At 36.7% G+C, this 60948-nt stretch overlaps 1 protein-coding gene across 1 annotated transcript; it reads right to left on the reverse strand.

Annotated features, from left to right (window-relative positions):
- Positions 1 to 44084: 44084 nt before the first annotated feature.
- Positions 44085 to 60252, reverse strand: CUNH10orf143 (chromosome unknown C10orf143 homolog). Its single transcript, XM_070945359.1, has 4 exons — positions 60127 to 60252; positions 48843 to 49007; positions 48662 to 48727; positions 44085 to 47063 (listed from the first exon to the last, which is right to left on the reverse strand). Exons 1-4 carry the CDS (start codon positions 60190 to 60192, stop codon positions 47034 to 47036), a joined length of 327 nt encoding a protein of 108 aa, XP_070801460.1. The 5' UTR covers positions 60193 to 60252; the 3' UTR covers positions 44085 to 47033.
- Between the last annotated feature and the right edge of the window lie 696 nt (positions 60253 to 60948).

Here is a 60948-nt window from a genome sequence, read left to right on the forward strand (position 1 = left end):
ACATTTAAAATGTTTTTACTTTTTGTCTGAAGTTGAAGCTGCAGTGACTTCTCAAGATCTTGGGGATGAAAAGTGACTACAGATCTAAATCAGGACAAGATTTTTAATAGATTTTGAAAAAGTATAGATTATATACAAAATGACTTGCTTGGACTGTAATTTGAAATGGAAAACCAGCATGGGAAAGATAATTCATATTGCTCCCAAATGATGACAGATGGAATGGGGTTTATTCTTTTTTCCATTGGGAAACTGGCATAAGCAATAGGGATTTAAAGGATCATCTCTCCCTTTGCATGTCTTCAGCTTCATCCACCTAAGTGGCTAATCTGTATTTTTAAAAGTCCTCTCAAAGAATTATAGATATGCAGTTTGGCTTCAACCTCTTACAGACTTATAGGTCACATGAAATACCATGGATCATGTTTAGAAGTAAACTGGCAGGCAATGCAACTGAACAAGAATAGGTGCAATATGATTCCTTTGCCTTGATCTATCCAGAAGGTGATAGGCACATTTTTTACTAGCTATATTGTACTGGAAAACTTTGAAGACTAGGCCTTTACACTGCTGTCAACATACAAAAGTATTAGTGTTTCTTGTCAATATTACACAATGCGAACAATGCTTTGAAAATGTTCCTCAGAAAAGGCTGAAGTTCATAATGGAGATTCCACGTTGCCGACAAAATACCTAGATTACTAAGAAATACTCTGATATTCTGAAAAGATGTTTTGTTTAGTATTAAAAGACGATGTGAAAAAATCCCCAGCTGATATATAGAACATATTTATGACTGTTCCGCTATCCTGGTTTATGTGATCACCATTTGAAGCCTTCCCAGCTGACAAGCAAAGTCAGTGGGGAAAGCCAGATTCGCTTAATGACCATATGATTCACTTAATAACTTAGTGATTCACTTGACAACTGGCAAAAACTGGCAGAATTTATTTAACAACTGTCTTGCTTAGCAAAGGAAATTTTGGGCTCAGTTGTGGAGGACTACCCATAAAGAAGGCAGGGTGAGTTTGTTGTTTTATCAGTACGAAAAGTTTAGGAATCAACAAAGTCACATGCACTCTTTCCCTTTCAGTTGTCTATAGACAAACATTGTTTCACTGTTTCCACTTTTGTTTTTTCTGTTCCAGTCTAAGCTATGTTGCATCACAGTTCCTGAGATGAATCCATCTTAACGTAGAAAATAAAAGTGTTCAGGAATATATGCTAGTGACTAGTAACTGTATCCTCATCCAATGTTGCTGATAAATAACTCTGAAATTGCAGTCTCAATATAACTGAAACTGTAAATTAGCAATTTTTGCTAATTACCGTAAATCAGTGACAGAAAAGAAAGTTTAAAAAAATCATGGAAAATGATTTAATTGGAACAAAATGGAAAGAAAAGAAAGAAAGAAAGAAAGGCAAAGTTACTTATCTTGATAATTAATTTTCTTTTCCCCAATATTGTGCAATATTAATAAAATATGCTGCATCAGGGACAAATAACTCCCCTAACCCACTATTAGATTGATTCACAGAACACTATGGCCTAGTGCCGTGATGGCGAACCTATGGCACGCGTGCCACAGGTGGCATGCGGAGCTATATCTGTGGGCATGCAAGTGTTGCCCTAGCTCAGCTCCAGTGCGCATACACACGCTGGTCAGCTGATTTTCAGGCCTTCTGGGCCCACTGGAAGTTTGGAAACAGGTCATTTCCGGCCTCCGAAGGGCCTCCGGGGGTGTGGGGAAGGCCGTTTTTGCCCTCCCCAGGCTCCAAGAAAGCCTCTGGAGCCTGGGGAGGGTGAAAAATGGGCCTACCAGGCCCACCATGCCATCACGTGCCAAAAGCGGGGGTCGCGCCAGGGGATCGCATGTGCATGCTGGGGGGTGGGGTGCATTGAATTATGGATGTGGGCACGCACCCACGCAACACCCCCATGTTCCCCCCGCTTTTGGCACTTGATGGCAAAAAGGTTAGCCATCACTGGCCTAGTGCCTAAAGAACTGACAAGGTAGGGACCATCTGGATCCCAGGAGAAACTGATCCATAGAACAAACACCTTTCCATGAAATGGAATTATTTTTTGGTGGAAACTAGATTATACCAATCCTGTCAGATTTTGTAGGGGGGATAAAAAAAATGGATTCAGATGGTCCCACACTATCCAGCCCTGTGCTAATTCCATCTTTCCAGGCATGTGAGCTGTCTCCCAACTCGCGTGCAGCTACGCATGCGCCCCAGCTGGTGTTTGGGCCTCTGGTGCGCCTGTGCGCAATTCAGGGGACTTAGGTGGTCTTCGTAGCTCTCCTGCACATGCACACGTGTTTGCGCATGCATGTGAGAGCACCTGTGCGCAGCACGCACATACATAGACAGCGCTCATGCATGTGCATTGCACATGTGAAAACTGAACATGTGCAGATGGTGTGATTGCGCATGCAGTGCACAGGGGGTGCGTGAAATCTGCACGCATGTGCAGATGGTGCAATTGGGCATGCAGCGTACAGTCACCATGTGCATGCACAGATGGTGTTGCGGTGCAGCGCATGGGGCACACGTGAAAGCCATGGACATGTGCAGATGATGCAGTTGCACGCACAGCGCACGGGGAGGAGCCATGTGTTAGTGCGGATAGCACACAAGCGTGCAAAGTACGTACCTGTTCAGCACTCGGTGAGTAAAAGGTTCACCACCACTGCTATATAGAATTTATAGGATATAACCACCACTTTGAAATGGTCTTGGAAGACTACTAACAATCAATACAGTGACTACAAAATAGCTGTTACTCCATCAGGTTGTAATTTGGCTGCTTGACATTTATAAATTCCCTTCAAAGATAGCCCAATGTAATAGTCCAGCTGTTGGAAGAGAAGGCTTGAGTTACTGTTGCCCATTCTTCCTAGTTCAGGTAGGGCTATAAGTGGTGTACCAACAAAACAAAGGTCTCTCTAGACATGATTTTCATCATTGATTAAACAGGAATTATCAGTCCAAGTGGACCCATAAGCCATGGACTTGCTCATTCAGGGGAAAGAACAATCTCATCCCAAAATGTTACTAAAACAATCTGGATAGCCTGGAGATTTTTGGACAAGCAGCAGTTCCAGCTTGCTAGTGTTTAATCTGAGCTTGTTTCTTTTTCTCCAATCCCTCACAGCCAGTGGTTCAAGACTTTCACAGCTGGGGATGATCATATTATTGAGTATCATAAGTATACCTCATACTGTAGTAATAATAATAATGATAGTTGATGATGATGATCTTTAATATTCTATTTTCCCTTCTTCATGGATATTCTGCAATAAGAAAAAGATGAAATAAGTGATAGGACTACTCAAAAGGAATGCAACACTCCAGATTTCCCATAAAACTTGGTGAAGGAGATACTTGATTGTTTAATAATAGCTTCACCTAAAAGGACCCTTTATTTATTGCATAGGTACTCCAGGCCCAATTCCCAAAATACATGTGCTTATTATTTATTTATTTATTTATTTATTTATTTATTTATTTATTTATTTATTTATTTATTTATTTTCTGTCTTGTTCATTCCATGACATACATGAACTACTTAAATTAACACTTAGTGTTTGGTTCCACAAAAGTCTGAAATGGTTATAACAATCCTCATTATTGAATGGATGAGATTAATTCTTAATGTTCAGCCCAATGCTGAAAGAGTCCCTGGGCACAAATCTTGCTGAAATGAACAAATTTTATTCTGTGGAAGCTGTTTAAGGATTTGTGCTTGTAAAATGTCATCAATCTGCGATCAACAGGTTTTCTGGAGTTTGCCCTTTGCAAAAGCATTCCAACTAATGACATTGTGCTAATAGTGTTTCTTTGTATCCCAAACCACAGATTGATAGGCAGCTTCTATAGCTGAAATTCCTCAAAACTATAATGAGAGAGCAAAATTTCATGACCATGAGGCCATAAGCGATTATATATATATATATATATATATATAGTTACAGTAAGAATCCACTATGACAGACACCTCAAGTTTCTTCCACAATTGGCCTGAGGGTGTCTTTATATTGTCTGTGACCCAAGGATTAAGTTGACCTTAGCCCCAATCTGCTCACACCAAAACATTGAAGTTTAGTTACTGAAACACTTAGACTTCTCTTCAGTGCTGCTTCAGCCACTTATAGGATAGTATCTTAGTTTATGTATTTATTGGTTCGATTTATTTATTTTTTTGCTTTAATTTATATGCCGCCCTTGTCCGGAGACTCAGGGCGGCTTACAATGCGTTAAGCAATAGCCTTCATACTTTTGTATATTTATACAAAGTCAGCTTATTGCCCCCACAATCTGGGTCCTCATTTTACCTATCTTTGAAAGGATGGAAGGCTAAGTCAACCTTGAGCCTGGTGAGATTTGAACTTGCAGTAATTGCAAGCAGCAGATGTTAATTACAGTGCTTTAGTCCACTGTAGTACAGGCTCTTCCTGTAGTACAGGAAGTAGTTATACTGCTCCAGCAGTGATCTTCCAAGCTCTTGGATGACAAAATGTACCATTCATATTCTTTTATAAATAAGAGTTCCTATCTTTCTGGCAATTTGTCAACTACATAATATAATCAATGCCACCAAAAAAAGAAGCATTTTTTTCACTTTTCCCTGATGTTGACTCAGCCTTTCATCCTTTCGAGGTAGGTAAAATGAGGACCCGGATTGTGGGGGCAATAAGCTGACTTTGTATAAAAAGAACACCTCTTAGGGGGAGCCAAAAAGCCCTACTAAGCAGGTATATACAAAAGTATGAAGGCTATTACTTAACTCATTGTAAGCCGCCCTGAGTCTCCGGAGAAGGGCGGCATATAAATTGAACCAATAAATAAATAAATAAATGTAGAATGGTAAGAGGTTAGCTTTTGTGGGGAGTAATGACAATAGCAACTATAAACTGAATTTCAGATGCCACATATCCCATACATAGCATCAGTACTCTTCATTACTTTTCTCATGAGGGAATCATTATTATGTACCCTGGTGGCATCTTAGTCTGGGCAAATCAAGATTTACAGGTTTTTCATCTGAATTCATAGCTGAGCAGAAATGGAAATTCTAATCCGCCTTCCAATTCTTAGACTATTCATTGCTCTCAGACTGAGTTACAATGTGGAAAGCAAACCAGTTTTAAATTATCTCAGAATTTGAGTTTTATTTTTATTTTTTATAGAAAAAGTTGGAGAGGCATGTGAGACTTTACTGTTGTATATATGTCTCATTTTTCCTCCAAGATTATTTATTTATAAAATTTATTGGCCATCCATCTTACATATGGTAACTCTGGGTGTCCTACAATCATAAAAGAGATAGATAGATAGATAGATAGATAGATAGATAGATAGATAGATAGATAGATAGATAGGTGTATATATGTATATGTGTATCAATTTTCTTTAGTAGATGAGATTCTACTGAGCTGGAGCTACAAAAAAAACCTTGGCTACGTAGGGAAAACCTGGCTAGAAGAAAAACACACATAGACCCTACGAAGAAGTAAGAAAATTGATACTATGCCTTTACAGGGAGGAGATGGGTGTGGCCTACTGATGAAAGCTAACGAGCTAGAAATGGATCTATTTAGGTCTCCCACCTAGCAGTGAGAGCTTGCTAGGTGTTAGAAAAGAAAAAAGCCCAGAACCGAGTAGATGAGATTCTACTGAGCTGGAGCTACAAAAAAAACCTTGGCTACGTAGGGAAAACCTGGCTAGAAGAAAAACACGTATATGTGTATATGTATACATTGCCATATTGTAAATAAATATGTATACATGTGATAGACATTCACGTGATATACATGTATATATGTATATTTATGCTAAAAATATAAATTAATTCCAGCAAATGCTACGATCCAATTACCAACGGGGAAGACCGGAACAGGGAGGGAGAGGGGGAGGTGAAATCTTTTGTTAATCGATCAACCACTTCCACTGTGATGCTCCCCCACTGGGATCCCAAACCAACTGGCAGAGCCAGGTTTTTTTTGTTTTTTGTTTTTTATTGAAAAGTGTTACAAAAAAAATACAAAAATTTTCTTTCCCCCCCCATGTTCCCCACACCCTTCCCCCCCTCATCCCCCCCAGACTTCCCAGAGCAAAATACAAGGTATTTCATTTAATCAATCATAAAATAGATTAATCTACTTATCCTCAAAGTACTAACTCCCCCCCACCCCCCGGAAACCTTAACTCCACTACAGATAACCTAATACTTCTAATACTAACATTCATTCATAAGCTATTTGATATTTTCTTGTCTGATACTTATTTTGAATATAATCAATCCATCTTCTCCATTCTGATACATATCTTTCTTGTGTGTGGTCCTTCAAATACGCTGAGATTTTCGCCATTTCTGCTTGGTTTGTTACTTTCAATATCCACTCTTCAATAGTAGGCAAAGAGTCCTTCTTCCAATATTGAGCTACCAACAGCCTAACTGCTGATATTAAGTTCAAAGTCAATTTAGTCTCTGATACTGTGCAGAGCCAGGTTTTTAAGCTCTTATGAAAGCCCAGGAGGATTCAGGCCAACCTCACACCGGAGGAGCAAGATGTAAATGTACTCTACTAGCAAATATATATCCTTACCAAAAGTTTGTTACGTTAGATTAATTTATTTATTGTCTTGATTGTATACTGCCCTTTATTCAGGATCTCAAAGCCATGTACATAGCACCCCCTCTTCCAATTCATCTCACAACAACAACCCTGTGAACTCCTTCTCCAGTCCCATTTGTACTAGCTTACCAGCCCTTTAATTAATCTCTGAAACAAGAACGTTGGCTTTGCTCTCTAGAAACTACGGTAATATTTAAAATAATGAAAGAGATTATTAGATGTGAAAGGGCTGTATTTATGTAGAATAAATTCTTCATATGTGTGAAATTGTAAGCATTACAGCATAGATCTATTACAGATGTTTCAATATAATTGTAAAGCTGGTGTATTTTTCACATAGTGAAAAATCATATAGGCCCTCAAGGAATAATCAAAAACTGGGATAGATAGCATCTAATTTGCTAGTACAAACTTTTTATTTTGTTTCTTTTATAAAGACTATATAGATTATACTGAAGATGACATATATGAGTTGCATAAATTGAATATTATTAGACAAGTAGATTATTATTATAAAGTAAAAGATTCATACTTTGTCATGTCTCCTTTATTGCAAAACAAAATATTTTGGTAAGAATGTAATGCTCAGGCTTTGAAAAAGATAGATAGATAGATGATAGATAGATAGATGATAGATAGATAGATAGATAGATAGATAGATAGATAGATAGATAGATAGATAGATTCCATAGCATTTCTGATGCAGTGATTAAACACATAATTTTATTAAATTTTAAATGAGAAAATGATGAATAAAAATAATTGTTCTTTATCTTCAGGAAATGGTTTTAGATTATTATAGTAGAATTTAAGCATGGAGGTACCAACCCTTAGTTAATCTTGACTAAGAGATTTTGATCTCAAAATCTTGATAGGAAAAGCACTTAGTAATACCACAGCTGTAGATTAGGCTAGACTAGGAACTTGAAAAAAATCCTGGATGAAGAAAATTTCAAACCATTTCCATAACACTGCCATGAAAATTGTATGAATATAGTCAATGGTGTTCAGGTATGAATACAGACAACTAGGATATCTTTACCTGTTTTTAACAAGCTTTGTAAAACTGCTATCTACTGGTTAGACGTTTAAATTGGGTTAGGGAAAATGTCTTATAATATCCATGTAAGTATTAAATAGTCACTTTAAAAATCTTATCAGGCCTTATTAGTAAAATAAGATCCTGCCATGAAACACACAAGCATGATAGAAACAAATAAGAACCAAATGTGCAATTGGCAACGAATTTCATTGGTTTCATTTATTTAATGATGTCTGTCTGATAATATCATGTTTGTTTTTTCATTCCCTTTCTTTGCAGGCTAGAACGATGTGGGACTATTTTTAAACTAAAATCTGAGACTTAAGGAATGCTACATCTTCAACGCTAAAATCCCAGCAGTTGTTATTCACTTATAGATGACCTGCAGTGATGACAGAATGTACCATAAATATTAAGGGTAGGAAATAAAATAGCTGCTAGGTTTCTGGAGATTTTAAGGACATGGGTATCCCAATATTCTCTAGTTGTCAGGTATGCTTCTGTTCATCCGTGAGTAATCATCTAATTATAAAGGCAGCAGTGATCAAGCCCCCTCAAAACCACAAAACAATTTAAGCTAGAGCAGAACTGTAATTTTTATTTGGTTCCATTTCAGTTTCTGCAGAGATCTTGATTATAAACTACAGTCTATTACAAGACATAAGAATATAGGACAGTAAAAATAATCTTTACATACACACGTACACACAAACTGGATTAAAGAAAGAGACATATCAACACAAGTACACATTTATTTAAAGATTTTTCAGTGGCATAGTGTTTGTTTAACTTAATATATGTTCTAAAATTGCAATACCTTGCTTCAGATTTCACAAATGTGGGGAAAAGTTGCCTGTTCTTGGGATAATAAACCCATTCTACTGATGGCTTTACAGTGTTCTGTGCACACTGATTATCTTGGGGAGTGGGGGGGGGGGGGAATGCAAGAGGATTTTCTGTTATAAATAAATCCTGTGACTTATTTTAAGAAGATAGTTCAAACTGTGGCAGATACCCATCTCTCATTTGAATGCATAAGGGAAGAGGGTTTGCAACTGAGTGAAGGATTGTGTTTGTGTGTTGCATATGGAAAGTATAGCCAAGGGAAAGTTTTCTTTAATGCTGAGGCCCTCAAGTTTCTTCCTTGATATGTTTTAAATAATTTGAATGTGATATTAAGGCGCCCCTTTATCTCTATTTCTTGGTTCCAAATTTATGATGCTACTAGTTGTGTAATTCAGGGACAAGTTGTAATTCTGGTATAAAACAGTATGTAACATGCAGCCTATAACATTTGTTAAGATACTTTAGGCTTCCTATAAATAACTGAAATATAATATATCTTGAAAATGTAAAAGAAGAAAAAGAAAAGAAAAGGACACAAAAACTACTCTATCTGCGTGACAACCAGGCCTATCACATGAAGCAGGAAAAGGGCAGCCTTATCTGCAGTTGGCTTATGTTTACTAGCCCTCTCTCCTCTTGGAAGCTTCTCTGGGGAAATAGCTGAAGCCTCCCCAGAACATAAGCTTAGATCCTGCAATTATCTTGTTTGTGCTGAAAGCACACCACTGTCTTGTTCATGCAGGATTTTGATAAATATTATTAGCACAGCCTTCTAACTACCCTACCATTGCTTCAGATTTTAATAAGAAAAAAGGATTGAGAAATGGCTACTATATATAATTGCTTTTTTACTTTCATTTTTAATCCATTTTTAATTTATGTACAGACAGCTTGCTTTGATGCTTGAAAACAAGGAACACTGCTGCTTGTCTCAACGTTCTTTCATTGACTATTAGAAGACTCACTATTTTGCATTTAATGTTGGGATCAAGATCAGATCTGGCTAGATTGGACTTTTCCAGCCTAAGTAGAGACTGAGACTGTTACTCCTGGTCATATTGACTTGAAATCCCAACAGATTTGGACTACTGCAATGTGCTTTACATGGGACTGCAGGAGGCACAGAATGCAGTGGTATTGGCAATAATATGTGCTTCCTGATCAGCGCATTTTCTGCTCCATTTTTTTTTTTTTTTAATTTGATTTATATGCCGCCCTTCTCCGGAGACTCAGGGCGGCTTACAGTGCGTTAAGCAATAGCCTTCATACTTTTGTATATTTATACAAAGTCAGCTTATTGCCCCCACAAACTGGGTCCTCATTTAACCTACCTTAGAAAGGATGGAAGGCTGAGTCAACCTTGAGCCTTGGAGAGATTCGAACCAGCAGTAAATTGCAGGCAGCTGTGTTAATTACAGGGTGCTTTAAACCACTGTAGTACCAATGACTTGCATTGGTTGCCAGTGTCCTATGCTTTACAGTAACTTGTACAAGTTAATGTACAACCTTCATGGCATGGAGCTCTGTTATTTCAGGGATCACTATTCCCTCAGTCTACCCATCCCATTAGGTCTGAGAGGAGAGGCATGATCTGCATTCTATGCATTAGGGAAGGCTATCTAGTGGGGCACAGGAAGAGAATCATTCTCTTGATACCGACCTTTTGGAACATCGTATTCCAAGAGAATAAATTGGCCTGATCCTGCTGACCTTTCATAATGCCTTAAAGACATGAATTTATCAACAAGCTAGATAAGTCAGATATGTGGCAGAGCTCATGCAATAGCGATGTTGCTGGGTTCTTGGCTGATCTGTTTAACTTTGGTTGATGACATGAGTTATATGTTTTATGATGTTTTTACCTGCCCAGAGATAGGAAATTGAAATTGAGATGGAGGGGGGGAGCATATCAATTGAAATAATGAATGCATAATTGAATAGATAAATAAATGGAAGGATATAAATGTAGAAGGCTGAGTTAAAGTCTAACATGAAGATGTTTTTATACTGGGCTTCTTGGATGCTGGTCTAATTATACAGCAAATCACATTCAGATCCTATACAATTAATAAAGTGGGACAATTCATATTTTGTACCCCACATTTTGGGAGTGCTGAGACAATATATTTTCAGTATCAAGACTGGATTCAAAATATTTTTTTTAAGTGGTTAAAACCAATGGTTTTACTTACATAGTTCTTTCTGTTAATCAAGTCTGAAATGTGCCATAGTGAGTTTGTGTCTAAGTTTCCTAATCTTGCATATTTTAAACCATGCATGGAATAATCAGTTTTCTCTATGTTCTTTCCTTTTTTAAATCTCTTATAAACTTTAAAAGATGCTTTACTTCCAGAATGGAAGTCTGCTGCCCTGGTAGCGCAGCAGACTAAAGCACTGTTATTAACATCAACTGCCTGCAATTACTGCAAGTTTAAATCTCACCAGGCTCAAGGTTGACTCAGCCTTCCATCCTTTCTAAGGTAGGTAAAATGAGGACCCAGATTGTGGGAGCAATAAGCTGACTTTGTATAGATATGCAAAAGTATGAAGGCTATTGCTTAATGCATTGTAAGCCGCCCTGAGTCTTTGGAGAAGGACGGCATATATATCAAATAAAAAAAAAAAATGATATGTAATCTTGGGAAACTTTCAGATGAATAAGAGGGTAAACAAACGGATTCACCCATTATTTTGTTTTATGATTGCTATTGCTTTAATTCAGTGCTGGAGACAAGTGCAGCAGGTCTGAATGCTGAGATGAAGCCAAGAGAAAGTAGAATTGCCCAAGATTAATAGGCATTACTGATAATGTTGTTTATAGCCATATTGTTCTCAGGGATCAACTGGTTATAGTTGGGTCAAAAGATGTCTGAGAAGAAATGGGCACAAGTCAGTTCAAGGATTTGGATAAATGATTCAGAGGGGATATGAAAATATCCATAAAGGGACCCAGTCACAAACAACAGGACAAATCCACCCAGCCTCCTTGCCTAGTATGAGGATAACTCACTGTTTCCTGAAGGCATGTCTTGTATCTCAGGGTCCCACAGGTGAAACAACCTGAGCGTGGCTTAAGTTGCTATGCTATAAAGTGATTTTCTCCTAATTATCTCCCTTAGAATGCTATATTTTGACAATGGGGGGGGCACGTTGGTGTGCATCAGAGAGGCAGCTTCAAAATACATGCTCCATGCTGATAATTCACTGGCTATAAATGGTTTTGTGGGAACATACACTTTGAACCCTGGTGTCTTTGTCTGCCTTCAATCTTTTTTTGGCTACAAAAGAGACTGGAATTCCCACTTCTGCAGACCCTTCTCTCTTTTTTTTTATGGGTTACTCAGCCCATTAAAATAAGAAGCCAGCCTTGCAGTTGGCTGGCTTCAATTATGTAATTGAAATTAGAATTGAAAGGACTGGCTCCTGTAGTCTGCCTGGCAAGGGATTCCCTTCCCAGAGACTGCTGCTTCTAGGAGCTCTGGTTCCTCCCTTCTTCTTCTGATGAAATGCTTTGGGGTAGTTTATATCTCCTACAACAATCAATCCCAACAGTTAAAAATCCATTTCCCAAACTCTACTTTCTTCATCAGCAGTAGTGCTGAAGAAAGTGACATGTTAGCTGTTCAAATCCAGATGACCAGCAGAGGGTGCCAGGAAACATAATATCCTGTAATTTTTTGCTGCTCAAGCTCAATTGGTGAACAGTACAATGGGAAAGAAAGAAAAGAAGTGCATGGAGTAATTAGAGTGTTTAGTGTGTTATTTGGAAGTCTTGTGCTAGATGATGTGGGGTAGGGCTGAAATGTCAACTGAAGGAGCCATTCATCAGGTTTTTATAGTATTGTGCATTGAAATTGCAATGAATAGCAACACAGCATAGATTTGTGTCATCTTTGCTCTAAGAGCCTCCATTTTGCCTCCATTCTCTTAGACTCCAAGGAGCCACAGATCCCAACAGTTTATTTCCAGTTTATTCTATTTGGGGAAACTGATTACCTGAAGGAATCTCCCACATCTGGATGGGAAGAGGCAGATACCTATTGATTACTGTAGGCAGAGGCCTCAACTGGATTGCCACTTTCATCTATGAATAAGATTTATTTCCATTCACAAAAAAGACTGTGCTGAATCCAGTTCAATGCCATCACATGCACACACTACTTCTCACATCTTTAAATTATACATTCGGAAACTGCAAGATATCAGATGTGGGATTTGTCAGAGGACAGTAGAACTTCCTGTTTGTAGTCAACAGTTTGTAACAACTTTTTAGTAGAGTTTGCATTTAAAAAATATGTTATAGTGTTTAAACAAAACTCAATAAAAATTAAAATTTCATCTATTATGAACAGCGAAATTCTCAAATCAAACTTTTTAAAAATAACATTCTATATAAATAAGATTTTAAAACTTAGAACTTGTGGAAAATGTATTCACTTTCACTTCTATCTATAACGTGGTTTATAAATGACATTCCTGCTGAAGAAAAATTATTGCTTGGGAGCTTCTTAGTGGCTGGGAACTGGGTGTTTTGACTGATTATTTGATTTCCAGGCAGAAAACTTTATTAGTCCTGGTTTTACATCATTACTTTCCCATGGAAGTTTTAGAGTAGTAAATATGATCTGGCATTGCCTAAAATATTAATGAGTTCTGATTGGTCATTTGCATTTAGAGATAAGATTTAAAATACTCAGTTAAACGCAAAGCACATGATGTATTTAAAATATCTGAAGGAATTAATCTATTCTGTCTCTAAAGTAGATGACTTGATGAGTATAGCGAAGGAGGCCTCCACTGAAGATACACTATGAGGTAAAATGCAGCCAAACCACTGTATTTTATGAACACAAATGAAAAGAGCTCAGTAACATCTTTAACATCTACTCTCTTTTACCAATATTACACATGTATGATGATGAGTCTTTTTATTGATCTTGTTGTCTTGTTATACAAGATGTTTTTGCAGAGATTTACCATAATAATGCTCTCTAATGAAGCTGATTATGTCTCCCATAAGACACATTAATATATGAATAAATTGTTCTTAAGGTAGGTCTATTTATCACAAGAACAGCAATAAGCATAATACAGTGTTCCATAGAGCATAGTATACCCTCTAATATATGTATGCATCTAATATTTATATATTTTTCTTAGACTCATTTCAAGAACAATGAGCAGCCAAAACTCTTGGTATTAAAAGAAACAGACAGAGAGCAAGGAAAATGTTAGACAATCTGTGTAAAAATGCCCTTCACTTAAATTGGTTGATAGTGGTCAGATTAAAAACTATGGGCTATTTTTTTAACAGAAAAAAACATTAATAGTGGTATGACGGTGCATAATGCAATTGGAGATAGTTGACACTAAGTAAAGTACTGTCAACATCAAAGAAACATGTCACATCGATTTAAGTGAGAAAAATAGGAATGTACCACTACTTTAATCACTCTTACATAGATCTTCTTGTGAACAATCTCTAATATGACAATCACAGTAACAGGATGTCTGGAGCTGTTGAGGCTTGAACTGCAAACACCTCATTGGGTATCATGCCAAAATTCTATCTTGTCCAGGATTCTAATTCTCATTTTGACCAATAAGGTGCACTTGAGAAGACTACAATCAGAACATGAGAGCAATGTAGTTTCCCAACAGTTCCCAAATTCTGAATTGGCCCTGCCTAGGCAGGCTAGCTATTGGGTCCTTTTAGTCTGAAGATTGAAATAAGAAATTTCCCTTGTTCCAAGTCCTTAAATCATCTAAGATTATTGTTTATGATTCAGATATGATGATTTTGGATATAGGTGGGAAACAGGCTAACATAATCTTGGATTTTGCTCATTTTTTTCCCATTTAAATACATCTGGAGCTGGCAGGCTGAAAGGCAATTTAGTAAATTCCAACATAATTTATTCTCTTTTCTTTTTTACAAGGTATCTCTGTTCTCCACATAGGTGCTACAGAATACTGAGATATTAATAGTAGATGGATGTAGCCATGTGCTTTGTTTCAAAAAGTGCCCAATGATTCAGTAAGAAGACAATTTCGGTCAGATTGGTAAAGTACATCCCGTGGAGTTAATGAGAACCACTTCATCAAATTTGTTTTTGGAAATTAAGTGCTTTGTTAACTAGCTAAACCACTGGTATGACAAATTTTCAAAGTATCGTAAAACTCTCTATAACAACCATTTTATGAGAATGTCTACAAAATGGTTTCAAAATACCAAGTTTGGCATTGTCCCCCATCTAAACGTACAATAGAATGTATAACATGCAAAATCAATGGGTCCTTCATCTTAAATAGATGTAGGATAAACTAGGAAGACAACAGGTAGGAGCATAAATTATATCTTCTGAATCTACCAGTTCATTGCTAATCTTTGTATGGCTTCCACTAGATTTTAGATTTCCAAATGTTTAATAATATCAACAATAACATACACCTCCCCTGTATTAAATTATGGTGATGATATAAAAGATACTGTATACACACACACATATTTGTGAGATTGTAAGAGATCATTCTTTAAATGGAAAGAAAAGAGTCCTGCTCAGTTCTGATACTCAAAAGAAAATTTCTGAAGGCAGCTTAATCTTGAAGGCTGAATTCTTCCCCTTCCTAAATTAATAGCTTGGCATAAAGAAATGCCATCCTGCAAGTTATATTTCATTATTTTCTTGCAACTTTAGAACATAGAATAATAGGGTTGGAAGGAATTATGGCAAAACAATATATAAATGAATATCCCACTGAACTTATTTTGTTTTTTTATTGGGAAAAACAAGACAGAGTAGATTGGAAAGATTAAAATTAATTTAAAAAATGCTCGTTTCCCTAACAATAGCATGCTGTTTAGCAGAAAGCTAAACTATAAGAAAATAAAGATTTTCAGTTGGACAGCAAAGTTCGTTTAGTATTTTGTGACATCCTGCTTGCCTCTAATAAATGTTTACTCTGCTAATTTTCACCTAATTGAATTCACTTTTCATTGTTGATTTGCTTTTGATAAAATATTTAGAAATTTTGTTGCATAAGACAACTTTTCCTGATCGAGTATCCTCTAGTTGTGTGGGACTTCATCTCTTAAAAGAAGCAGCTATGCAGGCTGATAAATTGGTTGCTTGGTTTAAGTCTTGAGAATATTAGGTGGGAGAAAGCAGCATAAAATGTTAAAATTATGTTTGTTAATGAAGACTAACAACAACCAGTGCAGAAAACTATTGTCACGTTGCCATGATATTATATTGATTTTAACCTCCTCATGTTGTAAAGGATTGGAACATTTTATCTTATGTCGATCTCTTTGAGATTTGCTCCTGAGCAGCCTGAATTGTCCATGTCTTTTTACCCATCTGTTATTTGACCTTTCATGTTTGCAGTTTATCTTTCAATGTTTAAGAGAGAATTAATGTGAAATAATTTTGCTAGGCAGGCACCTGGCATCTCAATCATTCTTGGGAGTTAATATTTGATTTAAATGGAACTTACTTTAATTTTTAAAAAAAAAAGTTTAGGATGTAGATTGGATTACTTTATATCATTGCAAACTAGAGACAGTTGTATATAATGAGAAGCGTGGAGGACCATATAATCCAACAACAATAGTCAAATCGTTTTAAAAGCTGAAAAAAGGCTCTGTTTACTCCTCAGACTTAAATTTGTGTAATTCACAGTGTTTGTTTGTTTTTTTTACTGCATGAATAATGTGTAATCTGCATGTATGATTGGGAATACCTTTTTCATCTGAGTGCACTCCATTTTGATTTGTTTATCTCTGGGGTGCTTAACAATGAAGATGCCAGTTGTGTGGAGAGGAAGAGATTTGCTGAATCACAAAGAGCAGACTTTATCAGAAAAATCTAACAATGTGCCGTGCTTTGCTAAAGTGAGCTAAAGTGTGGCCAGCTGGAACTTTGAAATTTAACTGTAAGCCACTGGGACTGTTAAATCATAACCGAACTTATCTTTAATGAAGTTTTCTGAAATGGCACCCGACTACATAATCATCACAGTATAACTCTTTTTAGCTGTAGTGTAAAGAGAAGGCACAGTAAAGCTTTTGACAAAAACTGGGATATACCGTACATCTGAATATTTGAAATTTAAGAACTAGTGGATGCAAATATCTCTCAAAGACAAATGAAGAAGTGAGATAACCTGCCTATGACATGGTGCTACCTTCGTCCATCCACTCTATCTCCTAGCATCACTGACTAGTGCTAAACCTTTGAAGAGCATTCAGAAGCTACAGCTGGCGCATGGGTAGTTTTGGGCCCCCCAAGAATGGTCTCTGTGACACTACTGTTTTGTGAGCTGCATTGGTTACCAGTCTGCTTCCGGATGTAATTCAAGGTATTGGTGATCACCTTTAAAGCCCTTCATGGCATGGGTCCAGGTTACTTGAGGGTCCGTCTCATCCCACTGGATAGGCCCATACCACTTGCGCCAGTAGAAGAGGAATGCTGCAGGTCCTATCAGACTGATTATTCCAGCTGGCGGAGTCCAGGAGGAGGCCTTCTCTGCTGTTGCTCCTGCCCTATGGAACATCTTGCCCCCAAATGTGAGGTTGGTCCCAATCCTCTTATCTTTTCACAAAGGCCTAAAGACGTGACTCTGCCAGTTGGCCTGGGGCCCCAGTTGGGGAACAGCACAATGAAGGTAGTTGATTGAGTAATAATAGATCCCACCTTTCCCCAGTCTGTCCCCGCTCCCCCATGTATACTTGGTTTTGATGTCTGATTGTAACTTTTTATGTTTTAACTGTATATGTAACTGTAAACTGCTCAGAGTTACTCTATGGTAAGATGGACAGCCAGTGAATTTTATAATTAAAAAAATAAACATTAATTCTACAATTTTGAATCGTTTTCATTCAATGCTACTGATTTTATTTAATTTGTCATTACACAAAAATTATTTACATTTTTTTCGGAAGAGAAGAAAAATGCCATTAGTGTAATCTGGGATTTTTACACTCATCCTAGTTTTGAGGTGGCTAAAGAGAATGTAGAAGTGTCCAACCCTTCATTGTAAAAACTCTCCATTAGACAGTAGCTTCCCTGGCTTGTTGGACACCCTTAAATCCCAAGGGAGGACATGAAAAGGAGTTACATTTCAGAGAGTTTTCTCTACTTAGGATGTGTGGGCTGCCAGGGAGGTTGTGGAGATGAAGAGAAGTGTGTCAAGAAAAACCAAAAGCAGACCACCTCATCCTCAAATTACTCAGAAATGCTATCCCAAGAAAATAATGAGAAAAAGGATTTTTTAAAAACAGGTGATTGTTCATAGCAAACAAATGACTCATTGCCCATTTCTTGGCAATATAGAAAAGTCATTATATATGATTCACCTCGGTGGATAATATAGCTATTAGACTTAAGGCTAGGTTTAAGGTTACAAACCTTTGTTTAGCAGCTGTAATGGAGGGTTGCAGAATTGTTTCCCGAACCAACCATTATATTGTCTAACATAACTCATACCATTATTATCCTTCAGTTGAGTACCTGCAATATATTCTATAGCGAGTGATCTTTGAAAACCACCTGGCATCTGTAGGTGGTTCAAAATAAAGCATTGGAATGGTCCATTTGCTGACTGGTGCCTGTCACCTTTTGCTTATTACAGCTACACTCTAGACCCTGCATTTGCTGCTACTGGTAGTAGGTTTCCAAGGCAATTCACAATGCTAGTTTTGACTTACAAAGATGTCCAATGGCTTGATGGTGAGGTCCCTACAGGACTGCCTGTTCTAACCAGAGTTAACCAACCTGAATTGGGGGGTATCTATTTTTGTGAAGTGTGAATGCCAGGATGCATGTTTATGTCATGGCACTGAAAATATGGGACACCTTACTTCTGGAAATTTGATTGGGCTCTTTATGGATCACCTTTTCAAAGCTGTCCTGGAAAGCTCTCAGAGCGAGTGCTATGTTTGTGTTTATCATGGACCTTTTAATTTTCTTACTGTATGATTTTTATTGCTGCCATTGAACAAAGAGTCTGGGCAAAAGTGGCAGCATGCAAGTGAAATAAGTAAATATGCAAACTAAATAAATGGCTGGAGCACAAATCTTCACCAGGAGGAGATGAGAAAGACATGGGGAAAAAAAGGCAGTTTATCGGACATTTTGTCAGTACAAAAGGACAGACATGGTACAAAAGCTTCCTATGAATTATTTTGGAGGTATGTGGTATTTCTATCTATTCTATTGTGTTGTGTTGTGTTATATTATATTTACTATATTTTATTATATTAGATGTGTGTGTAATTATATATATAATATATATAATTTGAATTTAAAAGGCCTTTGGAATCATTGCAAAAGAATATATATATATTCTTTTGCAATGATTCCAAAGGCCTTTCAAGACTTCTTCATTCAGTCTGCATATCATATTATAACACTAATAGTATATACAATTTCAACTTCAAAATTTTCATTATGCTGACATCTAAACAGTCCACCATCTCTCTCCATCCGAAATGGCTTTAAAAAAGAGCTCCAGATAGAGTTACCAAGTTCCTTGTAATCCAATTGGGAAGCAGCGTAATAGAATAAAATTGCTAGAGGTAGTCATAGATTTACTTTTACATTCATACTTGAGGGTTAAAGGTTGGGGGTTTTTTTTAGCCAACAACAACTACACACAAATCTAAGTCTACTTAAAATTTGGAATAGCTCCTCAACTGTTTAGAAAGCTTGTCCCTGGAGTGTTCAGCCACCATTAAGGCAGCTTTTACTGATGTTTGCACCTTTATTTCAAGAGAATGAAATGGCAGCCTGTCTATCACATGATGAGTGAAAGTAGCAGTAAACAGAGACTGAAACAGAAGTACAATACACCAGGGAAGAACCTGCATGGGTTTAATGTATTCCCACCAGAAATCACAAAAGTCTTTCGGAATCTTATGTATTTATTGTTAAAGATCTACACTGTTTATGTGGGTAAAGGCATCTGTGTACTTTATATTTTGTTGTTACAGAGAGGCATTTCATAAGCATTTGCATTGCAAGTAAGTGCTCCTAGCACTTGCAAACATTGACAGAAATGTAAATGCAGTTGGAGAGTGACTTTGGCATATTCTTAATTATGTTGGCACACTTTTGTATTGATTTTTGCTCTGTTAATTACTAAAGTATCAATACGTTGTAAAATAACATGCATTCATTATCTTTGCTTGCAGTCCATTTAAATAATTACAAAAAAAAATCACCCACCAAAACATCTACTCACACAACACTCAAACATATACACAAACATGTTCTCAGTCAGCAATTCCATTGAACCAGAAATTAACTTACTATATTTATTGTTACTGTGCACACTTAATTAAATAAAGCATCAGTCATGTAATGTCCATGTCCTCTCATCAATAATAAGCATGCTGAATGTTTCTCTATTTGTTGAGCCTTTGTAAATGAGGGAGACTCAATAGGAAACATCTCTGCATTTTTCTTTGAGTGCAATTGGAGATGGTTGTGATTTGAAATCTGTTGGGGTTATCTGTGATTTCCAGAAAGGTTTGCCTAATTTAAATTTTTGGGTTCTTTTTCACAGCCCTAACATAGGAGCTACCAATCTAACAGGCCCATCTATTTATTATCAAAGTTCTTGTACCAAACTGTCAACCTATTCTTTATGTGCCTCTGTTAGTAAGAATATGAGAGGGAAAGAGATAAAAAGATCAGAAAGAAAAAATTCAATGACTATGCTGATTTTTAGCTACAACTCTGGCTTCAATCACCAATGACATCGACTTGCTTATGATGACTCCCTTGAAAATGTTGTTCTCAAAAGACAACAATAGAAAATCTTCATGCAATGGCCAAGAATTGTAACTTTGAAGGAAATGGCTTGACAGAAAAAAAGTGCAAAGTGGAAATTTGTATATAATAATTGAAGCATCTAAAATATTCATATATGTTCATGTGTTCATATGTTCTAAAATGTCTCATATATGTTCATATAAACATACGAGAATAAGATAAACAGAAGAGCACATATACATACCACTAATTCAGAGTCTGAAATGTGAATTTCTCAAAAAAAGCTTTGCAATAGTTTTATCTTCCAGAAAATTCATTTAAATAGATTTCTCTTCCAAAGATACTTTTTGTTGTTGTTTTTACAGGAAAAATTAAGGCACAGTCTGTGGTCAGGCCAAGCTGGGTTATTTCCTTCAGCAAATCTGTGGTCTGCAGTACAGTCTATGTTCCTTTGTGACTGTGAAAAACTGGAAGAAAATCTGTAAAAAGGGAAGGCAGCTTGTCTGCTATTACTTGTCTTCTTGTCAAAGATAATCTCCTGGATTTACTAAGAACAGAGTTTAAAATCTGGCAAGGTAAGGCATTCATATCCTTCTCACCAGATGCAATTCGTGCTATGACCTTACATTACTCGGTATAGCAGCTGTGCATGTAGAAACGTGTTCCTGTAAACAGATTGCATTTTAGGGGCAGGGTATTTAGGCACCCAAAGGGCTGAATATAGGAATTTGATAGTAGGTGGAGAGAGAGGGGAGGAAGGGGGAAAGAGAGAGAGAGAGAGAGAACCTGGTATCAGCCAAACAAATATCACTCTCTGTGTGTGTCTGCTGTCTGTCTGTCTGTCTATCTGTCTGTATATGAGATGGTGATCATTGTTTTTAAACTTAGTAATGCAATTGGTTCTGCCCATTTAATAGTTATGTAGCATTACACTTTGCCTACTGAGTATACAAAGGAAATACCTGACTAAATGTACAATACGTATTATATAGATCATTGATTTTCAATAGTGGAACTGTTGAAGCAACTGCCCATTTATCTGTAAAATTGCCATCTGTTAACATCACAGTAGAACAGTTTTACAGAGTCTAGCAAGGGCCTCTATTTATCAGACATTGGTCAGCACAAATTCTCTGTACTTGGTGCACCTTCATCCCACAATCAAATATAGAAGTAGTATACAACCTTCAATTCCAGAACCAATGTACTACTTTCAAAATTCTAATTCTAAATTTGTAAGTGAGAAAAGAGGCATGCTATATTTAATTAACCAATTAATCAAAAAAAATGACAAAATAAATTTGAGTTTTATGCTGACCTTTCTGATATTTGGTAAAGCTAAACGTGGCTGTTGGCTTCCAGATGTATATATTCTGAAGTACAGGAAGAATAACAGATACTAACAAACTGCAGAAAATTTAAGGGAAAAAAAACATACAAATTTCATTCCATAAGCATAGCGACTGTTGTCCTATGAAAAATACCCAGAGTTGTACAAAAGCTGGAGTATGCTGTCAAATGGTAGCATGTTTGTTTTCTACTTTATACTGTTTGACATTATGTGTTAGATCACATCAGTTCAGGAAACAAACTTGTTGAATGAGATTTCACATTTGGGGGCAGAAAGCAGTCCCTGAAGGAGCTACAGACCCTTTACAGGAAAGTCCACGCATAACATTTTTGGGGGAAAAGGAAGATTTTATTGACATATTGACATAAAGAAAAATACAAGGCTGCAGAACCAACCAGTGTAGTAATAGGATCTTCTAAGGTTGTGCAATACATATCAACACACACACACACACAGAGTTTTGGATAACATGTAAATCAAAATCCTTGTGGGAAAGACCAGCTCTTGAGCCAGTCTGGAAGTACCTCCAATGCTCTCTTTCACTTCTGCTTTACATTATGCTTTTGTATTTTGTCTTTCTTATATAAGCTGCAGGACCAGCTCCTATGAGTACCAAACGGAAGGGAAGGGAAGTAGTGGAAGGGAAGCCAAGACTGGGCAAGTAGAGAAGTATTCACTGGCTATAATACTGCTGGTAACTTTAAAAAAGCCAACTACGATCTCATAAACAATGAACTCTCATCTCTTGATTGGCAAATTCTATTCACTGGCTATAATACTGCTGATAATTTTAAAAAAAACATTTGGGGAGAAAGAAGTAGTGAACGTTATTAGAAAAATTATGCAGTACTTCTAGAAGCATGGTAAATAGTTGGAGAGCTTACGTACCTTATTAATAGTGAAGCCGAATCTGCCCATTATTGTGATAAGAAAAAAATCCTCAGGGTGGATAACCCAATAGCTTCTCCATGCTATTTTTGGCTACAATGATTATAGCCATATGCTTCTTGCAAGTGGAAGATGACTCACATCATAGTGTAGACATCCTTCATGTCCAACTCAGAAACTGTTGAAAATTTTATAAAAGGAACTGCTCATTTCAGGTCTAGCTTAAGTATTTCTAGGGGACTTAAATTTGAACATATTGAAATTGGTCGCCTTCATCAATTCTTTTGTAGATTCTTTTCTTTTCTTTTCTTTCTTATAAATTTAGGATCACTGTATTATTGCATGAGTCACTTGTGTTACACCTTAGAACGATGGCGAGAGGGCCTGCTACTCCTCTCTAGAATTGTCTCATATGAATTCATATTTTTTCTCATGGTGGCAAGTTATTCAAGTCTTGCAGCAAAACATTTCCAAACCTTGTCATTATCACCTCTAAGCTTGACAGCAGGCATGTTATTATGGAAAGTGGTGTTTCTTTTCTCATGAAATAGCAGCACTCGTGCAACCTGAAATGTTCAAAATGATTCTGTAATGTTTTTCAGACTGATATGCATTTATGGCTTTTTGTAGGGTCTTGTTATTTGAATAGACCCTGAAGGACATTTCAGATTTGTTGGTAGGATCTTTACTTGTTGAGGGGAGCCAAAGTTTGTGAGATTTATATTGTGAAAGTTGATCCAATTCAGCCCTGACCATATAGTGAAATACTCATAACTTTCCCTAGTTAACTAAATTGACTGAATTAGGAAAAACTCCTTTTTTCATTGGCATATTAATTTTGAATGACTTTATTTATGAACTAATGGAAAAAAGTGGTATCTTCTTTGTTTATTTAGATTTCCTTTATCCATCAGTACATAAAGCTCATGCTTAACGTTACCTTGCAGAGATATGCAGGAATTCAGAAAATCAGAAATGGAGTGAATACTTTTTCAACTAGTTAAATTTTACTTTTGTACTATTTTTTTACTAATTTTACTAATGATTACTAGTTATACAACTAGTTAATAGTTCCAAAGATACATATCAATTAAAATATTGCATTGTAATGATAGGAGTGGTGTTGTTAGGGAAAATATTTTAAAAATTAATTTGAGGCATTTAATCATTTATTTATTTCCTCATTCCATTTATCCCCACCTCTATCCAAAGAGATTCTGGATAGATTCCTGATAATTATAATCCTAATTCATAATTAGATGGATACAGATACATGTAGTATAGCTTTTCTCTTTTGAAAGGATTTACAGATTTTAAGTAAGATGAAACTCTCCATACTGTATTAATAATCTTGAAAGGCAAATTATTCTTAGGGTGGAAATATACCATGTGTGTATGTTATAGGCATACATTGTAATGTGATTTTTTAAAATAGTAATGTCTTCTTTTAATAACTGTTTATTGACTGTATTCATTCCATGCAATCTAGTTAAGGAATTCATTTGGACGGTTTGCATAATTCATTAAACCATAAGTTACTAAATAAGCTGAATTTGCATAATATGTTAAATCACAGGAAGACTAACTAAGGTTAGCACTAACCTCATGTAGCAGGTTACAAATGTAGTTGCTAGAACTGGGCTAAATGTGTTATAAGACCTTGGGCATATAGTTTTCTTTCTATATGATCGCAAACAGAAGAGATCAGCAAAACTGTCATTTTTATTCTTCCTTCTCCATAACTAGTAGAACAATTGGGAAAGATTAATTAAGTAATAAACACTCATATAATCACTGTATAATCAACACTAATATACAATACCTCTTCCTCATTTCCTTTCCCATACTAGATTTCAGATCTGCTATCATCTTCTTCCCCCAGTAGGCAGGCTGTTTTCAGTTTTTATCTTGCCAACTTCACTTTAAGGAGCCCTGAACAGAATCTTGTATTTTATGTGTGAGTGTATTTTTTAAAAAAGTTACTATAGTTTATGGCAGTAATGGGGCATTTGCTGCGCTTCAAATGTTGTATGTGAAATTATTGTATATGTATTGTGAAATTATTAGGGATGCTGGAAGTTGTAGCTGAATAGCTGAAAACCTCCTCTGGCTTATACAAGTCTTCACCAGAAGGCTTTAAATGATACACTTTACCTTAAACTGGACAGATCATCTTAGCCTCATATCAGGACCGAATGCCAAGCTGAAAGAGTGCAGATAATCCATTTTTTCTATGTGCTGCATAGTGATCCGCCTGTTTAAACAATGTTTCCCAAACAAAGAAGTTTGGAAACTGGCAGATAGTTATCAAGGACTCTAGGTCCAGACATGGCTTCTTCAGAAGGAAATATATCACTGCCTTCTTCATGGCTGCTGGCAGTTTCCTCTCAAGCGGGGAGATTTGAGCAATCCAGGTAGTCATTACTGCCCACACTCTTTGCAATGGTTAGTGTTACAATGACCCAAACTGCATGTGGCAAAAGACAATCTAGATTGATCCTATCTGCTTCCCTCAAACCAAGTTTTACTTCTTCCTCTCACTCTCTAGGCTGACCTCCCTCTCCCATTGGAAGGCTCCAATTGAGATTTTCTTGCAGCATCTTTGAAATCTAGTGAGAACCTCTTTAGTTCCTTCTGTGATCTCTTTACTATTACCATCTTTACCATTATTTACTTATATACATTCTCTTTCCTGTGTTCTGCCTTCAGTTAATTACAAACTCTAATTTATAGCACCGCTTTGTTTCGTTGCAGTTTATGATAAACTCCTACCAGTTTGCACCAGTTTTGCTAATTTCCCCAACTTTACTGCAAACCCCTGGGTTGCAATAACAAAGGAAGTTGTGTTTTAAGAAGCTTACTTAGTTAAGAATTAATGTACAAATTACTTACTATATCTCAACACTGTATTTTAATACCTTGCTCAGCATATTCTTTTATTCTTTTTTACCTGCAGCTACATCTTCCTAGTAATTCTGTTCTCGTTGACATTTCATGTTAGGCTTATTTCTGCTTTAATTCATTGCCAAACCAGTTCAAAAGTGTGCAACATATAGTTATGGATGCTGGTGTTGGCTAATTAGTACTTTATTTACCTCCTACTGAGCTGTTGCAAGGCCATGCTGTCTAGAAACATTGAGAGTTGAAATCCAACACATCTGGAGGCATCAGATTGAAGAAGGCTGAGTGAATGTTTGAGAAATAATTGGCAATCTTTTTTATGTATTTCAATGAGACATTGAGAAAGGTACCATATTTTCCATCCACTTAAATTTAGGGTGCTAATAAACTTAAGTGAGGGCAGGGGGTGAATGGAAAGAAAACGCTGTGAGTTATCTGAAATCTGGAAGAAACTTGGAGATGCACCCACTCGGTGTTTTGCAAAAGGTTCCTAAACTGTTTAAAGTAAAACAAATATTTTGAAGGGTTCCTCATGTAGCCAATATTTTCTTATCCCAAAGATACAATACTCAACTTGCATTTTCTTTGAAAGTCCCCATTCAGTTCAGGATAGTGGAACAATATGTCTTTGATTATAACACAAAGTTCATTCAAACCAATCATAAAATTCCTATGATAATTTTATGATCATCCATGGGCTCATTCACATCAGATTTCATTCTAAATCTTTACTGTAATGTTAATAAGAAAACCTGTTTTTCTCCGAGTTTTCATTATGTGTTAAATACTAGCACATTATGTCTTGGGCATTGCAGATTGAATTTCTGATACTTCATGAGTCTATGGAATAGTTTCAGGCTTTCATGAGAGGGTACAATATGCAGCACCCTACAATCTGTACATGGTTGTAATGACTGCATATATTAACGACATAAGAGTATCATCTAATTCAGTATTCGATATAGTCTAATAATAATTCAGCTTGAATCCAATTCATTCAAAGGCTAACTATGTGCAGGATGTGGTTTTGACTTTAGTTTTTCCAGCAGATGTTCATCCCATATGTAGAGTTGGAAACTCTACATTTGGCAGGTCAGTGCCAAAATGTAAGAATTCTCCCCAGAACACTGCTGTCATCCTGCTTTTTGTGCTTGTGTTTTGTTCAGAGGATCCGTTCTGCTATTGAGAAAGTAGTATTGCTTTTCCAAGGCCTATCTTGCTGATAATACTATTTGCTTGGTAGTGGGCACTCATTCTTAATTACAGGACAGGCCCAAATTTACCAAATCAGCTGAATGGGAAAGTGCCTAGTGGAACTTTTCAGAAGATGCTGTGTTATCAGGCTACCTGCTTGGCATCTTGAAGATCTTTTGTGCAATTTCCCCAATTATCCCTATTTGGAAAGAAATGAAAATGAACAGGTAACAATTGATTGAATGACTTTCATTGAGACAAGGTCCCCGACCTCTGGGCCACAGTTCACTACTGGGTCATGACCAATTTGCAACCAGGCCGCCTGAAAGGTGGGCAAGCACGCATGTGTGTGCAGCTCGGCTTGTGCAAGCGGTAGAATGACATGCGTGCACATGCATACACAGCTCAATTTGCACATGTTGCGCTGTGTGCGCATGCACGTGCATGCCAGATAGCCGCTTGTGCGAGTCGAACTGCATCTGCACATGGGCGTGCTGAGATGCCATTCACACAGCCTGTTTCCCCTCTCTTGCTCCAGCCGGCCCTCCAAGCCACAAGGCATTGTGCAGCAGGTGGGGACTGCTGCCCTAGACAACTACTTATGGATGAAATACACAGTATTGGGCGATATGGAAATTTGGTTTGCTTTCATTTCAGGCAGCTTCCTAGGCTATCTAGAAAGCTGCTGAATATATTAAAACTATTCAGTGAATAAAATACTATCCACATAATGCACATAATGCTTAACCCACTGCTTGTCTTGAGATTGCAACTGGGAACCCCAGCTTTATTTTATATGTGGGTCATCTTTAAATATTTGCCTTTTTATAAAGGGCATGTCGACAGAGAGCTGAAGAAAGCAGCTCTATAGGATGATTGTTAAACAGGCTTCATTTGCTCTGACTAAATCAGAAGATGATCTCTTATGCATCTGTTTCCCCTTGTTTCTACTGCCTGAGCGACACTTGCTTTACACTAGCATTAACTGTCAAAATATTATTTAGCTAGTGGATACCTTCCAGAACAACTTTTATTAATAAGAGATCAAAACTTGTTGTGATAATTGAATCTCTCTATAATCCCTCTATTACTGAATGGAAGATGCCACTGTTCGGACCAGAATGAAAAACTCATTTGGGTTTCTTCTCTGCCCCTAAGACCCTCTCTCCTCCCATACATTATAATAAGATTTGATTTTCAGTACCACAGAGGAAGATAAAATTTGCAATGGGTGCATACAATCAGTAAGGCAATAGCATCTCTCTATTTCTGTCTTCTTTTAACCCCTGCAGGAATCATGTTAAATAAATATGTAGCATGCTGCATTGTCACAATAAGCGGATGTACAATTATGAGTCCAAATCCCCAAAGGAAATCAACTTGAGACTTATTAATATCCTGACCCTACAGAAGACAACTGTCAGACAATTGGTCAACACAGTACATACTCTCTGATAGATACTGACTAACCCATTACGATCTTTATGGAGTGTCCTTTTGGGGTCTAGATCTTCAAATATGAGTTGGAAGACCCTTTCCTTTTATTAGTTGCTAAGCTCTTTATACTTTTACCATATTGCAGCACGTTAGAAGTCTGGGCTTTATTGTCTTATGTTATTGAAAATCCAGATTCCCTCAGCCTTCTCCCTCAGGTCAAGATTTGTCTGCGAATACATTCTCATTTCTCCATGTACAAAGGCTGTCTGGAGAGAGGCTGAAAAAGATTATGACTGTAATATACTTAAATCCAATTTATTTGCCTGACTAGAAACTTCCACACTTCACAATTGCTTCCTACAGAAGATTTTGTACTTAATTCTTTCTTGGCAGTAAAGAGCAAGCTCGATTCAGCTCATCTGACAGGTATATACACAGCACACACATCTGAGCCCCATCGTGGAAGGCACTGGAAGAGACAGGGTGAAAACAGCGAATTTGCACATTTACCATTATGTGTTCACACTTTATTTTAATTTAGACATGATTAATTTGCTTCATAGAAGCAGCTCTTTAAAGTTCATGTGAAAAGCCAGCATGATAGAGAGAGCAATGTGGCTTAAAAAACACACGCACACATACCAACCAACAACAATTAGATGACTAGCAACCTGATGTAAAGGAATTTTGGAGAGATGTACAACTGTTTGTATTTCACCTGAATACAATCCCTTTTTTACCTGTTTTATAATGCAATACTCAAGTTATTGCTGAATTTTCACTATGCCTTAAAGGAGCGTATCTATATCATTGGCATTACAGTTGAGAAAGGGAGAAAAAGAGCGTTTTGAAAAAGATTAACTTGTCAAGAGCACTAGAACTCAAACTGGGCCAGTGGATCTTTCTGGAAGCAGTTGTTGCAACTTTACTTAATCTGGGTCTGCAGAGTTACTTGGATATAAACCACAAAGCACAATGAAATCCATAACCTACTGGATAGAAAGACATTCCTAACAATATAAGACCAATTTGACAGTTTGACCAGTATAAGACAAATTACTTAGAGAAATGGTGGTCTCTTCTTCACTGGATGTACTCCAATGAAACTAGGCAGCCATCTCTGTGAAGCTTAACTTAGATTCTGGCGACCTTTGATACAAGGCCCCTGCTAACACTTGATCTGTAACATTTAGGCATCTAAGTCAGGGCCAGAGGCTCTGGCGGAAGAAAACAAAGCAGAAGAATTGTACAAGAATACAGATTGGAACTAAACAAAGATTAACCGCATGGTGGTTTTCTAGGCATCACAAGAAGCAAGAAACTATTGCATAGAGTGGTTCTCAGCTGTCATACTCAGAAGAGGAATTTTTCTATAATTTAATCAGAATCTGCTTTCCTGAAACTATAATTCATTATTCTTCTATTTCTTGTGCTTAGGGGCAAGAAAGGACAGGTGTAGGTGACATTCCTTTGGATCTCTCCCTCCATTCCCTCTTTCCCCGTAATCTTTTGATTCTTTTCTTATCTCCTTTTCTCATCTCCTTCAATTTGCTGTTCATTGGACTTTGTTTCTAATTCCATTCTTTTTGAACCTGTTCCAATTTATCTAACTGCATGCAACACTCAAATTGATGTCTGATCCATGAAGAATGGCATGGAATAATTTACTTCCTATGATCTGAATACTGATTATTGTAGTATTCTAATATTGAATTTACCTTCTTTTCAGCCCCGTCATGTTTCTGATTCAGATGTGGTTTGTGGTCAAGTACAATTCCAGTATGTTTGACAGGCACGGTGAGCAAACCAGGTATTTCTCCATTTTATACTCATATAATCAGATTTTGTTTTATAATAAGATTCATTCATTCATTCATTCATTCATTCATCACATTTATATAGCCACCCATCTCACAACAAGCTACTCTGTGTGACATACACTTTCCACATTTTCCTATAAATTTCTATTTTGCTACATTTGGAGAAGGAATGTTTGCATTTCAGGTTGCTTATTTCAAATGTGTTCTTCACATATTGCTGTTCTCAATTTTCTGCAAGCTGTATTGTATTGTACTTGAACTTTGAATTAACTTTAGCTATACTTATTTTGCAGAAATAAATTATATGAAAACTAAAGTGTGCCATAGTGGTTAAGGAACCAGTGTGCCATAGTGGTTAAGGTGTTTGATTCAGATCTAAGAGGCAAACATTCAACATTACTTTCAGCTATGAGAAACTTATCTGTCACTCAACTCAACCTATAGCTGCCCTGTCACTTTGCCTAACCCTCACAGGGAATTGCTGGAAAAGGCAGTTTGTTTGTTTGTTTATTTATTTATTTATTTAGCACATGGTATATTATACATGGACTACCAATATATATTAACAATTCGTCTTCAGATTAGTAAAACACAATAAAATATAAATGTTAAAAAGATCAATGTTCAAATACCAAAGTCTAGGCCATCTAACCACTGAAGCAGGAAAAGGTAGTATTACACTTTTACTGAGCTTCTGGAAAAAATGAGATATAAATCTAATAAATAAATAATAATAAACTTTTCTTCCTTAGGAATAATATATCTGGATTGCAAACTCTTTGTTCCTATCTCATATATCGTATATTACCTCTCTACGTCCAGGTTATATTAGTTTCCATATTCTTGTGGCTTGTTAGAAACTAAATTAGTACTAAGACATGTAGATAAATTAGATGACAATTTAATAGCAGATCACAGTTATCCAGACTTTTGCAATCAGATCTGACAGGTCTATTTATTTAAAACTACATTGTAACTAGTATTTCCTATACAAAACCTTTGAGAACAGAATTTAAACTCTCCAATTGTGTTTATTTTAAAAATATTTTATACACAAGACTCCAGAATATTAATTGACTTAAATTCTTGAAGTAAATTTTACTTGGAGGATCTAAGGCCTGAAGAGTATACTGAATCATTTTCCAGTTGTCATGCTGGTTAAAAATAATGTTATGCTTATCTGAAATCAAAACAGTAGAATTGCTTAAGATAGCTTTCTTTCAAGCTGCTGGTTCCAGAGGTAATAGAGATGGCCAAGTGAAATCAGTGTCATCATGTCTTGTCTTTAGAGCCTGGCTTTTTGTTATAGTGATGTACACCTTTGTTTTGCAGTCAATACAGAAGGACCATAATTCAGTGCGGTATACATCTAATTTGCATGTGAAATGTTCTAGGTTTAATCTCTGGCATCCCCCAGATAGAACTAAGAACGATTCCAATCTCTGACTCCATGAAGCTCTGTTGCTTATGGTAATTTGAACAATATGAGCAAGATAGATTACAGGTTAGACTCAATATAAATAAGTTTTTTACATACTTAAAAAAAAATTCTCTCCTCTTCTTCTCTTCTCGTGCAATTTGCAGCAAAAGTATTTATGTTTGCTTTTTTCACTTTCACAATGTAAGACAGAAAAAAAGCCCTGTTCAATAAAAGAAAAAAGATGTTCATTAATTTCTTTTTTACACTATTAGCAACCTATTGTATTCATAAGGCCCCCTCTTGTGGTGACTGTATTATGTGACTCACGTAAAAAACTAATGCTCGATACTTAAAAGTTGCACTATTACTCCCCCCCCCAATTCCTTTAACAAATATTTCCAATCTTCTTTGTATAAGTAATCTTATAAATCTTCTCAAGGGATTCTCAGGATCCTCCAAATCTTCTTAAGGGGGCTGAAAATATCAGCTGATTTACAATATTATATTAGGCCAAAATAAACTTACTCCTGGATGTATTCAGTAATAAATGCCTAAATCACAATAAAATTTGAAACTAAGGATGTTTAAATAATGCTGAAATATTCAAAATGACTGAAATCAGTATGGCTTTGAAAAGTGACCTATTTATCTTATCCCAGAAGAAAGTGCTGGGGCTCCTCCTTTTCATCCACATTTTTGAACTATAAGGATCAGTGCATTTCAACAGGAGATTATTGCTTAGAGTCCATGCTTGGCATAAACAGGATCCAGAGAATGATCAAAGTACAGAGATGGGGATTATGCCACCTCCTTGTGTTTAGCCAATGTTTCAGAATTTATGGACATCGGCCACATTTGCTAGGACTGTTGGAAATTGGGCCAAGACATTAGGCAGGCACTACTTGCTTCCCTTTGGTTTAAGGATACTGGATATGTTATTACATGAATGAGATTTCAGGCTTTTACAGTACTATTTCAAGCAATCTGAAAAAATTGCTTGGAGTAAAAAGAGTAGATAAATGGGATTTTAAACACACAAACACCTCTGATATGAATGCATGGATTATGTGCACAGCATAAAATGACTGAATTGCATCCCAACTCTAAACTACAAATTAATAAATGATTAAGAAGCCTCGGCAGTGCCAACCTATACATGTCAGTAGTAACCATGAATGATTTCAGTGGGTTCTATTCTTACATAAGCAAATCACACATTCTTCAACGACACATATGCCAATATTGAATCTATTTCTTCAATAGGCAATAATTCAAAATTCATATACATATTAATGGCTGAGTCCCTATATGGTAGCATACAACACAAGACAAAGAGAAACAGTCGGTTACCATGATGGCTGCTTTTAAGCTCAGTAGAAATTGGCAAGCAAATCACACATATTTTAAGAAACATTTCTCAACAAATCATTGTTTCATTGCATTTCTATCCCACTCCAATGAAAACAACTGTTGTGTGAATGTGTGTTTGTATAGGCCTGCAGAGAGAAAAAAAAGGATGTGCCATCAATATAGGTCAACTCTTAGTCTCTCAGTGAGTGGATGGATGGATGGATGGATGGATGGATGGATGGATGGATGGATAGATAGATAGATAGATAGATAGATAGATAGATAGAAAATCTAAATGAATATTAATTTACATATTGTTAATCCAAGTCAAAAACTTTTGCCATTTGTCTGCAAAATAAAAATAACAAAAAATAAAATTATTGTTAGAAATTTATTACACTGTTCTTATGTACAGTCATACATCAATACAGTAGTCTCCTTGTATGCATTGCTCATCATTTGTAAAACAAGACGGAATACTGTATAATGTAATGAATAATCCTGGGTTTAAGAACTGCCAGTACCAACACTTCTCAAATCTGATGAGCTCTAAGGGGAACATTCCTGGAAGGAGAATCATTGATTTGGTTATACAGTAGATGGAAATGTTGAACTGTTTGCTTGCCCTGCTTTCGGTTTTTGCAATGCACAATGGCAATCCAATGGTTAGTATTTAATAGGAACCCCAATAATACTAGTTGACTGGATGCCATTCTCATATATATATATATTGATATAACTGCAACTCATTTACCTGCCCCGCCGCTCCCATAATCACCCGTGCGGCCGCATTTTGGACCAGCTGGAGCCTCCGGATGCTTTTCAAGGTGAGCCCCATGTAGAGAGCATTGCAGTAGTCCAGTCGGGAAGTGACGAGGACATGAGTGACCGTGTGCAGGGAGTCCCGATCCAGAAAGGGACGCAACTGTCGGATCAGGCGAACCTGATAAAAAGCCTCCCTGGGGCTTATTTGTGGGACTGTAATAGTAGATAATGATTCTTTCTGAGTATAAGTTATCAAGTACAGAGATGCCTAATTAACCGTAGCTTTCAAGAGGGTGCAAGCTGTAACATGTTGTACATTATGAGTTGCAGGATCCAAGCAATCTGTGTGTACAGCTTGAAGGATAGGCCCCTGGGTGGTCTCTCCCTATCTGCTGATCCCATACCACTTCTTGGTTTTCTCAGGAGCTCCATGAAATGAAGCAGTAAAGAGAACGCTGGAATGGAACTGGTGGAAAACAAGAAGTGACTGTGACTGGACCTAAATAAGAGCCCATATTCAAGTCTACTTGTGGCAATAAAGGTAGCAAAGTGTAATTACCTCTCTACCATTCCATTTGCAGAATGTTGACTAGTTACACTGTTTAAAATGTTGCACATTCTTGGGAGAAGTATGAGCCAGGAGGGCTAATTGCTGTAAACTATTATATGGCTAAGCATTTAGTGGATAAAATCTGTCCCAGGATGAACCATTCTAGATCTAACAAAAATGGAGAATTATTGCTATTATTCCTTTTTGGGAAAAGTTATGGGCGCAACTCGTTGTGCCCGCATGACACCCCTCCTGCGCGAGCTGCACTGGCTCCCAGTGGTCTTCCGGGTGCGATTCAAGGTGTTGGTTACCACCTTTAAAGCGCTCCATGGCATAGGACCCGGGTACCTTCGAGACCGTCTTCTGCCACCAATAGCCTCCCACCGACCAGTCCGCTCCCACAGAGAGGGTCTCCTCAGGGTGCCATCAGCCAAGTTATGTCGGCTGGCGACACCCAGGGGGAGGGCCTTCTCTGTGGGAGCCCCAGCCCTGTGGAATGAACTGCCCCCGGAAATATGTAAGATCTCCGACCTCCGGGTGTTTCGCTGCGCATTGAAGTCCCTGTTGTTCCGCCAGGCCGGGTATCAACATAATAATTTTAAATTGGGGTATTTTAAATAAAATCGGCCAAATCTATTTAATTATTTTAATTTTTAATCATTGTTGTGTCTTGTGTTTTTAAATTGGCTGTACACCGCCCTGAGTCCTTCGGGAGAAGGGCGGTATAGAAATAAAATATTATTATTATTATTATTATTATTATTATTATTATTATTATTATTATTATTATTATTATTATTGAGAAAGTGGTAAGACTGTAGTTACAGAGATCTCTGGAAGATATGCATATAGAATGGAAATGACATATGCACAACTTGTATAAATTGACTCTTTATGGGATTGGGGTGCCCTGGAAACTTGTTGTGTTGGATTGCCCTGGGCTCATAGCTCCTACTTAGGAACAGGGTGAGCTGGGACCAAGAGGGTTATTGCACACTTTGGGCTGGTGCTCTAATACTTAGAACAGGATTGTCATTCATGTTTTTCCTGCTAGATGGTACTGTTCATCTCTTCTCCCATTGGACCATCTAGAAACTTCAATTGGTCCAGAAAGTAGCGTATGTGTCTGGACTGTGTAATCTCTTGTCCAAGTCCCTCCTTAACAATGTGTTCTTTTCTCCCATTACAGCTCTTTTGTACTTTCCCAAGTTGGTTTCTAAATTCCTTTACAGGTGAAAACATGATTTTTCTGCTGTCCCTTTGAGGATTAATTGTTGTAAAGCAATGCTTTACAATTTTATAACTTTTAGCTTCATATTGTTAGTCACCGGTTTAATTTTTTTTCAGTTATGCGGTCTGCTTTTAATATTTAAACTCTGTAAATTGCCTGGAGTCCTGCTGGTTTCTAGAAATCAGATAAATTTCATAAATAAATAAGATGAACTGGTAACAGTCTATGAAGACTTAAGTTTCTCTCTTCCTCTCTTTCATATCCAGAAAGCAAGAAAAAAAGACATGGTCCTTAGGAAAGGGACAGAAAATGCTTTAGTCTGTCCATTTGGAACATGTAGCCATGGGGTTCATCCAACCATCTGGATTTTATTTTTATTTCTGGTTTTGTAATTTGATTTGATTGTACTATTATACTAGCTCAATTTGTCTGGATTTTCCCTCTTTTTCTTCCATCTTTCTTTAAGATTTGCTTTCATATCCTTCCATGGATACTGCTTCTTTAACTGGAGACAATAGGGTGGGCTTTAGTTCTGACCTCTTCTGAATGAAGTTCTGTCAAGAATACTTATCCAGATAAGATAAGATGAGATGAGATGAGATGAGATGAGATGAGATGATAACATAACGTAACGTAACGTAACGTAACGTAACGTAACGTAACGTAACGTAACGTAACGTAACATAACATTATATATATACATACACACACACATGTATATATATATATATATATATACATACATACATACATACATACATACATAATATATATATTTCTCCCTTCCTTCACTTTATCCCCTCTATTTCCTTTCCTTCTCATTTTTTCACATTCATATACCGTATACATGAACACTAAGATAGGCCTAGTACTGACAGGTTTCTGGTTTCTAGCCTGGGGCCTTAACCATTACCCCAAAATGGCTCCCAAAACTATTCTTACAAACTTATTTTTAAGTGGACTTTATTTATGAGCTAGCTCTTCCATTAATATTTTATATGAATTCCTATCACCTCCACCAATGTTGCTGAAGGGTATGACTAAAGTTGGAGCAATGTTTGAAGTTATAGTGGTATTTCTATTATTTCAACAAAGGCCATTTTCATCTGTGTGGCATTTTATAGGTTAAATTTATTAAACTGTTAAACTTATGGATGGGTTAATCAACCTTTTTCCTTTGTACTCCTGTAAAAACATTGTGGGGAAAATATGTGTGGGGAAAATATGGCTAATTTTCAATATTTTTCATCAATTGCTGATGCCTGCTCATGGGAAATATTACAAAAGGGATCGGGCCACCTCCAGGCACTGAGTATACCTCACACAGAATACCATCAGATCAGACCATGTCTATTTTATTAATTATAGCAGGGGAGTGTTGCAAGGGAAATTATGCACATTTCGGTAGCTTCCTGTATCCTGTTTGAACTGTTCTGGTTGGCTGATATGAGACCGTACTTGAACTTCATGCTGTTTGCACAATATGTTAAATTTCCCATGGCATTATATAGTATTAAGCTTTCTTCCCTTAGAAATACACTCATCTTTCTGAAGTGATGTATAATCTTAACTATTTGTGAAAGTATTAAGGGATCATGCTTAAGCTGGTACACTGAAACTTTTGGTATATTTTCAAACTATTTAGCTTAATTTTATTGATTTTTTAAAAAACAAATGATTCTGTTATTTTAGGTTTGTTTGTGTAAGGATAAAACCTTACACAGAGGTTTGTATTTTGATCTGACCTCACAGGAGAAATTCAACTCTGGGAGGACACCACCTTGAGGTAACACAAAAACCCAAAAGGATGACACTATTAAGTCTTCTTGCACACTAATTCCTACCTAAGAAACACATGGTGACAAAAACGACCTGGGGGGTTTCTGAAGTAGAGTCATTGGCATCCAAGCATCTTCATAAGGTATTTGTATCAGTGGGTGATTAAAGCAGCACGATTCCAAGAGAACATTGCAAAAATTAATTCCTCCATGGTTGCTTGCTCAGATAGTTCAGGAAGATATTTTCCAGCTCTTGGTATGTCAGAACTCCTTGAAAATCCTGACTTTTCATCGCCATATCCAGGGCTATCATATGCCTGCTTCCGGAACTCTTATTATTAGAAGGGAGTCAGACTGATTATGTGGCTGTCTCTGTGACCTACAGCTAGCAGGGTGAATCTGAAATTTGCTATTGGATTAACGTTAATGATAAACACAATCCAACCAAAGTTAAAGTGCTCTCTGCATAGCTCCAATGATTATCTTTTATATAGCTTGTTTCAATGGTGGGGATGGGAAGATACTGCCCAAACAGCCTACTGCCAATATAAGCATATATTTAACTGAATAATGTAATGTTGTGCTTTGTGAGCTGCCCTGCCTCCCAGTGGAATTCTGTATACAATTTAAAGCACTGGTGATTACCAATAAAGCCTTGCATTGCACAAGGTAGTTTATTTGTACATCTCCCCAACTGGGTAGCCTTAAAAGCCCTGGCTTTTACCCCAGGCAGTGAGACCAGGCTGTTAATGGAACTTAATATGTATACATTTTTGATTGGGAGATGTCTTCTAGAGTCTTGAGTACATTTTGGTGCTTTTATGAAAGTCTATATATCTATAATTTTTTATATTGTGAGTTTCCTAGAGATACAAAGTAAAGACGTGTGGCTGTATACCTTCAACAAACAAACAAACAAACAAACAAACAGATAAATGAATGAATGAATGAATGAATGAATGTTCATTATTTTGGATTATCCCTAATGTTTTCCAACATACTTTTTATAATTCTCTAGTTTTAAAGATTTCATCTACATTATTTTCAGGAAAATCATTTTTAAAACTATTAATTTTTTTAAAATAGCCTAAATAGAAGCATAAGATATTTTAATCCACTATTTTGATCATGTGACTATGGAGATACTGCAACAATTGTAAGTGTGAAACATGGTCATAAGTCACTTTTTTCCGTAAAAATTTCCGTTAAAAATTTTACAAAATTCCATTGTAAACGGTCACTAAATGAATGGTTGTAAGTGGAGGACTACTTGTATATCCTGACAGATATACTTTGAATCTCTTTCCCCTCCCCTTTAGTTTGGGACTACATAGTCTCTTAATCTGGACTTCTGTCTAAAAGCACTGCCTCCTTCCTGGGAAAGCTCTGTGCTGCCAAGAGTCCCCTTGGCTGATTCTTCTGTCAAACCTGTCCAATACAGTATAAGCCATGATGACATCTTGCACCATAAGATCACCATCCAATGGATAAGAATTATGTAATTTATACAGCTGTTTGTGTCATCAGAACAGAAATAAGACATAGTACAACATTGGCATTATTTATGGAATAATGTCATAAATGTGTGGCATCATAGATGAACTTCAACTCACTGCTGTAGATGGTCATGCTTCAGAGTAAAGTACCAGAACTTAAGGCTACTATGTAGCGCAGAATCATTCTGAGTAGAATTTATCAATGGATCACAAACTATATTTGTAGTTGTATTTTCAAGATTTTTTTAATATCAGTTCTCACAATATACATGCGGCTATATATCATGGCTTAGAAAATAATGACATTGCTAAAGGAATCAAATCACACTCCCTGCGCAAGAAAATCACTTGTGAGATTTGGTTCTTTGGATCTGTGAAATGCGGAATGCAAATTCTGTAGTTCCATTCTTAATCCCTACTTTGCTATCTTATCCATGGAGCCTGATGAGCACAAGTAGAGTTTGCAAAGCACATTTTCCTAGTAAATCTAATATAACTTTTTTATTTATGGTGACACTGATCATTCCTTCATACTTTTAAAGTTCTTATTCTATTTTAGCTGAAGAAGGCAGAACTGAATTGCATAGCAAAGGCAGTATAAGCTTAATCAAATTGCATTATTATCTTTCTCCAGGAAATTCTTTTTACTAGACATGTACATAATGTTTTATGACTTACACCTGGTCCTTCCTGTTATGGCACAGGGAAATATCTCACTGATACCTATCCTCTTGCTGTTTATCCCTCACAGTTACTTTGTGTTTACATCTGAATGGAGGTGCCTCCAGCTTCATAAATCTGTATGCAGTAGTATGGGCTCTCTAACAGCCATTCATTTTAATTATGCGTGACATAAAAGGACCACCTACTGATGAGACAATACAGCTGTAAGATTTTCAAGGTTGCTACAGGGAATACTTCATAACTGAAGTATGTTTTCCCTAAGGAGTTATACTACCATTTGATTTAATTTTTAATTTTTACATTTTAATCAAAAATAGATCAAATGGTAGTGGTACCCCCTGGGAAGCATACTTCAGATATGAAGCTGTTCATGTTTCCTTTAAATATGTAAAGCTGCCATTTATGTATAACTCATGAATGACATCCTGTATTGCAAGCAAATATCCATGCAGTAGTTTCTATACTACTCTAGTAACAATAGAAATGCATACATGTATAGCCAGATTCAGAAAGTAACACTACTAAAACATTTCAAGACATAATTCAATTCAGTATGAAGTTAGCCCTAATTAAATACTGTATGTTTAGAGAAAGCTTGGAGTCATATTTCTAGTCTTTGTCTTATACAGAAATTACACAACATTTCCCTCTAAACGTGAAAGAATGTTATATGTTTATTAATAAGTACCTAAATGCCTATACATGCCTATAAGTGTTAAGTGCCTATAAATAAGGGGATTATATGAGGCTAGTCCAAATTATTTTAAGATTGCTTTGAATAGAAGAAAGGAATGAGGTAGTGAAGGAAGTGTAGGAGGGGAAGGGAAGGAAAAGAAGCATGTTGGCATCACAAATATGTAATAGAACCAGATAATCATCTGATCTTTGAAGTAAGCTTGAATCCATGTATGAAAGGGAAAGTATAGTTTAATGATAAATGAAAGATATTTATCAGAAATGCATGTCAGAAGGTATGAATTAGTGCCATCTAGATTGCTATGGGCACTTCACATAATAAACTGATAATAGGAACTGGGTAATATATAAATATTCATAATTCATAGGTTGGAATAATATGAAATTATTTTGTTACAAAATGCCACTTATGTTTGTGGAGTCATGCTAAAGTAAAGATGCTTACTTAGAACGATGAAGGAAAGGTATTATGGAAGAGAAAATGTATGACCGTAATTATGGCACAAACTGAAGTTGAGGAAAATGCATTGTGCAATTGGTATATAGAGAAAATGGACCGTTGTAAAGAATTTGTTCAAAGAGAGCAAGAAATAGTTAAATTTGAATAGGACGCAGAAAATTCAGAGTGAACTAATGGAAATAAAAATGGTTTTGGAGTAGACAAAAAAAAAGTGAAGAAAGCTTAACACAAAGTTAAATGGCAGTAAGGGTAAAAATGGAGAAATCAGATGTGAAATGTTAATATAGATAAATGCTGTAAATGTTAGTCATCAAGGAAAAATGTGGTGAGGCTGCAACTTCTGATGATATCACTGGAGGGATATTATCCTCATTTCAACCCAAGACTTAGAGATGGAACACAAATTGTTCTATTATTGAAACCTTTGCCCAGGTTCTTATCAGTCTATAGATGGGATAGAGTAATATACTGGTATCTTGATTATATATGATGCCAGCTTCCTTGTTTGACTTATTACTTTGGTAACTGACACTTTCAGACTACTCTACATTTATCTAAAGTATCCAACCTTACTTATTGGGATCAAGCAATGTTTCCTAAATCAAAGGTAATGGGCCAAGGAAGGCAGTATGGTTATACATTTCACTCAAAAATAAATCCTGCTGAGTTCAGTTAAATAGGCTCCCAGGTAAGTACATATAGGATCAGAGCCTTAATTTTTCCATGTTATAGTAGAATAGAATAGTTTCATATCTAATCCATGGAAAAGTTATTTATATATGGAAAATTCTGGGGAGTTATTTATATATGGGAAAGTACCAGGTGGAAGCTCTGAGCAGAATTGGGACTGTACAAGTCAGAGGCTATCAGCCCCTCTCCTGGCTCTCTGAACTGCTTTTTCTTGATGGTTTTAATCTGCAGGGATATGGGCGGACGGATTGGCAGATGAAAATGGAAGGATCTCTTTCTGGTTGACCTTTTTTAGGGCTGGAAGGGAGGACATCAGGCTAAGAAAGTCAAGGCCTTTTCCTTGAATGTTGGTCTGGCTCTTCTGCCTGGCCTGGAAGAATAAACCAGTGGAATGGCTTCTCTCCAGAGGCTGTGCGCACTTCATCACTAAAGGCTTTTAAAGAGATTGGACAACCATTTGTCTGAAATGGTATTGGGTCTCCTGCTTGAGTAGGGAGTTGGACTAGAACAGCGGTCACCAACTGGTGGTCTGTGGACCACTGGTGGTCCATGAGAAAATTTTGGTGGTCTGCAGAAAAATTATTTGCATTTTTTAATATTGCAATAAATCAGGGGTCCTCAAACTACGGCCCCTGGGCCGGATATGTGCAATGAACATTCTTGTTGCTGCAGAGTTTCTCCCTTCTGGGTCTTTTTGTGCAGGTCGGAAGGGGGCAGAAATTCCGACTTGGGGTCTGTTTCAGCCTCTTGGTGCGGGGCTTTGGGCGAAGGCTGGAGGGAAGTGCAGCTGGTGGCGAAGAGCCGGAGGCTCATGCATCATGGCCTGGAACTGGCTGACGATCTCATCCCACTGAGCTTCCAGGCACCTGTACCTGGCCTTGCACTCCTGTAGGTCTTCCCTCTGCTTGGAAAGCCTATGCTCGTAGTCCTCAGTGACGTGCTTCTGCTGAGCCTCCTTCTCGGTCAGATCCAATTTGAACTGAGCCAGCTGTTTTGCCAACTCTTTTTCATGGTAGCTGTTTAGCTCCAACAACTGCTTCCTATTGGGGCCCTAAGGAGCCTGTGCAGGCAGGCGAGGAGTAGTGAGTAGAGGCTGGCAGGCGCCCCTCAACGTGAGTGACATTGAGTTGGCTATGCCCACCCAGTCACATGACTACCTTGCCACGCCCATCCAGCTGGTCATTAGGTAGATCATATTAGTGGTCTGCGGGATTTAAAATTATGAATTTAGTGGTCCCTGAGGTTCGAAAGGTTGGTGACCCCTGAACTAGAAGACCTCCAATGTCACTTCCAACACTGTTATGTTATTTTGTTTTGTTATTGTTATATAATCCACTATAGTACGATATTTGAGATATTTGCTACCACATTTCCCACATTCTACTTATTTAAATAATATATTCATTGTTGATGTTTATCTATAAAAAGTATTCAGGCCTAATTTGAAACTAAAGTGAAAGTTATATCCGCCTGATTCATTTTTGTTGCGTATCTAACGTAGAATGTGTGATACTGTATGTTATAAAGTGCAACTATTTAATATTTGGTTATGATAAATAGGAGCTAAAGTATTTTTACAAGGCACACCTGGTCACAAATGTGAGGTAGGGATACTACTTCAAAAGAGAAAAAGGACCACCAAGTAGTAGATTGACCAAGCAAATTCAGAATATAGTAATGTAATGAATACTAAAAAGACAAAGTCTTAAATTCTGGGGGAAAAGAGCCTTGAGGTCAAACTATGAACTCCAGGGATTCTTCTATAGGTCAATTGCTGAAGAAATAGGTTGTGGAATGCAGATTGAGAAAGTCTAGAAAGAAATTAAGAAATGAAAACAAACTTGGAGAAGTCTGAGAATCAAGCGGTCTGTAATGAAACTTGAGCTTTGAGTTTTGAACAGACCTCTTTGCAAGTAAGGTTAGATTCAGAAATCTGCCTTTTTTTTACATTTCCCTGAAATGTTTGTTTTCTTTTTGAATAAATGCAAGTTGCTGAATATATACTATCTATATCATCTTGTCTCTATTTTTCACATTATAGATGAATGCTTACATGTCAGGGGAGGAATATTTCCTCATTTGGTGGTGGTGGGGGGATCTTTTGTCCTACTGAGCCTTCCTGAGAGCAATCCTCTCATGGTTTATATTTCACCAGAGTTCAAGAAGAAGTAGTTTGGGAATATGCAGACATCCTTCTTGCACTTTAAAAGCTCCCATCCTTAATTTGGCATACGCTTTTGTGGATTACAACCCACAATGGATGCATGAAATGTTATCTCCCTATTAACATGTGTATAGTCATCCCAAACGGGTGGGGAATGAAGGATGGAATAGTACCCTGTTTCCCCGAAAATAAGACATCCCCTGATAATAAGCCCAATCGGGCTTTTGAGCGCATGCCCTAAAATAAGCCTCCCCCCGAAAATAAGCCCTCCCCAAAAATATTTAAACACAGAGCTGGAAATCAGGTAAGATAGCAAGAGAAGCCTTATCTTGCTGCATGCGCCTCAAAATAATAAGACCTCCCCGAAAATAAGGCCAAGCATTTATTTGGGGGTTTAAAAAATATAAGACATGGTCTTATTATCAGGGAAACACGGTAACATGACATCACGTTGAAAATTGTTTCATTTATTTACTTGTGCCTGACATCATGGCACAAGTGCAAAAGGCCAGGGTTTGCATCAATAGATTTCACCTTTTATGTGACTGCAATCTGTACCAGATACTCATGCAGTAGGAGAAAGTGTCAAACTGGATTGCAAAATATACAATCTATGAGAATTACATCAGATCATAAATACATGGAAACATTTAAGGAACCGTGATCTTTGTTCAAAATAAAACTATTTGGTAACAGAAACATTTCAATATTAGTAATTGAAGCAACATATATAGTTGAACTGGAAGCCATCATCATGGGACAAACTGGAAGTGACAGCTCTACCATATGATAGCTTATATTTGAAATTTCACATAAGAATTTTCCTATTAAATCACTAATGATGAGCACTTTTCAAATGTAAAGAATGTCAAGTTCTCAATTACACAGCAAACTAGTCTTCTAAATTCTATTTTATTTATTTCTGAGGAAATAAATGAAAGGAGAACATGAAATACAATTTACCTGGGCAGACTTGGAAGATAAATTTTAGAAAGGTAAAATAAATTTTTATTACACATTAACAGATCTTTTAAAAACATAATTGTCAGCCTTAACAGCAAATATGCTATTTAATACTCCAGCTTAAAAAAATAAATTATAATTTACTAAATACAAAGTTTTAAAATTATGCAACAAAATGTAAATTGCTGTGTCAATTTCTTTGTTTTACATTCAGGAAAGTAGCATTCTTAGATTTTATATACAAAAAATATTACAATGTATCTATATTTTTAATTATTCTATTATAAAATGAAAAAGTGGTTAACATTTCTCAAAACAATTCTGTGGTTATAATATTTTTGTCCAATTTGATTTGGAGACAAAACTTATACTTAGTTTGAGGGCAAAAATCCCAAATGTTTATTCAATGTAAGGTTTAAAAGGTATGATGTACAATATAAAATTGTATTTCCCCACTGAATACTTGCCAATATAAATATTCTAGGATCTCTTAGTTTAAAAAAGTCTAAGAGTCTTTGAGTTATGAATATAATGGAACCTGCCAATTAAATTCGTAACCTGAGGATTCATTGGAGTGAATCGCATAAAATAAACATGATCACTCTCTGCTTTCGCAGGGAGTGCACATGAGGGGTGGGGAAGTCATGCAACCACCACAAATAGATACCAGTTGCCAAGTGTCCAAATTTTGATCATGTGACCACGGGAATGCTGCAATGGTCGTAAGAGTGAAAAACAGGAATAAGTCACTTTTTACAGTACCATTGTAATTTCGGTTACTAAACAAATAGTTATAAATGGAGGATGACATGCATGTGTTTAAAACCTGCTTCTACAGAGCAAAATCAACCTTGGGTTATACTAAAAAGTATACAATAAATCATACATATAACTGAATAAAAGTCTAGGAAGTCTTCCAATATACATACAAACAACAACTTCAGATTTGTGAATGGCACTCCTACATTTATTTTCCAGTAAGTGGTGGGAGACATAAAGGAAGACAGATTTACCTGTCATCCTCTTTGCCACCTATGTTTCATAATCTATATGGAGATAATGTTGGAATAAGAAAATGCAGAATCTAATGAATGATTCATGTAAGCTTCAGCCCTAAATTTAAAGGCAATGATTACATGGATGGAATCTACAAAATGCTAGATTCTATATAATAGTCTTACACTACAGCCAATGTTGCCAATATCAGATGGGCCTGGTGAGATGGGATGCAACTTGTCAAAAATCCTGTGAGATTTAAGGAAGTCTCTCCTAACACATTTAATGTATTTATTGTCCAATGCAGTTAGACTCTGGGCAACTTGTAGAATATGTATTAAAATATTATAATAATATCTAAACAATAAACAAATACTGTATGCTAAAACTAAATCAGCAGCTTTGGAATCAATCGTCCCAAATGAAGGCTTTATAACTCCCTGGCAGGTTGTAAGAGTGAAGGTCATCCTTACTTTTGTAGGTAAAGTATTACATAGAGAAGACGAACCCTGACAATTTGTTCATTGAGACTCTTTCAGAGATAAGGGTCCATCAGAATGCAGTCATAGGTCTCTTCAAGCTGCTGATTTGGAAACTGCTTTGTTGATAACATTCTGAAGGAATAAATGAAATATCTCAGTCTCTGGATTGCAAAGGCATAACTGTTTTGTGGTGGAACAGAAGAGAATTGTACTCCCTTTCCTTAATTATATTCTTAATAGTTTATTCATAACTATATTACAATCACGAGCAAAAAGTATTTAATTGAACTGCAAAGTCAGAAGGAGCAATAAACCATTGGTAGTTTAATTCACCAGGTTTCAGTTGCTAAATATTTCAGCTAAAATACATAAAATCATATGACAGAACTTTTATTTAAATTCTGATATTACATTACAGTGCTGGCATTATTTATACATTTTTGTTAATTCACTTAGCAGAAAAATATATTATTTTTAAAAGGTCCTAATGTTTTAATATAAAGTGCTTCCATAAACTTTGTTATTAGAAGTAGGTCTATGTCTTCTTGCTGTAATGCTGAATTACAAATACATCCATGAAAATGTACCAGATGTATACTTTTTAAAAATTGTTTTAAAAGTAATTGATTTAATCTTGCATTTTAAAATAATTTGAACCTCAAGGGCATTTTATGACATAGTCAGCAAATATGCAGATTAAAATAAGGTTTACTTGCAGCAACCAAAGAACTGCAAGCAATTCATTTGACTCATTTTTTATTTCATGTAAAAAAGAAATAGTTCTTATCTTAACATTTTGTTTTTTGTCACTCAGGATTGATTCAGCCAGCAAGAATCTATCCCAATTTATTGCTCCCCAGGTGAGTTAATTCTAAAGTTCCCCAGTCCCCCTTTCCCTAGAATTTGTGGGATTGTATTAGAAAGTAGTTTCCACTTGGTGGAAGTGCACAGAATATTGCTAATCAGCAAAATTTAATTTCTTTGATATTGTTTTAAGATTGGGAGAATAGATCTCTATTTGAAACAGATGTTTACTGCTGACCATTACTGTCAAGATTCATTTAGAAACAACACACATTTTGGGTGTTCAATGCAAGATGTACCAGTGAAAATAATGCAATTAAGAATTTATATTCAGGAAAATATGCTGCTAGTAATACATGATACGTATGTATTAGAAGTGGAGAACTTTTTTTTTTCTAAACAATAGATAATATAGAATATTAAAAAACAAATCAAACTGGGATTCTACTGAAAATACTTTTAAAAATATTACTTATTTACTTCTTTTTTACACCTATAAGAATTTTTAAGAGAAGTAGAGAAAATATTAGCAGCTCAAGCTTATCATACATAAATTTGATAAGCTTGAGCTTATCCTCTGTATCAATGTCCTTTGATCTTCTATAAACCCATCATGTGACCAAAGTGTCCCTGTAATGAAAAACAAATTGTATTAATTGAAAGCAAGGTTTGTTATTCAGATAAGTTTTCTATCACAATAAAGATAGAGAAGAAATGTACTGCAGTAAGATTTGCAGTTTTGTCAAAGTTGGAAGGTTATAAATACTACACTAAAAAAAAGAATCATGTTGCTGGCAGCCAGATACTAACTAGAGCTCGACATGTTCATTCAAATAAAGGCTGAACTGACATCCAGCATGAATTGCTGAATAAACCAAGTTGGTTGGATTAATTTATCACATGGATATACAAAGCAAGCTTATAGCCTACAATGGTTGGTTCTATATAATTCACTATTAAAATCAAATAGGTCATATTAAATCTTAGCACAATGTGTGAACTCCAATGCAATTTCCAAAAATCCTATGTTTTCTGAATTGAATCTGCAGTATTTTTTTCTTTCTTTTAAAGAACTAATAATGGCTTTGTTAAATGCACAATGTCCAGCTTTCTTTCAAAGAAGGGCCAGGAAGGCAAAATGTGAATACAACTAAAGTAGCTATACTCCATTTTCAATTCTGGTAACAAGAGTAGTAGCTCTCTCAGCTACTATTTATGAAAACATGTTCCATGAAATGATATAAGCCTTCTTTAAAGTACAGTATTTAAGCAAAGAGATACCACTTCAGCTTCTCAAATGTTTCATAAGTTTATGGCTAATGAATGTTAGAAACATAATGCAGCCAACCTATCCTAAGATAAAAGGCGTATCAACTTTTAATTAAAAACCATTGCCTCCTTTGTCAAGAAATCACTGTGGATTATATGAAGGAGAACCTACTTCAAATATTACATAGAAACAAAATAAAACATTTACTAATACTTAATTTTCCCATTTATCAAATTTGTTCATAAATAATTCTGTTTTCACTGGCTTTCATAGTATTGGAATATGAAAGGAGATTTCAACTCTAAGGGTTAGTGTAGTTTAATGAAAACAAGTTAAAAATCACACCCTTATTTACTTTGTTTTAATTGTTTATTTCCTTAGGTTTGCTCTGACCAATTGTACTGTCTTAATTTTTTTTTAAAAAAATCCACAACTGGGAATATTAAAGTATTTGGAAATTTGCACTAAGAATTTTGGCTTGGAGGAATATCATCTTCCTTGGGTTGAAAGCAACTCTGCTTAACCTCAGAACTGTAGTTGAATTAAGTTATGTCTTAGATTGAAGGTATCAAAGAATAATATGCACTTCTCCCCCCCTCCAGTGTTGTAGAAATACTTCTAAAATCTCTTTGTAAATCTCAAATGTTTCCAAACAGGAATAGAGTAATACATGCCTTAACTTGCATTGAGATTAATTTAGGTGAATGAATTCTGCTTTCTAGAGTGTGTTTGAAAAACGAGCCTGCATTCCCTATATTTTCAACCTAATGCAGGAAACATATTAGTTTGAACTCTGCTAGCATACCAAGAAAAAGCTAAATCAATCTGCTGCTTTTATTTACATGCTTTATCCCTGAGAAATGTAATTGCTGTTTTTTTTATTAACCTTATGTTTTATGGCTCTAATATTTAAGAACAAGCCTATCTTATGTCACAGTAAGAGGGTTAATATACTTACAGATTCACCAGCAATACATCTTGGACACGGCTGGGCAGTAGCTTTGGCTTCATTATCCGTAAATATCTGATTAATAAGCACATATATACAGATTTCTCAAAACAAGGTAAAAATCACTATTTGACCTCTTTGTTATAAAACAGTGAACCTAATAGCATAGATCCCAGCTTATAAAGCATACCATATAACTTGGTTTCTCCTTCATAATCTGAGGACTGAACAATTCAGTGAGATCATTCTCCTTCAAATTCCACTTCACAGCCCAGTAATCCGTAAAACAGTTGCTTAATGGATGGCAGGGATTGATTGCCTGTGGAACAGTCTCCAAATTTTTGCACACTCGTTTCTGTGAAAAGAAAAAGAAATTAAGTCTAAGGGCTTTTCCCATATGCTTGTTATACATGCATCTTGGCCAAAGTGGCTGGTTCTTGAGAAATCATGATTCTGTCTCTATTGCAACCAAAAATTATTGCATGACCATGAGCAATCGATGGTCATTGTTCTTACTTGAGAAATGATACATCTCACTATTATAAGAAGACTGCAAAATATTTCTGTATTAAGATACAAAAAAATAGACATCATATTGTCAGGCACAAAAGTTCACACTAATTTTCAATTAAACTGATTTATTGCTCATATGCACAGGAATCTAGTCAACAACACTATTTTGATGCTAGATAAGGGTTAAGAGAATTTAAGTGGGGTTGGACTTAACACTGCTTGTGGGAATTAGAGACTCTAGGCTAATTCCTCTTTTGACCCAACACCCAGGTTGTGCCACTCCTTCTCTTAACACATATTTACCTAACAAGGAAGCAAGTTTTTCCCCTAAACAATTACCTATGATTTTGAAGAAAGGTCATTTCATAAAATTAAAAGATGCTGTGAAAATGAGGAAACGGATGAGAGGTGTAGATGGCCAAAATTTAGAAGTGTTCATAGATGAACAGTTGCCAGTCTGGGGCTTCTTACCTAGAATTCCAACCCTTTTGGTAATACCCAATAATATTTCCTTTTTCTTTTGTGTGAATATCTCTACCCTTCTTAACCTAGTATTGTTTTCTCTCCTTCTTTCTCTATCCTTTTCTCCTTCATTTTGAGTCTATTAGAAGGGGAAGGAATGTATACATGTAAACTTATGCAATTTTGGGTTTGGGAGTGATGCTTTGGTAGGCTAAAAAATAAAACAAAAAAGAGTATTTCCAGTGGTAAACACATCCTGAATGAGATAAACATTATGGCTGAATTGGTGGCTAGATATTGGACCTGACCACTGAAATCTCTCCTGGAAAAGGAGAGACTAAGATCATCCATATGTACTTTGGACACTTGCTATTTGTGACTAGATGGCAGGAACTGACATTCCTGAGGTTGATTGTGTGTCAAACAACTGGGACTTGAGGGATTTCATCAAGCTCAGGAGTATAATGTAGCCTCTAAGGATTTTATGTTAAATCGATCCTCATTTCTTAGTAACTATTGGGATTAATTTTTATTGTTTTTTTAAATATTGAAATATTGGAACAGCAGGTTTTACAGTATTCACTGGGTGAATCCCCTTCAATTCATAGTGAAAGGATTTGTAATTTATGAATTCAAAGGCTCAGAAAAAAATATCTTTTTGGAGTAAACAGAAAAGGAGTGATTAGATCTTGGAAAGATTTAAATTGTCTAAAGATTCAGATAGATGTGAAATAGGATTTAAAACTCCCTGCAAAAATAAAAATGTAAGATGGATCTTGAAGTTTTGGACACTAGAGGGAACCAGAAAGAACTAAGGATTGTGTTTAAAGAAGAAACACAAATTATTTGCCCATAATAGAACACAATATTTTAACATTAGATGTAATTAAGGACATATGGGAATAATAGAAAGAATTTTAAAAATATCTGTCATTATAGATAAATGGATTGTAATTTTTGTGGAAGAGGAATGAGTTTTATTTCATAAGACTGAAACTAGTTTAAATGTGGAATTGGAATTGAGAAGTTATAAGAATGATACAATATGCAAGCAGATAATAAACTGCTTATATAAATAAAATTGGACCATGCTTCCACAATTAAAAGGGACATTTTAATAGTAAACCAGAAGAGGAATATCCTGTAATGGATGTACAAAAGAGACCTGTTAAAAATTAAAATTTCTGCAACAAGAGCAAACATGAAAATAAATTAAACTCTAAGAAAGATCAGTTAAAATTTTCAAGGTTTTTCTGAGAAGAAAATAAAAAGAAAGAAAGAAGGAAAGAAAAGGAAGGAAGGAAGAGAAAGAAAGAAAGAAAGTAAAAGAAAGAAAGTAAGGGCATTATTTGTGGGGAATAAAGACTAAAATTTCAGGGAATAATGAGAAGGAATATAAAGTTGGCTTATTTGATCAAGGGTAAAGTAGATAGGTTGCTACAACTTACAACCATTAAAGGACTTTTGGCTGATCAGGACCAAACCAAAAGGTTTTAAGGATCTGTTTTCAGGTAAGAGATATTAATATACTTTGTATTTTATATCTTGATTAATTTATATCTTAATTATTTTATATCTTTGATTAACATTAATCTAGTTATGTGTTAAACCCTGATGGATTTTCATCAATTATGATTGAATGATGGAGTTTTGGTGGTTTCTTTGAACATAAGGGATGAGATATAGAAGGAAAAGAAAAAATGTTAACTTTTTTAAAAAATTAAGTTTAAAATAGATATTTTGTTATTTATGGTAACACTTAATGGACTTTTCCTGATTAAAACTGAATGTTGAGTTTCTAAAGTTGTTTATAAATAAGGAGATGAGATATGGAGTGAAGAGATATTTTTTCTTATTAAAGAAAGGCGATGAGCTGTTTTAAAAACACTAGTAACAAGCGGGAAGTTACTTCTTCATTTTTTCTTTTTTCTGTTCTCTATTAAATTTTTCTTTTTCTACTAGTTTTATCTGTATAAGTGTAATCGCTAATTAAATTAATATATAAGAATGATCAGCATATGATTTATTTTATAAACAGGCTTCCTTCATATATGCAGTTAATTTTAGTCAGTAGATATTGATTCAATACACACATTCCTAATCTTGCTTATAGTCAGATATATATGCCCACACATATATGTATATACACATATACAAATAATAAACATACATCTGACTGAGTGATATTCAGAAAGATTTCAGATGCAGTTTCCAGTCTAAGGCTGGCAAGATGGAGAAATTGGGGTTTGCAGAACATTATTGTTTGATTGTTGTCACCTTTCTTTTTCTTTATTGAAGGAATTATCTAAGATTCAGAGGTATTTTCTTTTTGGAGAATTATGATGCAGGTAACAGGTATTTAGAAAGGAACATAAAATACAAATAAAAACATTACATTATATAATGGATTTTGGAATCAAAATGATGTATTCTGATTTCTGCAGTTTTCTATTTTATAATAGGACAGAGATGGAAGATGCAGTAAGAACACGTTCGGATGAAGCTGATCACAAAATCCATAAAGTTCCATCCACAGTAACATCTGAACTGAACCTTTATACACCTTTATAATAAATGGTTTGAGTAGGATGCAAGAGAAAAAAGTTCTCTCTCTCCCTCTCTACTTTCATCAAGTCTTCCTGTATCTTCTGAAAATGGCTTCATGGTTCCTGTCTCAGGTTGACTGGACACTGGAACAGAAGTACTTTATTTTGCAAAAGATACACCTTTATAGAAATCAAGTTTTAAAAAATCTGTATATAAACAAAAATGAAATGAAATAGAATAGAATCCTGTTAAGTTAAAACAGAAGTGGATGAGCGCAAGAAGAATATCCTAGGGAAAAAGGCTGAAGCATGACTACTGTTGAAAATGAATCAGCATACATCTAGAGGAAGTGAATCAGAAACAAAATATGTATTATAGTAAGAGTGTACAAAATGTAATAATAAAAATCTGAGAAGACCCTCTGAAGACAGGCTGCTTTCCACTGGGAAAACATCCATCTCCTTTGTTCCTGGAGAATTTGTCCTTTATTAAAAGCTATAGCAGGCAAGTACAAGCAGCATAACTAGCAAGATGCATGAAAGGATAGATAAAAGAGAAAACTGATTTACTGCTATGCATTAGAAGAAATTTTCTCTTATCAAAAATAAAACCAGGCTATTGCTTTGGGTCTAAAGCACTTATGATCAGAGACAGGAATTTAGCATACAGAGTAGCTGGTTATGAATGCTACACTAATGCAAGCAGAACCTGCAGAGTTTCTATAGAGACTCCCAAATTATTCTGATATTTGAAGGCATCAGAAACATCTCGAGGAACTGAAAAAACAGACCTGTGTAGAATTCTGATTGTGGAGACGGCATTAATAACTCATACCTAGCATGTCTGTGGCAAGGCCCAATGGGTCAGAGAGCTATGGAGACCTTCACATTGAATTTCATAAAAGTGATGCATAAATGTGGCAACCTCATTCTTCTGCAGTTGAAAAGTCCAAATATATTAGGAAGGATTATGCTATCGAGCAAAGTTTAGGTTAAAATGATTATAATAGCATCTCATATGATTATTAATGGTATGTGTGTTTTGTGTGTGTGTGTGCGCATACACACACATACTGTACACATTCTGAACAGGAAATGGATTTTTGCTTTCTGCAATCAGTAGAAGAATAAAACTTGGAAATTGCACGAGTTTCATGATATGTATACCATGATCACAAGGAATAACAACTTATCATTTGGAGGCATATGCTTTAGGTAATATTAACTGCAGCTTTAAACTACAACATAAAGGCACCTTTAATATTATTATCCCTCTTGCTTTTAATATTCTGCTTACAGCCTCTCATGTTCTGTTCAATATGAACAAAATTTAGGATAATTATTGTGGTTTTCCTGTTGAGCAAGGTTACATTGTTTCCTTTGTGATTGTACTTGAACTTCTATCACCATCAGCTACAGCAAGCAAGCTCACTATTTTCAGACAATGAGTGCTGTTCTCCAACAATGAGTGGTCTTTTCACAGTCCTCCTATAGGAGAGTGTGCAATTTTCCTTTTAAATGCAGCTGTTTTTCCATATACAATGCATGGAGGTATACATGGCATTAGGTTTGAGGATGAAACATCCACCAAGGACAAACCAAAGGCCAAAAAAAAGATGGTATAGCAAAAGTTAACACTTTCACTAAATAAAACAAATTTCTGTAAACTCCCAATTTCTCATTCTGGGTTGCTTTATCCATAATACTGTAGGAATTTGGGACAACATGCACAATTGAGTTAAATCTAAGAAGACATAATACTTGACTTGCAACCATTTGTTTGGTGACTGACTGAAGTTGCAACAACACTAAAAAAAAAAGTGAATTATGACTGGTTTTCACCCTTATGACAGTTGTAGCCTCTCCATGGTCACATGTTCAAAATTCAAGCACTTGGCAACTGGCATGTATTTACAACAGTTGTGTTGTCCCAGGGTCATATGATCACTGTTTATAACCATCCCAACTGGCTTCGGACAAACAAAGTCAATGGAAGAAGCCAGATTCACTTAACAGCTGCATGATTCATTTAACAGTTGCAGCGATTTGTTTAACAACTGTGGCAAAAAAAAAAAGGAGGGGGAGAACACAGCTCATTTAACAACTGTCTTGCTTAGCAAAGGAAATTTTGGGTTCAATTGTGGTCGCAAGTCTAAGACCACCTGTAGAGGAAATATAACTGTATATGCTTCAGAAAAATGGCAGTAGTTTTATCCTACATATTTTGCCTTAATTGGGATGTGTAGCAAGTTTTTTTCTAATGAGTTAGCCCCATAGCACATACTAGAGCCTGTATTATGGATTTCACACACAAATGCATTAATAAAATTAATGTTCTATGATTAATCCCGATTTTATATAAAACATAGTTTTATAGTAATATGGCAAAAATAAACACAAAAGATTATCTGGTATTGATACTGTTCTTAGTTAAATTTCAGCTCTGCAAGGGCACTGAGATTCAATAATAGGTAGCTTAGAATATCTCAGTCATGTATCCTTGTTTAAACTCCAGGAAATGTTCTATATTGCTGCATACAATGGAGCATATGCTGAAGTTCAATACTCGGTTATTGATAACTGCTGACAGACATTGTCTATTCTTGTTATTTGTAGAAACCTTGGAAAAAAACACCGTGTTTTCTTTGATCTTAGCGTGATATCTTTTGCAATACAATTTGAATCAAGAGAAGGCTGGGCTAGGTAACTTATGCTTGTCGACTGGTATGGCTGCATGTTCATTTGGCTGAGAGCACTTCCTTAGCTAAGTATATCAGTGGGATAAGAATTAAAGGAGACACCAATTACCATCTCTGATCTCAAAAGCTGCAGATAAGACCAATCACCCCTTAAGGGTGATATTAAAACTCACTCTACTGAATATAAAGCATTAAAGTAGATGGCCTTTAGACAGACAAGGAAAATGAGGATGGCATTAGCTTGCATTATTCTGATCAACCGCGCCAACAAATCCAATCCTCCGTAGAAATGCTATTAGTGTCAGCCCTCTCCACCCCCCCCCCAAAAAAAAAAAAGGGAGAGGAGGGAAAAGGCTTTGTATAAAGTCCCTGAAGGAAAAGAAGCAACTAATGTCATTAATGTGTTAACAGCCTCTGGTCACTTAACAGAGTAGTTTTAATAGGCTCTAGAGGGGAAACATGTCCAGCCCTTTTCAGCCAAAGGGTAGGTTAGAGCTGTGTGTGGGTTTTGAAGATAGTGGGTTAAGTTCCTGGGGGATTTGCCTGCCTTGTTATATATTTGCAAATGTACTTTTAATAAAGCAAATGATGGCTAACTACAATTAAGTACCAAAGGTGGCTCTTTTAACAAGCACATGCCATTGCACTGATAGGTTTAATTACATTATAAAGCTCACTGGAAAACACTTCAGGAAAAAGATATAGGGGCATCACCGTTCGCAACATTAGCATATAACAAGTCACTAGTGATTTCACTTTCCTGTCATAAGTTTGCTCCTGCATTTGAATTCTGAATTACATTTCAAGTCTCTTAAAAATAGATTTTTCCTGTAAACCCCCCCCCACCCCGTTACAAATCTCTTTACGAGAGTTTTTTTCCCCTCCTATAATAAAAGTACTATGAAATCGCCAAAGGTCTAGGCTCAGCACTGTTTAATTATTAACACTAGAGGGCTAAAAGAAAAGGTAATATCGAACAATTGAATTCTTAGAAATATGAAGCCAAGTTTTATTTTAAAAATGAAATGATATTTTCAGGTAGATGTTTTGCTTACAAAAAAAAAAAAAAAAAAGATGGCCAACTGCTGTTGACTTTTAAGGGATGACATTTAGGACAGTTCTCATTGTACTGTAGGTTTCTCCTTAGCTATGAGGGAAAAACACATTAGCATAGGAGAATGCAATGAATATTATTACCAAGGAGTGTAGTACTCCACCTCCTCAGGCTTCTAAATGCCTTTATAAATAGATTGATTCATTGATTGATTGATTGATTGATTGGTTCAATTTATATGCCGCCCTTCTCCGGAGACTCAGGGCGGCTTACAGTGCCTTCATACTTTTGTATATACTTGCTTAGTAGGGCTTTCGGGGCCCCCTAAGCAGTGTTCCTTTTTATACAAAATCAGCTTATTGCCCCCACAATCCGGGTCCTCATTTTACCTACCTCGGAAGGATGGAAGGCTGAGTCAACCTTGAGCCTGGTGAGATTTGAACTTGCAGTAACTGCAGGCAGCTGGTGCTACTTAACAGCACTTTAATCTGCTGCGCCACCAAGGCTCTTACAAAATTGTACTGCCTGTCTTCTCCTCCTGTAATGGCGTGTAGGTGTGACCTTGGGAGAGAGAAGGAAGATCCACGGACAAGGAAACAGCCTGGTAAGAGATGGTTCAGTCTGCAGGTAGGTGATAAGCATGATAAGCGTTTATGAAGGGACCTTCCCTAGTTTCTTGGGAACTAAAAATAGAGGAGAGGAGAAATACTTTCAGTCTTGTAGAATTGATGGCAGCTCTGTCAGGTATTCCAGATAAGAATAACAGAGTAACAGAGTTGGAATGGACCTTGTAAATCTAGTCTAACCCCTTGCTCAAGAAGGAAACCCTATACCACTTCAGACAAATGGCTGGCCAGTCTATTCTTAAAAGTCTCCATTTGAGACTGGACAGCCATTTGTCCAGTGTTGGAGCACTTCTGCAGGAAGCTGTTCCACTGATTAATTGTTCTATCAAGAAATTTCTCCTTAGTTCTAGGACGCTTCTCTCCTTGATTAGTTTCCATCCATTGCTTCTTGTCCTGCCTTCAGGTGCTTTGGAGAATAGCTTGACTCCCTCTTCTTTGTGACAGCCCCTTAGATATTGGAACACTACTATCATGTCACCCCTAGTCCTTCTTTTCATTAAACTAGACATACCAATTCCTGTAACCATTCTTCATGTTTTTAGATTCCAGTCCCGAATCATCTTTGTTGCTCTTTCCAGAGCCTCAACATCTTTTTTATATTGTGGCAACTAAAACTGGATGCAGTATTCCAAGGGTGATCTTACCAAGGTATTATAAAGTGGTGCTAACACTTCATGTGATCTTGATTATATCCTGTTAATGCAGTCTAGGACTGCATAGGCTTTTTGGGCAGCTGCAGTACACTGCTGGCTCATATTTAACTGATTGTCCACTAGGACTTCAAGATCCTTCTCACAGTTACTACTATAGAGCAGAATCTTGCCAGGCTGAAAGTAATTCTCCCTTTCTCTCCTTTTAGTTTACAGAAATCCAGGGAGGGTCCCTTCTGAAATGCTTCTCATGTGTTCTCCCCATCTGTGTACATGTAGTCCTCGATTTACAACCACATTTCTTTTGCTAAGTGAGTCATTGGTTAAGTGAATTTTTGCCCCATTTTACAACCTTTCTTGCCACACTTATTAAATAAATCATTGCCGTTCTTAAGTTATTAACATGGTTGTTAAGTGAATGCTCATTGACTTTGTTTGTCAGGTCAAAAAAGGGGATTACATAATCCTGGAACACTGCAAACATAATAAATATGGGTCAGTTGCCAAGCATCAGAATATTGATCACATGACCATGGGGATGCTGCAATAAGTGTGAAAAATGGTCAGGAGTCACTTTTTCAGTGCCATTGTAACTTTGGTCAATAAATGAACTGTTGTAAGTTGAGGACTACTTGCACTGACCTGCCTCTTATCAGAATATTGCCTAACTTGTGGGTCCTCCTCTGTTTCCCAAGGTTATTCCCACATACCATTATATTTCTCCACCATCCTGTTCTCGGGATAAGAGAGGAAGGTGATTTTATAGTTTAATGTTTCAAATTACAAACAAAAATCTTAGATGCCAGCTACCTGGATATTTTTCCAGCCCCAGGCAATATTTTTAAGTGCACACAATCTATTCTGCCTCTCCCCATCCTTTTAGCTTTCCACCTGATTCTGTACTTCTGAACCAGCAAAGAGTTATGCCAGTAGCATCTGCGGTGTAAATTTATAACTGAGTGATGGTTTCTGACATTTATGTATATACAAGCTGCTACATCTTTCTCCATTCTCCCTTCCATGACAGCTCATGAAATTTCCTTGTCAGAATCTGCTATTTTCTTGCAAGAGTGGCACAGCCTGATGGATGAGAGGACCCTCCAGGAAAGGAAGGTGATGTAGAATCGTTTGAAGATTTTGAAGAAGCACTAAAAGTATCTGTCAAAGATACTTTAGATTTACAAATACTAGAACTGGTCCATGAGGCTGAAGTTTATGGCCCAGACCTGAGTTTTAAAATAATTGCTTTGGAATTCACAAGGGTCAGAAGAAAAAGCTTGGAGCAGAACTTAGAATATACTCTTACCGATCTTATATTTGCAAACAGCTATTATTAGCTTTCATGATAAAAGTCTAAGAAATGTCTTTTTTCAATTGCATTTTTAGCGCTCTCTCTCTCTCTTGCTCTCTTTTGAGAAAATATGGAATATTGGGAAAATTTTCCCTATGTAGTATTGTCCAGATATGGTGGGCTACAATTCCCAATATTCTTTATCAGTTGGCTTGGGATTCTAGGAGCTGTACTCCAATGAATCTAGAAAATATGAAGATTGAGTAGAGAAAGCTGTACTATATTAAGAGTTTTAATTAAAGTCTGCATTTGTCTTACTGGTTGTGAAACCAGTATGTGGGGTAATTCTGGTTCCCATGGCTAGCGATCACTACAATTTTGGCAGCCTGGATCTGGTAGCCTCCCTCAAAATGCCAAATTGCACATAGACCTCATGCTGAGCAGCACTAGCTACAGCAAGGAAATTTGAGTAGCCCAAAATGATTTGCTTTCTTTTCAATCAACAAGAAACTCAATGCTGATCTGATCCCCTTCCAGCAAAATAATGTATTACCGTATTTTAATTATTATTTCCTGGTTTGCATTAGGCTACCAGAGTTCTCCAGCTAAGCTCATCCTCTAGTGTCTGAGGCTCAAAATGGGGATCAGGAGACCTCTGAGGAGATTCACTGCCACATTTTGGTACATTGGGGGTGCATGTCTGGGTTCTCCTAACCTGCTTCTCTCCTGTGAATCTAAAGGAAAATCTCAGGAATGAGGGAGACAAGAAAGCAACCACAACACTTTTTGAGCCCTGTGCCCTCTAAACTGTTCCCAACTTCTCCTCTTCTCCTTAACCTCATCAGAGGTCATTCGCAATCGAAGGACGAGGTCATATTTAAAACAGAGGAAAAGAACCACATAAAATTCTCCCAAGGAACAGCAACCCACCCCACAGGAGCCGGTTATGAAACAACGGAGAAGTCTGAGAAGAAAAGAAAGAAAGAAAGAAAGAAAGAAAGAAAGAAAGAAAGAAAGAAAGAAAGAAAGAAAGAAAGAAAGAAAGAAAGAAAGAAAGAAAGAAAGAAAGGGCTGAAATATTCCAGCTGGTCAGATCTGCAAGCCAGACCCACTGTTACTTTGGATTAAGACCAATTCAAGATACGACGCGATGCATTACGACTTTAAGAAGAAGTGCATGATAAAGAGGAGGAGGAGGGAGAGAAGTTAACTTGCCAAGAACGTCTTGTCACCCTTCTGAAATCCAACCGCAGCTACAGTAAAAGTTTGGATTAAGGCGGAAGCGAGCGGCCCCCCCACCCCACCCCATGAATTTTATTTCCCTTTTCCCATCATATTCCTTTCCCCGCAGTTCTTTCCTCTTCGTCTCCCGTCGGCCAAATTTAGGAGGGCAACCCGTCAACGTGCAGCCGGCTTGCTTTCAGCACCACCGTTCCTCCAGCGCTTTGCAAAAGAGAGAAGGCGCAGTCAAGTGAGGGCAAAGCGGCTGAAAGGACGGGTCGTTGTAGCGTCAGGGACTCGACAGCGCATGTTCAGTGTCACTGCCACCCGTTTTTTTCAGGCAGGTCGGGCGGCTGGCCTGGCAACGGCGCTGGCTTGCGCAGTCCTAAAACGCCGAGCGGGATGGACTTACGCGCTCGGGCTGAGGGGCGCAGAAGTCCTCCGGCCGGCTTCGCCGCCGCTCCTCCAGCAAGTTCATGGAGGCCCGGCCCAGGCGGGCAATCCACCTCCGTCCGCGCTTAAGCTCGCTGGGCCGCTATTCAGGGGACTTCGCGCCCGGCACTCCGCCCCCTCTTCTCGATAGCCAATCCTCTTAATTTAGCCGCGGAAGGCAAAGACTCCGTTGCCCGCGCTGCTTTTGCTTAGAGTGGAAAGGCCCGACGGGCAGCCCGGGAGCTCTCCCGGGGGCAGTTCCGTAACACCCAGAAGTATCGGGGCTAGAAGCCCAGGACGCAACTCCGGGGCAAAATGGGACAACTTGCAGCAACTAAGTCGCCAGGGCCACCTTGCCTTCATCAGTTCGCTGCAGCCAATTCACAATGGCCAATTCATCACAAGACATCTCAGCACAGGACAATTCAGCAATTCCACTTTAATTATTTAAAATAATTAAAACATTTTGTCATTCACATATCATTTTGTGCCTCCTTTATTATCCTTTCTTCAATGATTCTGTTCCACCATTCCTTCCATAGAAGTGTAACTCTTGTCTCACATCCAGTTGTCCTGGGATGAGTTGGCCGCAATGAATTGGCCACTGCAAATTGGGTGCGATGAGTTGACCTAGACCCAACTTGGCACTCCAAGAAGTGAAGAGGCGGACTCTCAATATCTCTGGAGTTGTCGCCAATTATTAAGGAAAATTCTGGTTCATGCATCCCGCTAAAGTATGGTTTGTTTAACTGGCTTTTTGAATGCACTACCCATGGCTGGCTTCACATCGTGCAAGTGGTAT

The sequence above is a fragment of the Pituophis catenifer genome, unplaced genomic scaffold, assembly GCF_029215685.1.
Source record: "Pituophis catenifer annectens isolate HBS135680 unplaced genomic scaffold, rPitCat1.0.hap2 SCAF_6, whole genome shotgun sequence".
Lineage (NCBI taxonomy): Eukaryota > Metazoa > Chordata > Lepidosauria > Squamata > Colubridae > Pituophis > Pituophis catenifer.

Excerpts from the sequence above, each read along its gene's own strand:
- CUNH10orf143 (XM_070945359.1), bottom strand. The coding sequence starts at position 60,192 with ATGAACTTGCTGGAGGAGCGGCGGCGAAGCCGGCCGGAGGACTTCTGC. Across the intron at positions 48,728-48,842 it reads AGGAGAAACCAAGTTATATG|ATATTTACGGATAATGAAGC; the intron begins GTATGCTTTATA and ends CTTATTAATCAG. Across the intron at positions 47,064-48,661 it reads GATGTATTGCTGGTGAATCT|GGACACTTTGGTCACATGAT; the intron begins GTAAGTATATTA and ends TTTTCATTACAG.